At 36.3% G+C, this 72,089-nt stretch overlaps 2 pseudogenes; one reads left to right on the top strand and one right to left on the bottom strand.

The window, feature by feature from the left end:
• Positions 1 to 13,865: 13,865 nt before the first annotated feature.
• On the bottom strand, positions 13,866 to 14,504 carry LOC122454169 (annotated as a pseudogene).
• A 15,518-nt stretch (positions 14,505 to 30,022) lies between these two features.
• On the top strand, positions 30,023 to 30,870 carry LOC122454306 (annotated as a pseudogene).
• Positions 30,871 to 72,089: the final 41,219 nt, after the last annotated feature.

Genomic DNA, 72,089 nt, shown 5'->3' with positions numbered 1-72,089 from the left:
GTTGATTTCCTCTGAGACCAGAGAGAAATTTGGATGCAGGCAGCTGGAAGTGAACCCTGCAAACTGGGACAACACAACAGAGAACAGAGGCTGGCAGGGAGGATCCTCTGTGACTTTCTGAGAAGCATCGTGAGAATGGCTCCAAGAATTGTACAAGAGAATTGCAATATTTATTTACTACAATAAATTGTAATATTTATTCACTAACTCCTTTCCCCAGTTGTTTGAGCATTATCCCCATGGACACTGACTCCTCCACACTCCAGAGCATGTTTTTCTAGGCTGAGTGAGTTCCTCTAGTTTTGGAGAAGACCCCAGGGCAGACAGAAGAGATTTAGGGCCTATGGACCACAACTGCAGTGGATATAAAAGGGGCCAGGCAATGTGAAGGGGACTCCAGAGAAGCATCCAACTAGGGAGCTACGGCATGTCATGCACAGTTCTAGGGCTTTGGAATTCACAGCAGTTTTATCTGTGGATAAAACAGGCACTAGCCTTGATGAGTTGATAATCAAGTGCATAATTGTGAGACAAGCTTCCATTATCTTGAACAAAATAGCAATGCAAGATACCTGATTTAGATGAGATTGACAGGAGTTAATTTGTTTAAAAGTCTACCTCCTATCCAGACTAAAACCTTCTTGAAGGCAGAGGACATGCACAGCTTGGTATTATAAAGGTCAAGTACGTTGCCTGTACTCAGTATTCAGTTCAGCTCAGTCACTCAGTCGTTTCTGACTCTTTGCAACCCCAGGGAGTGCAGCACACCAGGCCTTCCTGTCCATCACCAACTCCCGGAGTTTACTCAAACTCATGTCCATTGAGTCAGTGATACCATCCAACAACCTCATCCTCTGTCATCCCCTTCTCCTCCCACCTTGAATCTTTCCCAGCATCAGGGTCTTTTCAAATGAGTCAACTCTTCACATCAGGTGGCCAAAGTATTGGAGTTTCAGCTCCAACATCACTTCTTCTGAAGAATATTCAGGACTGATTTCCTTCAGGATGGACTGGTTGGATCTCCTTGAAGTCCAAGAGATTCTCAAGAGTCTTCTCCAACACCACAGTTCAAAAGCATCAATTCTCTGGTGCTCTGTTTTCTTTATAGTCCAACTCTCACATCCGTACATGACTACTGGAAAAACCATAGCCTTGACTATTCGAACCTTTGTTGGCAAAGTAATGTCTCTGCTTTTTAATATGCTGTCTAGCTTGGTCATAACTTTCCTTCCAGGGAGAAAGTGTCTTTTAATTTCATGGCTGCAATCACCATCTGCAGTGATTTTGGAGCCCAAGAAAGTAAAGTCTGCCACTGTTTCCCCATATATTTTTCATGAAGTGATGGGACCGGATGCCATGATCTTAGTTTTCCAAATGTTGAGCTTTAAGACAACTTTTTCACTCTCCTCTTTCACTTTCATCAAGAGGCTTTTTAGTTCTTCTTCACTGTCTGTCATAAGGGTGGTGTCATCTGCATATCTGAGGTTATTGATATTTCTCCTGGCAATCTTGATTCCAGCTTGTGCTTCCTCCAGCCCAGAATTTCTCATGATGTACTCTGCATATAAGTTAAATAAGCAGGGTGACAATATACAGCCTTGATGTACTCCTTTACCTATTTGGAACCAGTCTATTGTTCCATGTCCAGTTCTAACTGTTGCCTCCTGACCTGCATACAGATTTCTCAAAGGCAGGTCAGGTAGTCTGATATTTCCATCTCTTTAAGAATTTTCCACAGTTTATTGTGATCCACACAGTCAAAGGCTTTGGCATAGGCAATAATGCAGAAATAGATGTCTTTCTGGAACTTTCTTACTTTTTCAATGATCCAGTGAATGTTGGCAATTTGATCTCTGGTTCCTGTGCCTTTTCTAAAACCAGTTTTAACATCTGGAAGTTCATGTTTCACGTACTGTTGAAGCCTGGCTTGGAGGATTTTGAGCATTACTTTACTAGCGTGTAAGATGAGTGCACTTGTGCGGTAGTCTGAGCATTCTTTGGCATTGCCTTTTTTGGGATTTTAATGAAAACTGACCTTTTCCAATTCTGTGGTCACTGCTGAGTTTTGCAAATTTGTTGGCATATTGAGTGCAGCACTTTCATGGCATCATCTTTTAGGATTTGAAATATACTTAATATAGAACTATACATATCAAATGAAAAAAGGAAGAGTAGAGGAATGCAATAGGGGGTGGGGAAAAGAACCAGTGATGTTTAGAGCAGTTCAGAAAAAAAAAATGCTTTGAAAAGGAGCTATTTGTGATGGGTTTTGCACCACATAAATTATTAGACATTTATCTATGCAATATGCTTATGACTGTCTATTAGCTTGATATGCTATCACCTAATATAACATTTTAGAAGAGATACACAACTAAAATATTAATGAAATGAAATAATTTTAACTAAATACACATCAACAAGACTACCTGAAGTTTTTCATTATATTTGAAAAATATAACTAATTTCAGAACTAGATTTTTTATTACTGAAAGCAAAATTTAATTACGAAAAAATGTTCAATGTTCTTGCAACCAGAAACAGGTTTTGCTTATTTTGTTTTGTTTTTTCTAATTTCTTTATTTACTATTTAAAGTGCTAGGAAGTGCATTATTTGGGTTTTCTGTATGACACTGGTCCTGACAATTAACAAACCCTACAAGACAAGTTAACAATATGAACTGTATTTGAATGACTATTCTTGAAATACTTTTATTTGGCAGAAAAGCTGGAGACATTTCAGCTCATAGACAACTAGATTTGTAAAACAAAAGTCTGTCAAGTAGTTTACAATTTACAAAGAATGAATATTTTATGATGCCCTAAAGATCAAGAGCTGTAAAAGTTTGCAAAATTCAAGCAAATAACATAAATCTGTGATTTGAGTGTACAACAGTAGGGTCTGATTGATTCCAGTTAATTGGAAGGTGTATGCCTTTCTAAGTACATCCATTCAAATCACATTTTTTAATATCATGCTAGTCAAAAGCAAAACAACAAAAACAAACAGAGGATAGCCTTGTGAATTTGTGCATTAGTTACCTACTACCACAATTATGCTATGTAGAAAACAACCACAAAAATCTCAGTGACATATATCATTAAACATTTATTTAACTCACACATGTGGGGGGATTCCACTAATTTTAATTGAGCAAGTTCATGTATATTTCATCTTTCAATTTAGGTAGGACTTTCTCACATGCCTGTAGATTCTTCTGGCCTTCAGATGACCTGAAATAGCCTCTTTTGGGAAGACCGTGTGGTCTGTCATTCTCCAGTAGGTAAATTCTCTTGTCATTCCAAGAGAAATAAGAGAGAAAATTAATACACATGAGCATTTTCCAAGCCTTTTTAGGTAACACGTATTTTAACATCTCATTAGCCTAAGTGAGTTACCTGTCTGAACTCAAAATTTGGTACTGGGGAAATAGATTCAAGCTTTTTAGTGAGAGAAATTGCAAAGTCACATAGCAAAAACATGGATATCAGGGAGAAGGGTGGAAAATGTTGGCCATCACTAAAATCAATTTCCTATACCTTGCATGTTATCTGTAACAAGAGCATTCATCCTTGCCCTCTGCTGTAGACTATAATTGTACATATTGAGGACTCACTTATGTCTGCAACTTATGGCTGGGTAAAATAGAAAAATTAGCCAAGTTTATCATAGATAAATGAATGGCCATGAAGTTCCTATCTCTGTTGTTGATAAAAGCAAATAAGCCAACAAACAAAAACAAATTATGAAATTAATTTGACATATTAGCTTGTGTAAATTAAATTTTCAAAGCATCCACAGTGGATATCTGTATCAGATTTGTCTAACTATCTTTGGCAATTCCTTCCCAGATTTTGTCAAAATGATGGTGAAAAGCTAAGAAGACAAAATGAGGTTAAAATATAAAAGTGAAGAAGATAAGTTCTTGCTAGGATTCTAACATGAAAGAGAATTGGCTTGGGCTAGTTTTCAGGGGTTCGTATGTATGTTCCTACACACTAGCTGGCTATTACTTTCCTGTCTGAATGTGTGCATGTGTGTGATCTTAATTTAACAAAAACATTTTTTTTGGCCGTGCCACATAGCATGCGCTGTCTTAGCTCCATACCAGGGATAGAACCTGCACTCCCTACCTTGGCAGCACAAGTCTTAACCACTGGACTGCCAGGGAAGTCCCACAATTTAATTATTTTAATATCAAGATTCTGACCAACCATGAGGGTCCTGTGTATATCTGAGGGTAGATGATTCCACTCTTAGGCTAATCTAATCTTCTCACAAGGATATATTCAATTCCAAAGAAATATATATTTCTTTTTGCTCAGAATTAAGCAAATGAAGCTTAATTAAGCTTACGCTACTTTTGTGAATTTAATATTCTGGTTACCAAAATACTGGAGAAGGAAACAACAACCCACTCCAGTATTCTTGCCTGGAGAATTCCATGGACAGAGGAGTCTGGTGGCCTGGTGGGCTACAGTCCATGGGGTTGCAAGAGTCAGACTTAGTGACTAAACTACCACCACCATAATACTGTCATCCCTACCAAATCTGTAAGCATTACAGAGATCAAATAGTAAAGAATCTGCCTGCAATGCAAATGGGTTCAATCCCTGGGTCCAGAAGATCCACTGGAGAAGGGCATGGCAACCCACTCCAGTAGTCTTGCCTGGAGAATTCCTTGGACAGAGGAGCCTGGTGGGCTGCAGTCCATGCAAAACAAAGAGTTGGGTACAACTGAGCCAGTAAACAGATTTGTAGGAGAATCTTGATACAATTAAGTGTGATAAAATGTAGAACATAAATAAGATCATATTTAATATTGAAAGATATTTAGTTCTTAAAATTTCTCAGGATCATTATAAAAAAAATCATAGTAAACTAAGCAAAGTCTATATTGTTTTCATATATATTATTAAGTGCCTGTTAGGATGAACCTCCATTATCCTATTTTTAAAACATGTATTATCATCACAAGCAGAAGGAGTCTATACATTAGGATTTGAAATAAATCCACAGAGGAAAAAATAATTGTGAATGTTTTCTTGCACTAATTGTATGTTTACAAATAATGTTCTTATTAATAATTCAGTATATCAAACTGGTAGGTTTTTAAAATACAGTTAAATTCAATGGAATTTTTCACTGTATGTTGAGTTCCAAGTCTAGCAAACACCTATCTTGTCACCCTTTCTACAGAAGAAAGAAACATTTTATTTAAAAAAACAATTCATATTGAGGAGAAATGGAATAAGAAAGTGGGTAATTTTCCCTGTTGAAAGCCTTGACCCATTACTATTGCTAGTACTGATCAACTCTTGCACACTTAACCTTCCACACATTGATACATTGCTAAGTTTATATCTATTCAACAGGTGCATGCAGCAAATAGTTTTAAAGTATTATAAAAACACTGTAGAATTTCAACAAATCACTTACAAAATAATACACTAGAGTGACATCATTCAATAGATCAGCACAAGTGGAGTTCCTGACCTCCTGATACAATTTTTCCAGTATACCTCCTAAAGAATCATCAAGCATTCTCTTTCCAAACTATGTGACTAAATTTAAAGAGCTTTGAAGGACCTGTCAGCTTACTTAACCTGATTGCATTTACACTCTTAAGCCCGTTTGCTTTTGTGATGGCCACAAGTAACATTGAAATATTGAGGATGTTCAAGTTTTTCAAAAGAAAGGTATCGCTGTGGCATCCATTCAAATGTATTGTTTCACAGGGGATGTATTTTGAGAAAGGGCAGATGGTAGCATTTCCCAGAACATCTGTTACCCATCATTCTTTCACAGAGCAACCCAGATGCTGTTGACAACTTGTATGTAAATCATGCTGACAATTTGTTCAGAGTCTCTCCTGCGGAGACTGAGGTTGTCCTGGTCATACCATTTATCAGATATAGGAGATAATGGAGTCCCACAAGTACAGTTCCAACTGTGTTTGGGCCAGAAACAAAACAGCTATTAAATTAAGGGAATGATTTATCTACCTTGAAGTTATCTCCGGCAAAGATTTCCTACTTCAACTTTCTTAGTCTTATCTGAAGGTGTACATTTAGATATTAAATGCTCTACAGAACAGAAAAATGCCAAACTGCTTCCTGATACTTGTCCTCAACTTCTACTATTATTTGTTAGGGGTAATCATTTCTTTGACCTTGCATTTTAAAATTACTTTCATCTCAGGGAAATAACATGTAAGAGGGAAATTATGCATACATTGCTGTATAAATGTCAGATTTTTTACTTTGCAAATGCCTGCTATAAAATATTCACAGTACAGAAGTTGATTTACAATCCATTTCAGCCTGTAATCTGTCTTATTCTAATTTTGTTCCTTGTATCAGGGTGCATTTTTCACATTGATGAAAAGAAAACAAAAAGAAAAAAACAAGCATATCTTTAATTAACATACCTATGCAAAGGATAAACTAAAACCATTGGCATTTATAAAATGATTATAGATTTTTCTAAGCAAACGCGATTAGATCATAATATAGGTTGTAAAGAGGGAAAATGCATAATTAAATTTCAAAATACCTAAGCTTATAAAAGCATTACATATAAGCTAAGCTTCTTGTTAAAATAATGAAGATTAAAAGAAATTAACATTGGGTTAAGTAACTATAATATAAATTTGTACATCAAAATACCAATTTAATTTGTAAAATAAATAAATTTGACTTTGGGATATTGATTAATCACATTGATAGTAATTGATTTCATATCAAGCATTTTTGTTACACGATTACAGCTTAACTGGGACAACTGGGAAAATACATTGAGTTATAAAATATCATAAATATGTTTGCCATATAAAATTCACAAGTAAGACCAGAAACTGTTAGATTGACCTATCATCTTATTAAAATGTGCTCTGAACAGAACAATAATTTTTGCACTAGAAAAGGAAGCAAAGATACATTCACATGGGTTCTTTTTCAGGCAGCCAGCCTATTAAATTATAATTGTTTTAGACAAAAAGCAATTTTAAATCTCAATTGTACTTAAGATTGAGCCTCTTGGATCCATAATTTGGGATAATTAACCTACATAAAGTGCCAGAGAAGTTTAACTTCTTGGATGGGGATTTCTTAAAAAAAAAAAAACAAAAAAAAAAACTTTTGGCAGTGGTGGTAGAAGTAAAAGATTCATCTACAATTTCAATTCACAAGCACAAAAATCTGTGCATATGTGTAACATCTGGAAATAGTACTCATTTTTCACTTGCTTAAATAGAAATGATAAAATCAAACAGCAAACCAATAGTTTTATATTATTATTATACATTATAACGATATTAGTTTTCAGACAAAGCATTCCAAATATTATGGCAGGCTTCCTTGGTGACTTAGAGGATTTCTGTGGTGGCTCAGATGGTAAAACAAAACAAAGAAAACCTAGGTTTGATCCGTGGGTTGGGAAGATCGTCTGGAGGCATGGCAGCCCACTCCAGTATTCTTGCCTGGAGAATTTCCATGGACGAAGGAGCCTGGCAGGCCACAGTCCATGGGGTTCCAAAGAGTCGGGCACGACTGAGCAACTAAGCCCATAGCAAAGTATTTATCAAGCAACATTAATGTGTGTTTCCATACAGGTCAATTAGTTAAACTAGTTGGACCATAGAGTTAAGAAGTGTCAAGTCTGAGGTTTTATTTTCTTATTAATCAAGTAGTTTTAGAATAAGAAAATATCTGTATATGACTGTATATGTATCTGCTAATTAAACATACACTAATTAACATATACCTTATGGATTTGTCTGTTGAAACACAAACCCCATCAGATACTACTTGATATTGACAGATTTCATGAATTTGCAAACTGGGTAAGCATATGCTAGAGCTTGCCCAAGACATTTCCATTATGGTTGTTTTCCTGAACAATTAATAACACCCCTCATTGATTCCAAAACATGCAGGTTTGGATAATAAATTACATGATCATAACACTTACTAACCACCCAACTACATCATGGTGCTGGAACAAGGCTTTATCAACTCATACCTGAGAATCTTTTGAAGCAGTTTTGTTTCTGATTTATGAATAATGCATCTAAATTGTCTGGGTCAATTTCCCTACAAAGATTTTGGTGGCTTCTTGTCAGACATCTTTAAAAGGAACTACAACATAGTCCAGTTAATATTAACATTCATACTGTGATTCTAAAAGAAAACAATAGTTGGCTTCCCATGTACTGGCAAGCAGGGAGACTTACTATTTTTAGGACCATAGAAAGCATTACATAAAGGGAAGTCTGTTTTCATTTGTGTCTGACAACTTGACTAGTCTCAGACATAGAGAGAAAATAGTAAATGTGGAAAGTGTTTAAATGGGAGAAGCTTCTCTGCATTTCAGTTCATCAGGACCTTTCACTAGTGAAAATACAAGATTCCAGGAACCTCAGGGAATAAATCATGGTTCAAAGTTGGTCCCCAAATGTATCCTGATATGAAAGTCAAATCACCTTCCTAAAATGTGGTCAGTTCACAGATGTACAGAACAGACTTTTGGACTCTATGGGAGAAGGCAAGGGTGGGATGTTTCGAGAGAACAGCATGTATTTTATCTATGGTGAAACAGACCACCAGCCCAGCTGGGATGCATGAGACAGGTGCTCGGGCCTGGTGCACTGGGAGGACCCAGGGGAATCGGGTGGAGAGGGAGGTGGGAGGGGGGATCGGGATGGGGAATACATGTAACTCCATGGCTGATTCATGTCAATGTATGACAAAACCCACTGCAATGTTGCGAAGTAATTAGCCTCCAACTAATAAAAATAATTGAAAAAAAAAAAATGTGGTCAGTTACACATCCTCTGTCTCACGTCTGTGAGAGCAATAGATCTTATTTCATTAGTTACAGAAATTCTTTTGTCTTGTTGGCTCGAAAATACAAAATATATTGGCTTTAAATTGAACATAAAAAATCAAGACCCCTTGAAAAGTGTAGATGTCAATAATGAAATCAGCTAACTATGTAAAGAAGAAATTCTTTTTAATTGTGACTTTTCCATGGATGTTAGTGCTGTTTGAAATTCAAACAACACTTCGTATTTCAAGACACACCTCTAGTGAGTCAACTTGAGTATGTGTTAAAATACCAAGAGATGAAATTGGTGACAAGATGCCTCTGCAATGATAGGATCAGAGTAAAATCAGATTAAAACTGGTTTTAACACATACTGATCCAAGTCCAAGCAGTCACAGTTTATGACATTTACCAAATCCTGGAAATGAACCTTTTAGGCATTATTTTCAAAACGACAACTACATATCCATTCTTTCTCCTTTGTGCATCAAATCCAATACATCTAGGAAATGATATTAAGAAATAATACACATGCAAAATATATCAGTTCAATTCAGTACAGTTCAGTCACTCAGCTGTGTCTGACTCTTTGCAATCCCGTGGACTGCAGCACGCCAGGTTTCCCTGTTCATCACCATCTCCCAGAGCTTACTCAAATTCATGTCCATCGAGTCGGTGATGTCCATCTCATCCTTTGTCATCCATTTCTCCTCCCACTTTCAATCTTTCCCAGCATCAGGATCTTTTCCAATGGTCAGTTCTTCACATCAGGTGGCCAAAGTATTGGAGCTTCAGCCTCAACTTCGATCCTTTCAATGAATATTCAGGAATGATTTCCTTTAGGATTGACTGCTTTGTTCTCCTTGCAGTCCAAGGGACTCTCAAGAGTCTCCAACACCACAGTTTGAAACCATCAATTCTTTGGTGCTCAGCCCTCTTTATGGTCCAACTCTCACATCCGTACATGACTATTGGAAAAATAGTGGTAGGAGCAGTAGTCAAAGCTACTATCACAGCTATGGTAGCTTTGTTGCTGGTAGCTTTGACTAGACTGACCTTTGTTGACAAACTATTGTCTCTGCTATTAAAAAGATCAACGCTGTCTAGGTTGATCATAGCTTTTCTTCCAAGGAGCAAGCATCTTTTAATTTCATGGCTGCAGTCACCATCTGCTATGATTTTGGAGCCCAATAAAATTAAATCCCTCACTGTTTCCACTATTTCCCCATTTATTTGCCATGAAGTGATGGGACTGAATGCCATGATCTTAGTTTTCTGAATGTTGAGCTTTAAGACAACTTTTTCACTCTCCTCTTTCACTTTCATCAAGAAGCTCTTTAGTTCTTCTTCACTGTCTGCCATAAGGGTGGTGTCATCTGCATATCTGAAGTTATTGATATTTCTCCCAGCAATCTTGATTCCAGCTTGTGCTTCCTCCAGCCCAGCGTTTCTCATGATGTACTCTGCATATAAGTTAAATAAGCAGGGTGACAATATACAGCCTTGATGTACTCCTTTTCCTATTTGGAACCAGTCTGTTGTTCCATGTCCAGTTCTAACTGTTACTTCTTGACCCGAGTATAGATTTCTCAGGAGGCAAGTCAGGTGGTACGGTATTCCCATCTATTTAAGAATTATAAAGAATCCCCATCTCTTGACAGTATATAAAATATATACCTATACTCAAAAGCAAGAAGGATGAAATCTGATTTATCAGAAACTGTGAGAAATGCCTCAAAGTTTAAAAATAAAGAGGAACAGAGTTATAGTTTGAGAGGCATGTAAGGATTTATAAATATTCTTTAAAACCCTTTATGTTGTTTCCCCTTCTACCAGGTCTAAATATATTTTTACTGAATTAAAAAGGATAAATCTCATCAATTTATTTGAATGCCAGAGAAATGATCTCTGGGACTGTTCATAAAACAACAGAAGCTGATTTCTTGAAATTTTGGATACATGTTCTAATATAATAAAGAACAATACGTTCAAACATTCATAGTTTCCTCAAAACTTGCATGAAATCATTTTAGCTTCCTACCTTTAAATAGAAAATCTTTCAATGTCTGCGGAGCCTAGGCACCCAACAACTTATAATTCAGCAACAGAACCCTCACTATACATAGCTTTCCCAGAGTTGGATCCATATATAATCCAAATTAACATAATCCTTTCACTGTGTGGCACTTCTTAAGTGCTTCTGGGTCAAACTATTTTATGATCATAATTGTGAGTCAAATCTAGAGGGATATTTCCTATTTCCTAACTATGAATGATTCTATTAGTGACTTAATGTTTGGCATTTCCGAATCTGTACTCATTCTTGAAGGAAAAGTACTAGAACATTTGAAGATGATCACTGTTTCCCTCTCCAAGCATATTTGTTTACGTAACTACAGTGGCAAAATAAAAGGCAAAAAGAAAAATAATAATAATAGCTCCTTTCTATATCCTAAGCAATATGCTATTACCTTAAAAACAGATAATGTCTCTATCTGAATTTTTCCTTCTGTAGTTTATAAAGCAAATAAACTTTATAAAGCAAATCTTAAGTACAATTTCATTGCTACTTAGCACAGTTATTTTTTGTTTTACATCCAGTCATATATTACTATAATCACATAGTCAAGAAATATTTAATAAAGGCTTGCTAGGTAACAGGCAATTTTATAGAAAAATAAAGGAGTAAACTGCATTTGTCTTTGTTAACAGAAGTAATTTATAAGTAGACCATTCCAGATATGACTATCTGTCTTTGTCTAAGAAGTAGTGTAGGAGACTTGACTTCTTGATAAAGCATGTCACTACCTGAAACATTTTCAAGAGGACTGTAGGGGTTTTGTCTGAAATCCTTTTGTGTAAGAACATGAATTTGGGCATTTTAAAGACTGAACTAAATACAAACATTGTAGAAAAAGGAAGACATGGATTCTATATTCTACTCTTGTACTTTTATTATTGTGGAGGAAGAATCAACACAAAAAGCAATCTTCCTAGGAAAGTAAATGGCATAAAATATAATTGTTTAACATTAGTTTTAATTAGCGAACATTTCCTTAGATGGAAATAATTGTTTCTTAAGGCTGCCATGATGAAATTCCACAAACTAAGAAGCTCAAGCAATGTAAAAGTGTTCTGTCAGTTTTGAAGCCTAAAAGTCTGAAATTCCGGTATCAACAGGGCCATGATCCCTCTGAAATCAGTAGAGACTCTTCTGGCTTCTGTTGTTTTGCCAGAATCATTGGTGTTCCTTACTGCAGGTGCAAAACTCCAATCTCTGCCTTTAAACATTCTCCCAGGGTTTCTCAGTCTTCATATCATCATCTCTTTATAAAACACTTATCATATTGGATTAAGAGCCCACCTTATTCCTAAACCAACTACATGTTCAATGTCCCTATTTCAAAATAAGATGAGAAGTACTTGGGGCTAGTGTTACAGGGAAAAAAGTGGACTCTGAGAGAATGGTCACATTCCAGGTCTCAGGCAAGTCCCTGGAACAGCCGCTGAGTGAAAGTTCTTGGCATCACACAGGAAAGGATCAAGAACAGGCCACAGTAAAGCAAAAGAAGGTTAATTCAAGGAGATACACACTCCACAGACAGAGTCTGGGGCATTTGGAAGGCAGGGGACACGAGGGTGTGGAAGTTGTTTTTATAGGGATAGGTAATTTCATCGGCTACATTTAGGGAGATGTGTAAGCTACTTGAAGAAAACTTGGATAAGCTCTGCTGATGCTGGAACTTTATGTGGAGGAGAAAGAACTCTGCTTTCCCTTTCTAACCTTCAAAGCACAATGGTTTAACTTATGCCTTCTTTTGGACCTGAGATAGCGCAATGGCTTCTACCCCATGGAGCATGGAATGGCTTCTTGAACATTCCTGTCTTGAATCAAGTATAAATTCTCCTTTTGTGGTAAAGAGGATTGTCCCCGCTAGTTGACCACAGTATAAAGCCACTCACAGACCCAGTGCCTAATGTCTTGAACTAGCAGGAGATGGCAGCCTACACATTGAAATTCAACATAAAATTCAAATGAACATGTCTCTACCATTTCATGGTAACAGTTTGCCAAAATCAGCAAAGATATTCAAAATATCTAACAACTATTTAAGAAAAAGCACAGGCCAATCAGAATAAATACTGCTCTTAAATAAACAGCATGTCTTCTTTTTAATGGTCATTTATTTATTTTTGACTGCATGAGGGAGCTTTGCTTCATGCAGTTTCTTTCATTGTGGTTCACATAGTCTCTAGTTGTGACATGTGGGCTTAGGCCCACAGCATGTGGGATCTAAGTTCACTTACCAGAGACTCACACCCTTATCCCCTGCATTGCAACATTGACTCTTAACCACTGGACCACCAGGGAAGTCCCCACAGTATGTGGGGGAGCTTTACCAATGCAGAGTGTCTCTTTACCAATGCTGAATGTCTCTCCCAGGCAGCAGTAGCAACTGTATTTATTTATTGTTATCTCTGTGGCTTTATGTAACATTTTTCTGTAATAGAGATTTTTTTGCTAGATTAGCATTAACACAAAAATCTATCTAGTAAAACTTTAATTTTAGTTTTGAGACATGATTAGTTATTCTTTTTCAAAGTGTTTGCATTATTTGATGCTTTTAATTTGTTAGAAATTTTATAATATCTTAATAAAATAGGAACTGTAAGACACATGCAAATTTAAGACCATATGGATCTTGTAGGGGAGCAAAATCTGCCACCCCAAATGTGCCTCTTTGTTATGAGCATTATTTTGGGCTGATTAGTTTTAAGAGACTAAAGAGTCTAGAAGTTTTTTTTTTTCACCTCCCCCTTAACTGCCTACAAGAATTTAGAGGGAGCGTCTATACCAAGAAAAGAGTAATCACAGAGATAACTATAAAGATTATAAACTGGTTTTGATAGTCTGGGTAGAATTTAGCAACACATCTTTTTTCAAAGCTTTCTCTGTGTCCCATTATGTCTACAAGGCAGGAAAATCATGTTGTTGTTTTTTATAAATGGTGGGTGTATGCTTTATTAAGCTTGTACCTTAGTACAGGCACTGGACTTTCCCTATGGGGCTCTTAATGTTCAAAACCCAGAGCTTTTGCCAATTTTTATTGAGCAGTGACACCAAGAATTTGAAAGCTAAGTGGATGCTTTATACATCATCTGTCATCTTTGCATGGCCAAAAGCTACTGCCAGACACAGCACCTTCTTTATCTAGAACTTGATGCTTCACTTCATTAGCTTTGGCCACCACATTCTCGTTGTGGGTCAGCAAGGAAGGAAACTGCCAGACTTATTCAGGCCTCCACAGAGGAAATGTGGGATCTGTTTGATCAGTGACTCTGAAACAAAAAAGGCATCATACTTCTTGGCCATCTTCTTGACCAGTTTCTTATTCTGGTTGAGTTTCTTCAGGGTCTAACCATGTCCATGTGGGGGAAACCCACAACCTTGGCCTTGTCACAGTGGTGCTGGTCCCCCAGAACACATACAGAGAACCCGGGCATGGGGAGGACTTCAGCGTGACATGTCCCCAAAGCATCTGTCCTTCTGAGGGTCATAGTTCTTCAGACTGACCTGAAGCGCCACCGTCTCCAAAAGCTTCCAGTTCCCACGCTGGATCCCCTGCACTTTCTGTATCACCTCCTAGAAGGTGTCTCCGGAGACTTTGTTGCTCATGGTAGGTGACTCTGGGATAGCCTGAAGACAGCAGGAAAAACATTTTTATTTTGCTGCCAGTGGACTTACCTTTGAAGCCCCAGGCCCTGCCCCCTTCTCCTTAGCGGAGGATGGCAAATAAACCTGACTGTCCTTGAGCCTCTTATATGTACAAAATTAAATTAAATGTGTTTTTCTTTCATTAATCCGTCTTACATCATTTATCAGACTAGCCAAAGAATCTATAAGAGAAGAAGGAAAAAGTCATTATTTCTTACTATCTCTATTGCATTCTTGAGTTTTCTGAGATAATAAGACCAGGACAATGTTTTAAGTTAACCAAATTCTAATACATTCAGTGAAATTTGCATTATCTGTAATTGGAATATTAAGAGACTTATTATATATGTATATTATGTGTGTGTGTATTAGATCAGTTGCACTGTAGTTTGTCAACGTAGTAGTTTTTTTTTTTCCCCCTTTGATTGGTCCTTACTAAGTCTACTAAATATCTTCCCACTTAGCAATAAACTCGGAGAAGGCAATGGCTCCCTACTCTGGTACTCCTCCCTGGAAAATCCCGTGGATGGAGGAGCCTGGTAGGCTGCAGTCCGTGGGGTCCCTAAGAGTCAGACATGACTGAGCGACTTCACTTTCATTTTTCCCTTTCATGCATTGGAGAAGGAAATGGCAACGCACTCCAGTGTTCTTGCCTGGAGAATCCCAGGGATGGGGGAGCCTGGTGGGCTGCCGTCTATGGGGTCGCACAGAGTCGGACATGACTGAAGCGACTTAGCAGCAGCAGCAGCTAACTGTGAGACTTAGGCAATACTTTCTTCCTAATTAAAGGGAATTTTTTTTTCCTTGTCCTTTGTCCTGTGCTTTTCTTAAAGGAATACTACTCAAAGATAAAGACACAATAATGTCATTGTTTTAAAATCAATTTAATGTATGACTGAAGTAGGAAAATGGAGTCTTTTTTATTATTGGGAGCTTTTATCCTGAGCTTATAAACACATTTTGTTTGTTAGTATTGTCATTATTGTTTGAACATAATTTTACTCATTGACTTTGGGGGGGAAAAAGTCAATTCCAAATAAAAGATGTGCTACTGAGTCTAGATTCTTATTTTTAAAACACAAAAGAACTACCTATTTTCTAATTTTGTATTTATACACACTATTGTGCTGAAGTGTTGAGTGCTACTCTAGTGAAATTTGGAGCATTACAAAATTCTTCAATCATGCCAGACAGTAGTTCACTCTCAAAGTTTTAGACATGGTTAGTTAATGGAGCTCCATTTAATCCGCTGCAGCAAATAAGAAAAATTTAAGAGCATTCTGCTGTGTTTCTGCTCTGGTTGTTACCGGCTTTGCTTTTTCTTGAGGAATCTTTTCACCCAATTCTAGTATCTAACTTTATTTTAATTTTTTTTTCCTTGTAGACTCTTTTTTATTGTATTTAAACTGGTTTGGTGATCTTGGTGTAGATGAGTTCTAGAATTTTAAAATAAGCTATTACTAGATCCCAGGGGCACTTGTGTCCTTCCATTCAAAGTTGGGACAACCTAGCCTCTATCTTGCTTTCATCTCCAAGGACAGTCAAACCAACAGAAATTGATTTTAAAGAGATCATGAAATATTTTCCTGTATGAATCATAAAAATATATATACTGGTTTACACTGATGTGTTTTATAATGTCCTGGTTAATACAAATTAAGTTCTCCAAATATTTTCTGTTTCATTTCTTTATTTTTGGTTCACCAGACATGTATTTTAAGTTGTTGATTCCTAACAAAAAGTTATAAAACCATGAGAAATAGTGTTGTGTTTACAAAAGACAACTTTGTGTACTTTTTTCTCAAGGTGATAGCTAACAGCCCTTGATTGTTAGACTTAAGGCAATTATCAGTTCTTAAGTGATTTAAGATTAGCACTGACTCCACCCATGATCTTGCCCTGGGAGTCCCAATGTCACCAAATCTAAGACTGACATCTTAGAAAAAATTCCCTCAGACTCACTGCTACCTGTCTTTGTGTCTTGTTATCCACTTTACCATTCTACCATCTGCTGCACCACTGAAGTGACCTGTAATTAAGGACTTTGAAGAAAACTCACTCTAAATTATGATTTCACATGGCCTTTCATGGCCGTTAAAATAAAACGTTGTTTCTGCTTTTACTATTAGGCAAGAATCCCCTTGCATGGGGACATCAACAAGACTGGCATGTGCACGGAATAACCTTACTGTCTTAATGACCAATAATTATGCATTTTGTTTTTCAAACAGTACAGATATATGACAACACACAGCTGCTTCTCTGAGAAAGATAAAAGATGTTATCTGGTGGATATATTTTAGTTTATTTCCTTCCTGGGAATATGATGTATATTTTTTTATTTGTCTTAAATAATTTTTCAAACCATGAAGTTATTATGCTTTTAATTTTCTTTAAAAACCATACTATAATTCTCTTATTAAAATATTTTTAATGTAACATAGAAAGTTTTGGTCATGTAAAATATGTTTTGAAAGGAAAACAAGAACAGCTAACTTGAAAAATCTGCTTAAAAAGATCAATTATATAATGTGCACAATATTGTAAAATTTCATGAATTTTATTTTAATATCTGTTTTCCAAATGCCAGATGTTCCCATAATGATAGATCCTGTGAGAAGAGGAAATTTTCTCACTTTATTTTTAATGATTTCAAAATTTATTCAACTCACAGATTTGCAAAACACACTGCAGATATCTTCTTGAATTTCCATATTTTCTGTTTCTTAAGACAACACATTGCCATTTGGAAGAACTTTTATGCAAATTAAATGATATCATTTGGAAGTATAATGTCAAGGGAGATTGAAAAAAGGTGGTTAGGTTGTTACAAACTATTGAGTGAACTCTCACTCTTATAAACCTTTCCCATCTTTATAAATGACATGCCACATATTTTTTACAGATTTTCTCTAAACATGCTTAGCTACAGAGGTGCCCCTTGAAGCCCCAGGACAGTCCCCAGTCACATCCTTCTATGGCTCTAGGTCTCTAGACTTATGTCCCAAATCCTTCCATCCACTGTTGGATAGCTATCATTGCTAAAGTGATCTTTGTCATTGTTTAGTCATTAACTCGTGTCCGGCTTTTTTTTGATCCCATGGACTGTAGCCAGCCAGGCTCTTTGTCCATGGGATTTTCCTGTCAAGAATAGTGGAGTGGGTTGCCATTTCCTCCTCTAGGGGATCTTCCTGACCCAAGGATTGAACCAACACCCCTTGTGTCTCCTGTATTGGTAGGCAAATTCTTTACTGACGGTGCCACCTTGGATTTTTATATATGGTATTAAAATAATGTTGATAGCCAGCTATCATAGTTACTTATCATCACCTCTACATATAATTAGCTATGTAATCTTGATATATAGTCAAGAGAGACAGCAAATTATGCATTTTTAATACATTGCTTCTACTTTTCATATTCATTGTAAACTTTTTATGTTTGTATATATATGCATGTGTATATGTGTGCATGTGTATATATATGTATGTGTATGCATATATCTACGTGCATGTGTATGTATATATGTATGTGAAAGTTGCCCAGTTGTGTCTGCCTCTTTGCGATCTCCATGGACTATAGCCCACCAGGCTCCTCTGTCCATGGAATTTTCCAGGCAAGAATATTGGAGTGGGTTGCCTTTTCCTTCTCCCCTTTCACATACTTGTATGGTACATACCAACGTACTTACGTACACACATATATACATACACATAGTACATAATATATGAAGACTGTTGTCTGAGAAAATTTCTGAGATATGATCCCAAATATTCACTATTACATGCAAATTTACTGATCCTTAAATGACAAAAATAATTAAATTTAACTCCAGAACAGTGAAAAACACTGTAAAGATACTCATGTCCTCCTTTTCTTATTGTTTATTCTTCTTCACTCATTTTGGATAAATCAATGAGCAGAAATGAAATGAACATGTGAGTCTTTTAAAGGCCAGCTGCTGCTGTTGGCATGTATTTGAAGCTAATGGCTAATCTTCAAGTACACTGCCGATTTTGCTAAAACCTGAATCCTCTTTCATCCAGACAACCTATGTTTCTGAGCCAAAATCAGGGGACAGTTCTTGGAGTCCCCGAGTCTCTTATTTGAGAACATTGCAGGATAAACAGATGCAGTCGAAGGGAGAAAGGATATGTTGTTTATCCTCATTCAGATCTGAATGATGCTTTATCTTTAGCTCAAGTTATTTCAAAACAAAATTATGGAAAAATGTTACTTATAAATTATCAAAGATATGCTCTATACTTAAATATTGTATACATTTTTACTTTATTATTTTATATCTGAGCCAGTAAATATTTGAAATTAAATATATTTACAACCACTTGAAAACATTTCAACTTTATATATGTAGTATAATATTTTCTTGTTAATGTAATTGGGCATTTTAGCATTTTCCCTATTGATATTTGTGTTATTTTTCAATAATTTCTAAATGACATAACTCACAATCTCTGACAGAGAGATTCATTTTAGGATAGTGCAGGAGATATTTTGCCAGTTATAAACCTGATGTCTTCTATTTTGTTATAATGGTGATTTGACCTTGGTTTCCAATTTTTATGAATTTTAGAAAATATCCATCTAACACTGTTCAAATGAATAAACTGAAATAAGCAAATTGGACATTTTAGTGACAATTTAGTAAAATTAACTGCACAAAGTGATGGATTCTTTAATTGAACAGCAATCAATTTGGTGAATTATGTCATTATGTTAGACTATTTCATAATTGAGCTGCCATTTTATTTGTCTTAAAGTTTGACATCAGTTGCCAAAACAAATAAGAAATACAAGTTCTGTGTTAATTTTATATATATATATATATATTATATATATATATATATATATATAAACTGCATACATGTAAACCTGTATATCTGTGTACTTTCTTCATGTTTTAAGAGTTGACAACAATGAAGTAGAGGAGGTCATACTGCATAGTTCACACATACACATATGTATTTATATATATTTACGTGTGTATTTATGTATAAAATTATATATATATAATTTATTTTTCATTTTTTATTTTATATTGAAGTATTATTAACAATGTTGTGATAGTTTCAGGTGGACAGCCAAGTGATTCACTTATACATATACATATATCTATTCTTTTTCAAATTCCTTTCCCATTTAAGTTGCTACGTAACGTTGAGCAGAGTAACCTGTGCTGTAAATAGATCCTTGTTAGTTTTCCATTTTAAATATAGCAGTGTGTGCATATCAATCCCAAACAGTCTCTTCCCCCTACTCTTTCCTCCCTGGGAACTCTAAGTTCCCTCTCCAAGTCTGTGAGTTTGGTTCTCTTTTGTAAACAAATTCAATTGTATCATTTCTTTTTAGATTTCCCATGTAGGCACTGTCACATGTTCATTCAGTATGAACTCTCTTTCTCTGTCTGACCTCATTCATTCAGTATGGACTCTGTAGGTCCATTCATATTGCTGCAAATGGTATTATTTCATTCTTTATAATGACTGAGTTATATTCCATTGTATATATGCACCACATCTTCTTTATTCTTCTGTCGATGGACCTTTACATTGTTTTAATGTTTTGGTTATGGCAAACAGTGCTGCAAAGAACATTGGGGAGCGTGTATCCTTTCAGATCATGATTTTTTCTGGATACATACCCAGGAGTGGAAATGTAGGATCAGATGGTAGCTCTGTTTTTAAGGAAAATCCATACTGTTCTCCTATACATGTAGAATTTATATAGTGAGAAAATGTAAAGACTATTTTCATTCTTTAAATTAGTCCTCAATTTAGCCTATCATAAGTCTTTTCTGACTATTCAGTTCCCAGACACAATTACACATTATGAAATAAATGTCTGAATAAATTTTCTCCTCATTAAAAATAATAAAAAACAATGAAATGTGTTTGGAATATTCATTAAATATTAGAATAGATATATGTCTATTAAAGACACTGGGTATGTAATGATGATGATGGTTTTTCAGTACAATTAGTCTAGAGAAATATAAAAGACGTAAGGTAACTGGAAAAAAAATATGCAGTAATATGATTTTGTTACAAGATTTAATTTGGCATCTGTAAAACCCATGAGAATAATTCAAGATAACAATCAGAAACTTGATGAGACAGCCTTCTTGTATACCCCAAACTGTGCCATCATGCTTGGTAACTTCATTGTTGACAAAGATGAGTCAACCAAATTCCTGGAAAATTAGTTCCCTCTTCTGCTTATTTACATTCTCCCCACGTCCTTAGTGTCTCCTAATGTGACACTAAATTCTCCTCAGAAATCTCTAGTCACTCCTTCTTTTTTCTTCTAGGCCAATTACATTCACAGAAATTCTTTCTATCTTTTTGAGACTCAAACCCACTTTTATGTTCTAACTTTCTCAATCTCCATAATTCTGTTTTGCATAATGAAAACTTGTCACATTAATATTTTGAATCTCTTTTTCCTTCTTTTTTTTTAACACTCTCATTTGACAAATTATCTAAATTGAATCTATTTTGTAATCTGGGCCTACAAACTTTGAGAAAATTTCTGGACTTACACAACTATATTGAACGACCATATTAATTTTAAAAGAAAAATAAACACCCTAACTAGCACTCAATACCAGCAATTGCTTTTTAAAATAATATAATATTGAAAAGAAATATTTATAGTAACAATAGTTAAGAAGGTGACACTTTAGGGTATGCAAGACTTAGGTTAGATAATTGAAAAGTTGAACTAGAAATAAAAAAAGAAAAGTATTAAGAATGGAAACATAATTTTTTCTTGAATATAAATACTCAATGTTGTAAACATTATAAATAAAATGTTCTTTTATCTATTAAATTAAGCTCAATGCATCTACATAATGATCATTAAATAAGAAAAAAATCTCAGTATTATATAAATAGTAAATTGTAACTGGATAGATGAGAAAATTATTTAAAAAATGAATAACAAGATGATTAAAGTTGTAATAATTAGATATTTTTGACACTGGCTCACAATTATGCAGATTAATGAAATTTAGTGAATAGTAATGGGCTTCCCAGGTGGCTCAGTGGTAAAGAATCCTCCCGCCAGTGCAGGAGATGCAGGTTCAATCCCCACATCAGGAAGAACTCCTGAAGGAGGAAATGGCAACTCATTCCAGTATTCTTGCCTGAAAAATGCCATGAACAGAGGAGCCTGGTGGGCTATAGTCCATGGAATTGTAGAGAGTCAAACAAGTCTTAGTGACTGAGCCCATACAGGGAGTGAATAATAATAGACACAAATAATATGGATAATTATTATATAAAGACCAATTGAAAAGCAATGCAAAAAAACAAAATGCTAATCATAGGTTACAGATGGCCAACTATTTAAAGAAAAGAATAATCTAAATATTAGCATAAGCATTTATCAAAATAAATTCTCTATCAAAGTTTTAAATTTTAAAATATGGAACCACATGAGTATGTGAAAAGGAAGGCAAGGATAAAACAAAAATTAAGATTACAGGACAAATCATATTTGTCATTTTGTGAATTGATAAAATCATCTTTCAAGTAAAAGATTAAACACGAAATTTTAAAATGTCAAAATTCATCTATGTTCTATTTATTTTTTAAAGACCTGAAAAATTATGAAACTAAGTTGCATCTGCAAAACTTTAATACAGAATTCTCTTATAGGCTTATTTTTGACACCAAGAAACCAAATCAAAATATAAGCAAAATACAGAGGATCTGTGTAATAACTAAATATAATACTTATATAAATAACTTTATAATCAACAAAGCTATAACTGATTTTATTTCCAATTCACAGAAACCACAAAGAAAATCTGATGATACATTAGGTCACAAAATAAAGGTCAACAAATTTCAAAATCCACCTTCTTACAAATCATTCTCCCTGAAGACAATGAAATAAAATCAGACATCTACAAAAACTAATATTAAATTATAAAGATATCTTCTTATAATGATGGAATGAAAGTAAAATAATTACATCCAAAAAACAGAAAAGCTGTTCTGCCAAAAGAGGTACAAAACTTAAAATATAGCAACTAAGTTTTCTTGTCAGGAAGCTATTTTAAAAATGGAAAAAGTAAATTACTAAGAATTAAAGTATGAATTATATAATTGAAAAAATAGTGCAATTTTTGAATATAACATGCACAAAACTTAGGGCAATCAAAATCAAGAAAAATGTGTAGGCATACATTTTTAAAACATACATAAAGGAATATAACTAGGTAGATTATAATATAATTTATTATCAATAAAATGACAAGATATAAAAATCTCCCCAAAACCGTGTTGACAAATTTCTTGCAGAAATAAAAAATATGTGAATATAAGAAACCTATAAAATAATTACAAAAATAGTAGATTATCCCATAGTGAAGAATCTAATCAAGGTGGTGTTATAGCTTTTAGCTTCCTCTTCCTTCCCCACAACCTATGTCCATTCCCAGGATCTATCATTTTCCCCTCAGATCAGCAATGGATCGCTCAACATTATATGTTTTGTCCCACATCTGGATTCACTGTGAATATTGGCATTCAAACCAGGTGTTGGGGGTGAACCGGCATATCTTGGCTTTTTTCTTTTTTTTTTTTCTTTTTTTTTTTCATATCTTGGCTTTTATTCTTGAAATGAATGAGGTCTGATTGTGCATGCTAAGTCACTTCAGTTGCAGCAATCCCATGGACTGTAACCAACCAGGCTCCTCTGTCTATAGGATTCTCCAGGCAAGAATACTGGAGTGGACTGAGATGCCCTCCTTCAGGGGATCTTCCCTACCCAGGGATTGAACCTCCATCTCTTATGTCCCCTGCATTGACAGGTCGGTTCTTTAAGGGCCTTCAAACACAGGGACCTAGACAGACTATCTCATTCCCAACTCCCTATGAGATTTTTGTACCTCCTTTATAGACTTATAGGGCCCCATGTGCCCAGGGAGATCCCCTTCATTGGGCCAAACCTCCTGCAGGCTAGAAGAATGCAATCTAAAAGGAAGCGAATACCTTGAACCCCTGAGCACTATGCTGGAATGCCTGAGAGCACGGTGCACAGTAATATTGCTCATTTTCCGTGCTTCCTGCCCCAAGTCAGAGAAAAGCTGTCACCACACCATCCCCACCCCCGTCAGGTATCCCATAGCCTCGCTAACGATGCCTGAATGCTTTTCCTGGCCTTTTGCTAGAACACGGGGGCAATACCAACAAGTTCAGTGGGAATACATTCTCTCATCATCACCATTTCCTGAACTGGGAGTTGCCCCGTTGACTGGGATTGTTGCTGGTGTCTTGGTTTCCTTTTGTACTGGGGATCAGACAGTACGGAATATTTTGTCCATTTCACTGTCAACGCTCACCATATATTCCTTCTTGCTTTTCTCACTTTCCAAAGAATCCCTCTTCTCAGTGTCCCACAGGCTTTGCCACAGTGGCCAAACCTGAATCCAAAGCAGATTGTGCTCTCCATATGCTTCCAACTCCAGTATTCTTGGCTTCCCTGGTGGCTTAGATGGTAAAGAGTCTGCCTGCAATTCTGGAGACCTGGGCTCAATCCCTGACTTGGGAAGATCCGCTGGAGGAAGGCATGACAACCCACTCCAGGATTCTTGCCTGGAGAATCCCCATGGACAGAGGAGCCTGATAGGCTAAGTTTATGGGGTCACAAAGAGTCGGACATGACTGAGTGCCTAAGCACAGCACAGCCTCGCAAAATGGCAAGCTGAGGTCTCAGACATAATATCCTACTCTCCCATCTTGTTTGTCAGCCCCAAAGTTTGCAGAGTTCCCCTCTAATCTTAGCTCTTCTTCCAACTTTCTAACTCAGCCTTCAACCTCTAGTTGAGGATCTGTGGCCAGCCGAATAGCCTGTGGCAAAGGCCAGCTCCTTGCACAGGCCTTTATTTCCTCTCTTTGCCACAGCGTACAGTTCCTCACACACAGGCATCAAACCAGCCAACATTTTTAGAGCATCCACACAGTCTACAGACATCTATCCTAGGTGTCACAACACCCCATGTAGAGGTTCATGGCCTATTTGGGCTTCCCAGGTGGTAAAGAATCTGCCTGTGAAAGCTCGAGACACTAGAGATCCATGTTTGATCCCTGGGTTGGGAATATCCCCTGGAGTAGAAAATGGAAACCCACTCCAGTATTCTTGCCTGGACAATTCCATGGTCAGAGGAGCCTGGAGGGCTAGAGTGCATAGGGCTGCAAAGAGTTGGACATGGCTGAGTGATTGAGCACCACCATTGGGATATCCCCTGTGGATGCCTCTTTCCTAAGACCCATTTCTTCAGTCTCCTGGCTTACTCCACTATTGCTGGTTTGACACCAGTGTGAAATTCAAAACTGGTCCCTGTACGAGAAGGGCAAGAAGAGACCAAACAAAGAGTAGAAGAGGCAGACCAGTCTCGGTTAATAAGTGGCAGGCTTAATAAGCAAGGGAACTTTACACATGAAACTTGTCTTGGCAGCCACAAGACAAGTAGTTCTCAGCATCTGCCTATCAGAATCTTAAAAGTTTATACAGAGGCCTTAATTGGGTTTGGTCACATATTCAGTCCAGATGGTCTCAACAACACTTCACTCTCTCAACTCTCAAAGCTGTGTCTTTTAAATAGCTCTTAGCATTGGAATGATGGGTGGGAACATACATTCTGCGGGGAGGGTGGGGGGCTGGTGGGTGGAGAGAATCTCTGATTGCCTGGGTCCAGCTTGCACATCAACCAGCAGTCAAGTCCTCGCCATGACCTCCTCCAACAAGAAGTTTGGGAAATGATGAATACAGTGAGGGAGTGAGACTTCAGAAGATCAGATTTAAAGTGAATATATGCTTGCTGAGTGCTAAGTCAATTAGGTTGTGGCCAACTCTGCAACCCTATGGACCATAGCCCACTAGCCTCCTCTGTCCAGTGGATTCTCCAGACAAGAGTCATGGAGTGGGTCACAGTGCCCTTCTCCAAGGGGATCTTCCTGACCCAGGGATTAAATCCATGTCTAGTATCTCCTACACTGGCAGGTGGGTTCTTTACCACTAGCAGCACCTAATATGTACAATTAGTGCAGAAATAAACCAAACATAAAGGAAACAGAATCTCAAGCCCCAAACCAGTATAATGTTCATTCATTAATTGTCTAACTTAAAATATCAAACTTGTGCTCTTGTTCATAATATGTTATCATCAGAGGGCCAAAAATGGACAGTTCCTTTCTTTTATTTTTTTTCCACTCTATTCCTAAATCCTCACTGCTATTTCCCTAACTCCAGGAGCACTAAGTCAGTCTCTTCAGTGTTTGCAACCCTATGGACTGTAGTCTGCAAGTCTCCTTCATCCATGGGGAGTCTCCAGGCAAGAATGTTGAAGTGGCCCACCACGTCCCTCTCCAGGGGATCTTCCCATTTAGACGTTCTGCTAAAAAAATGTTGTATGTCTATTCATATAGGCATTTGAACACACATATTTAGTTGTGTGTTTTAGCCTGTATGTAACATTTAATTTACACGAATATATTTTTCACTTCTTGATTTTTCTCATTCATCATTATGTATGCTAGTGCGACCTATGCTGCTGTGTATACATCTAGTTTGTTGATGACTATATTCTGTAGTGTATGTCTGATATTTGCATAGGATGAAATCCTAGGTTATTGCTAAATGACCTTGAAACCCCCAAATACATTACAGTTACCAATGCGAAGTGTTTTAAAGTACTTTTGTAATAACTTCTCTTGGATGTATACAATGGAGATTAGATAGATGATGGAAAATTTTGGTGAGTCTTGTGGTATACAAATAACCACTTTCATTGCATACTCCCAGATGACTTTCCAGGGTTGTTGACAAACTTATACTCCCATTAGAGATACAAGATGCTTTCTTTTTCTTTTTTTAATGATTGTATTTATTTATTTATTTTTTACTTTGAGGCCTTTTCTCTAGTCGCAGTGAGCAGGGCTGCTCTTTGGTTGGGGTGTGCAGGCTTCTTATTGTGGTGGCTTCTCCTGTCGTGAAGCATGGACTCCAGGGTGTGCAGGCCTCGGTATTTGTGACTCTTGGGCTCCAGAGCACAGGTTCAGTAGCTGCGGTTCATGGGCTTAGTTACTCCATGACGTGTGGGATCCTGCTGGACCAGGGATCAAATCCAAGTCTCCTGCATTGGCAGGCAAGCAGTATCCAGCACTGAGGCGCAAGGGAAGCCTGAAGGATGCTTTCTGTTTTCCAAATCGTCATCAGACTTTTGTGTAACTTAACTTTTTTAGTATTTGGGTCAATGTCATGAGTATAAAGTTTTCTCTTTTCTCAAATTTGCATTTCCCTGATTACTTCTGAGATTAAGGAGTTTTTATACTCTATTCATAAATTATGAGACAGCAAACAATTTAAGATCCACTTCTCCATTAATTATGTACAGTTTAAAAATCTGTCAATTAAATCACATGAAACAATAAATGTAAGCTACATGCAAATTGCAGGGATGATAGAAAGTGAAAACAATAATTGTGTATCCTTTAATGTGCTTTACTTATTAATTATCTGTTTCCCCATCTATGAATTGCCTAATTATATCTGTGGTCATATTTTTATTTGTTGTCTTGTATTTATCTTATTGAATTTAAATATCCCTTTGATGATCTAAATTATATGCCTTTGTCGGTAAAAGATGATAATATAAATAATAAGACTTAAAATAATAGCTTATATTTTAATGCATATTAATAACTGTATTTATTTAGATGTTTATATTCCATGCACTGTTCTAATATTACCCCATGCATGAACTTAATTAATTTCCATAAAAGTACAGTGATCAAAATAACACTGGAACATCAAAAAAATCTGATCCACAAAGACATTAAGAAATATGCCTATGACAAAAACGACAACAATAAAAATCAGGCATGTGCCAATATTTGAAAACAGGCAATGACCTATAGTCTGTGCCATTTTGCACTGCATTCCAATTATTTTAGACATTGTACGGATGCTTTACATATCATTTAAATTGTGTGACTATCTGGCTTTAATTGACATACTATAGAATTTTACATTGAATACAGTCACTGGTTTTTATACACTCTAATCATTATATTTTCTTCTTATGAATTATTCTTTTTAGCTTTCTAAAATCTGTTTTCCTGACTCAAGATTGCAGTTATTTGTCGATTTATCATCTGGAATTTTCTATAATTAGCCCCACAATCTTAATTCTTTTTACTTTTTTTTATAACAAAATATGGGCCATTTTTTTCTTGCATGTGGTGTGCCAGATTGTTCTAAATCAAATCCTAAATATTCCACCCCTCCTCATTTATTTCAGGTACCTTTATTGCTGTATCTTCCTGGGTGCATCTGTTTCTGAACTTTCTAGTGTGTTCCATCAGTCTTATTTTCCTGATTTTTTGGCAAAAAAAAAGAAAAGAAAATGTTTTAAAAGATATGGCTCTGTAGTATATTTGTGTACCTGCTAAGTTGATTTCTGTTTCTGTTCTTATAAGAAACTAATTATCAAAGAACCTTTACTCTTTTAAAATTCCAAATGTACAGAGTTTCAAAAATACACAGTTAAATTTTTCTCTTGAATACAAACATGTTTACCTATTACTGGAAAAAGTGATTACAAACTTTACAATGTTAAAATTTATTATTCATGAGCTGATTTATCTCTGTTTTTATTTAGATTTTTTTTATGTTACTTATTGACAGTTCTTCATAATCTCTTGTGACTTGTTTGTGTATCAATTCTTAAAAAATGCTTTCTTGATTTTTAATTATATTAATCTTGCTTTTGGTTTTTATACTAAGTAATACTCTAAATAAAAATCACTAAATTTTATAAGTTGATATTATATTTAGCAATTGTGATGAAGTTTCATCACTTTTTAATTTCAATTCTGATGTATTTTTAAGACTTTTATAAAAGATAAGCTTTAAGCAAAATTGGGAGGAAGATAATGAAATTTCCCATATAATTTCTGCACCTACATACATACATATTCTCCTCAATTATCACATCACTCACCTCAGTGCTAATTTTTACTAAGGATGAACCTACATTGATATATCATTATCATCCAAAAAACATTAGGGTTCACTCTTAGTGTTGTAAAATCTATCATACATCAACACTCACTGCTTAGATAAATGTATAAGGACATATATTCATCATGATAATATGAGAGAATATTTTCACTGTATTAAATATCTCTAGTGCTCTACCAATTAATTTCCCCATTCCTCCAACCATACCAGCCATTGGTCTTTCTAATATCTCCAAGCTTTGCCCTTTCTAGGGTCATACATTTGGTATCAAACAATATGTAGCTTTTTTAGGTTGGCTTCTTTCACTAAATAATGTACGTTTAAGATTTCTCCATGTTGTTCCATAACTTCATAGCTCATTTATTTTTAGTGCTGAATAATATTCCATCATCTGGATATACCACAGTTTATACACTCAACTACTGATGGACATCTTGGTTGCTTCCAAGTTTTGGAAGTTACAAATAAGGCTGCTATAAATATCCATGTGCATGTTTTTGTACAGACATAATATGTAACTCCTTTGAATACATATGAAAGAGCTTGACTGCTCAATAGTATAGCAAGAGTATGTTTAGTTTGTTCAGATGTGTCTTCTGTAAACATTTTAAGTCTTGACTTGTCTTTTGATATTGTCTTTTACGGGTTAGAAGTTTTCGATGTCAATGAAGTAAATCTTATTATTTCTTTCATGGATGGTACCTTTGATTCTATATCTAAAAAGGAATCGACAGAACGTCCCTGGTGAGAGCCCTTTAGACAGCAAGGAGATCAAACCAGTTAATCCTAAAGGAAATCAACCCTGAATATTCATTGGGAGGACAGATGCTGAAGCTGAAATTCCAATACTTTGGTCACCTGATTCCTAGAGCCAATTCATTAGAAAAGACCCTGATATTGGGAATGATTGAGGGCAGGAGGAGAAGGGGATGACAGAGAGCGTGATGCTTGGATGGCATCACTGACTCAATGGACGTGAGTTTGAGCAAACTCTGGGTTAGAGGGAAGGACAGGGAAGTCTGGCATGCTGCAGCCCACGGAGTTGCAAAAGGCTGGACACGACTTAGCGACTGAACAAACCACCACCAGTGGTTAAGAATACACTTTCCTAGGAGGGTGGGGTGGGGAGGGAGATGAGAGGGAGGTTCAAAAGGGAGGAGCTATATGTATACCTATGGCTGATTCATGTTGAGGTTTGACAGAAAGCAATGAAATTTTGTAAAGCAATTATCTTTCAATAAAAAAATAATAACGAGGAAAAAAAAAAAAAAAACCTTTCCTGTTTGAGCGCTCGCTGCACTGAGGAGGTTTCCTCGGCGATGCGCACCCCGCCAACGTCTCAGGGCTGCTCTGCCCTAACAGGGATGCGCCTCCGCCCTCCTCGCAGCTTGCGCCCCGCCGCTCCGCTCGCAGTAGGCACACACACCATGAAGAAGAGAGGCAAGAAGTCCTTCAACCGGAGCCTGCCCAAGTGGAAGCTCTTCATCCACAACCAGACCACCAGAGAGTTCCTGGGGCGCAAGGCCAAGAGCTGGGGTTGATCTCGATCTTCTACCCAGTCTTTTACACGTTCCTGGCTGCGCTCTTTTCATTCAGAATGTGGGCCATGCTTCAGACTCTGACGAAGATGGTTCCAAAATATAGTGACCAGATTCCTAGTCCAGGACTTATGGGTTTTCCAAAACTGGTGCCAGCGTTGGATTTTTCATTCAGCCTGTCTTATTCAGAATCCTATCAAGGGTACATGGATGACCTTAAGAAAGTTTTAAAGCCGTATGGCTTAGAAGAACAGAAGAATCTCACAGATCATACCAATGGAAGTTTTTGGAGCAGAAGGGTCCAGCATACACAGCATATGTTTCCTCTTTCTTTACGTGAAGCGTACGGTGGTATGGATGAGCCCACCTTTGGCTACCAATCAGGAAACCCTTGTATTCTTGTGAAAATGAGCAGGATAATTGTATTAAAGCCTCAAGGAGAACCAAGGATAGACTGTATTACAAAAAGTGAAAACACAGCAGTTCTATCAACTTATCCTCACAATGGAAAGATAGATTTAAAATATTTCCATATTATGGAAAACAAAACAAAACTGCATGGGTGCTACGCGCAGCCACTAGTTGCTGTCCAGCTCAGCTTTGGTAGTGATGGTGATGTAAAAGAAGTAATAGTTGAGTGCAAGATTGATGGATCACCCAACCTAAAAACCCAGAAAGACCATGACAAGTTTTTAGGACGAGTTGCATTCAAGATCACCATGCATGGAAGGAGTTAAGATATCTCCACAGAGTAAACGTTGTGTTGTCTGTCTTCATTTTGTATCAGCCGGACCTGCCATTCCAGAATTATGAGACCGCCTTGGAGAAAAAGGTGGAGTGGTACGTGACACTGGGATCACATAGTGTGCTTCCAGATAACAGAGGTCCGTGTCCTTTGAGGTAACTGCCTGTTGCCTCTGCTGCCTTTTGAACCATGTACAGTCACCAGGTAGGGACTGTGAACACCTAATTCTGAACATGTAGGTTGGGGGTCCTGTCCAATTTTTATGTGGTTTGATTGCCAAGTGTCTAAAACTTAATGTGCTGTGCTATGTAAATATTTTTAGAGATTTAACACTGGTTAACTGTCATATTTTGATGCCAGCAAAGTTATTTTAGGGGATAAAATGGTACCTGACCAGCATCAAATGACTTTACAGATGCAAGAAATTCAGTGTGTAGAAAAGTTCCGTATGTGAGGAGGAAAAGGAAAATAAAAGTGGATTAAAAAAAAAAACAAAAAAAAAAAACAAACATACACTTTCCAATGCAGGGAACACAGGTTAGATCCCTGGCTGGGGAATTAAGATCCCACATGCTGTGGGGTAACTAAGCCTCTGCCACAACTAGAGAGAATCCAACATGGTGCAATGAAAGGCAATGAGACATCCTGCCTGCTGCAACTGAGACTGACACAGCCAAATAAATCATACTAAAAAATAAATAAGTAAAAATAAAAAGGCATCCCTATACCTAAAATCACATAGGCTTTCTCTACTTCTAGGGGTTTTACAGTTTTGTATTTTACATTTAGGTCTGTGCCCCCTTTTGAGTTAATTTGTGAAGAATATAAGGTCTTTCTACATTCATTTTTGTCTCATATGGATGGCCAGTTATTCCAGCACCATTTTTTGCAAAGATGAAGAGACTATCTTTGCTCCATTTCATTGCCTTAGCTACTTTACAAAAATCAGTTCACTATATTTATGTGGGTCTACTTCTTGGGTCTCTAGTTTGTGACACTGGCCTATTTGCCTGTTCTTTCGTCAGTACTGTACTTAGTCACTCAGTCATGTCTGCCTCTTGGCGACCCCATGAACTGTAGCCCACCAGGCTCCTCTGTCCATGGGGATTCTCCAGGCAAGAATACTGGAGTGGGTTGCTATGCCCTCCTCCAGGGGATCTTCCCAATCCAGGGATCAAACCCACGTCTTCCGCATTGAAGGCGGATTCTTTACCGTCTGAGCCACCAGGGAAGCCCTCATCAGTACTACATCATCTTAATTACTATAGCTTTATAGTAGGTCTTGGAGTATGGTTGCATCTGTCCTGCAATTCCATTCTTCTCCTTTGATATAGTATTGGCTATTCAGGATCTTTTACTTCTCCATGTAAACTTTAGAATCAGTTTATCAGTATCCATAAAATGACTTGCTGCACCTGATGGATTTATAATGTGGCTGATAAAGTTTAAAAATAACAAAAAAAGTTAATTCTCTTCTCATTCTAACAGGTATTACAGCATTCTCATACAGCATTTTTTTTGTTTTAAAATATTCATAGGACTTAACTAAAAACAATAGCAGTAGTGACAGACATGCTTTTTTTATAAATTATTTTTTTCAAGTTTAAGGGAAATACATTTTAGTAACTTCATGAATTTTGATGATTGTTTTCAGTGTGTGTAATATAGACATCTTAAGGTATTAATAGAATGTTCCTTTGCATTCTTTCTGATTGAATATATTTTTAAAGTCACAAATATGAAATGAAATTTATTGAGATATTTTCTTAATATATTGAATTATTATCACTCCAATATTTCATGAATGTAACAAAATATATAATGGATTGCAAGTGGTTATAGAGCAGTCCAAAATTTTAAAAGTGCACAAAAAGATTTTCCATTGTATGTTATCTTCTTTTGTCAGCCCCTCAAACATGCACACTGTATCCTAGGATGACATTTTTTTCTTAAATGCCTTCTATTTCTAAAGAACTTTCACACAGATTTTTGTGTCAGTTTTGCAGATCCACATATTTCTATGTCATCTCAAGCCTGAAGTATCCCTATTTTGGGGGAAAGCCAGCAACTCATACTAGTTATTCTTTTCTTTTTTCCACCTACATGGAAATTTATTATGTCATAAATTTAACATTTCAGATCTGTGGGATAAATATTAGTTACTCAGAAATTCATGTTGTGTAATAGCTTCTGCATATAGGAAATGAAATTTAGATTTTTATTTTGAATACACAAAAGTCAATTGAAATTACAAAGCTAATAATCATAAATAGAAAAACTCAAAAAGTATGGGAAAAATGTGTTGTTGAACACACCCAGATTTAACTATATCAATACAAAAAGCAACAGTATAGAACAAAGGACTTACATATTCAAAGGCTTACAAATCTATATTTGAAGAAATAATTTGCAACGTATATAGTACTGAGAAAGGATTATTATGTAGGCCAAAGGTAAAAAAAGGAAAATATATCACGAGTCATTTATTAGTAAATAAAATAAGTAACAGAACTAAATTCCCAATAGCTACAGATTATAGAAGTATTTGATAGCCTTTTAAAGAAGAATGCTTAATTTATTTAAAACAAATAAATTAATTAAACATACAAGAAAAGCAAACATAGAAACCGAAAGAGAAAAGATCATTTTAAATTCATTTGTGATATATCTAAGCATGTTATAGATAAAACTTATAAGCTTATTACATTTAATTCAGTGGATTCAATTCAGGTGAAAAAAATAGAAATACCTGAGATTGCGATGCATATTACAATACAAGGAAAAATAGAAAAGAAACTATAATGAACTAGGGGAGAGCCTAGCAGGTGTTATTGAAAGCAGGAGGAAACAGAAAGACTGGAGAGAAGGCAAAGGAATAATTTGTCGAAAGAAATGACCTCTCAGATTCAAAAGGCACAAGAATTCAATAGGATAAATCTTCATGTGGGCATATCTTAGTGAAACTGTAGGTAACTAAATATAATGAGAAGTTTTTAAAAGCTGTTAGATCCTGGTATATCAATATGTAGACTAGTTATTGAAACATTAATCTTAGGGATTGGTGAGGAAAGAAATTGGTTACCTATTGCACTGTATCCAAGTCTGTGCTGCCCTGGAGTAGATTATTTTAGGATTGCACACATCATTTTTAAAATTTGTTAGCTCTAGGACTCTGCTGTGTTCTGCTCAGTCTGTGTGTGTCCAACTCTCTGAAATCCCATGGATTGTAACCCATTGTCCTACAATCCATGGCTCCTCTGTCCATGAAGTTTTCCAGACAAGAATACTTAGTGGGTTGCCATTTCCTACTCCAAGGGATCGTCTCAATTTAGGAATCAAACCCGCATCAGGTGAATTCTTTACCTGCTGAGCCATTGGGGAAATGATTTTAAAATTAGACTTAAAAAAAAATAAAGAACAAGAGTGTGTAAATTTTAAACCAGTATGTGAATGGGTGGGAAACTAAAGAAACATCCAAAATCCAAATATATCAGGGAGAAAAATAGCATAAATGACTGAGTATAGGAAGACACAAATTATGATAGTAGAAATTAGTCCTTAATACACTGAAAAGTATAAACAGTAAAATGGTCTAAATTGCCCTGTAGGAAGTAGTATTTTTAAAATATTATACTAAGAAAATTCTAAGTAAAGGACATTTTTCATTGTTACCATTAGAAAAAGCAACTTTAAATAAAAAATCTATTAAAAGATAAACTGAAGAATATTAGAATTCCTAGGATTTTATTTGAGCAAATATAATTCCAACCAGGCAAAGCAAACTGAAATTGGTTAGAACTCCACAGACAGAAACGAGATGAAAGTCTTTTACAAAGAAGACTAGAAGGCAAAGCAAACATTAATAAATTATTTGATTCACTATTGCTTAAGTGGTTGCCTTATTTAGGAAAGCCTAGTTGGCTGTCTGTACTAATTGCTCTTAAGTTTTGTTCCCTAGGATTCAAGTGTATTGACTCTAGCTTAGATTTTGTTTACGTAAGCTACCAATGGATTGGACCACTTTGGTCTAATGGCCTCTTTGCTTAATTGTATTCTTACATATCAGTAATACACAATTAAAATGTGTACTGAAAAATTCCATTTCAAATAATATTTAGAAATATTTCAAATGTAAACTGAGAAATCTATATGCAGTTCAAGAAGCAACAGTTAGAACCACATATGGAATAACGGACTGGTTCCAAATTGGAAAAGGAGTATATCAAGGCTGCATATTGTCACCTTGCTTATTTAATTTATATGCAGAGTACATCATGTGAAATGCTGAGCTGGATGAAGCACAAGCTGGAATCAAGATTGCCGGGAGAAATATCAAATATGGAGATGACACCACCTTTATGGCGGAAAGCAAAGGGGAACTGAAGAGACTCTTGATGAAGGTAAAAGAAGAGAGTGAAAAAGCTGGCTTAAAACTCAACATTCAAAAAAACTAAGATCATGGCATCTGGTCACACCACTTCATGGCAAATAGATAGGGAAACAATGGAAACATGGAGAGATTTTATTTTCTTGGGCTCCAAAATCATTGCAGATGGTGACTGCAGCCATGAAATTAAAAGATGATTGTTCCTTGGAAGAAAAGCTATGACCAACCTATACAGCATATTAAAAAGCAGAGCTATTACTTTGCTGACAAAGATCCATCTAGTCAAAGCTATGATTTTTCCAGTAGTCATGTATGGATGTGAGAGTTGGACCATAAAGAAAGCTGAGAACTAAAGAATTGATGCTTTTGAACTGTGATGTTGGAGAGATGACTCTTGAGAGTCCCTTGGACTGCAAGGAGATCAAAGCAGTCAATCATAATAGGAAATCAATACTAAATATTCATTGGAAGGACTAATCCAATACTTTGGCCACCTGATGTGAAGAACTGACTCATTGGAAAAGACCCCGATGCCGGGAAAGATTGAAGGCAGAAGGAGAAGGGGATGACAGAGGATGAGATGGTTAGATGACATCTCCAACTCAACGGACATGAGTTTGAACAAGCTCCAGGAGTTGGTGATGGACAGGGAGTCCTGGTGTGCTGCAGTCCATGGGGTCACAGAGAGCTGGACACGACTGAGCGACTGAACAGAACTGATGCAAGCTTGTTGACAAAATAAGATAGGAACAGGGTATTAGCAGTCTTTACATATAGAAGAACTATTTTGTGTACATGCAGACACTGGCCATCTAGGAGAAGAGATGATATGTAACTAGAATTTACATGCACAGTGAGTCAATAAAATTTATTCCAAAAAGGAAAACTATGTCAGTTTAGAAATTAGAAATTTAGATGAGTCAGGTAATGATTGGCTTGTTATATCAAGTTACCAGAAATGGACCTTATTTTCTTTTCACTACTGAATGAAATGGAACTTCAGCAATTTGGAAGACTGATTTAATACTTTCCAAGCTATATTTTAGGAAGAAGAGAATTCTAGTAGATGGATTGAAGCAGGGCTAGCCTGATGACAGGGAGCCCTTTTAAGTATATCTTTCTTCTATATAATTTTAAATTTATTAGACATTAAAATTATTTTCCAGTGAAATGACTTTTTTAATCTATAACCATTCAAGCTGTGTTACTCTTGGAATATGCATTAGGACAGGGTTTTCCTTTAGCATATTTATTTCTTTTGTAGCCTATAAACTTCTTCATATATCTTCTTAAAATGGCAATCACCACTAAGAATATTCTTTCATACCTTATTAATATTGCAATAACCATTAAGACTATGCAACATATATTTCAGTAATATAGCAATAACCATTAGCTTTTTAATGCTAATAAAATGTATAAACATGTCACTGTAATATACACTGCTAAGTTCATGCACATTCATTGGTTGATGACTCTAATAGTATAATGGAAAAGGAGATAAGTCAGACAGAGAAAGGCGTGACCTTTGGAGTCAGGCCTGAACTTAATTCCTGACTCTACAGTTCTGTAACTGAGAATCTTTTTTTTTTTTTCCTTAGATTTATCGATTAATCTCTTTACCACTGTGGATGGTGATGCCAACCACTCAGTGTGTTGGGAGGACTAAATGAGATGACATGTGTGAGATTCTGAGCCCAGTTACAACATATTATAGGCTCCAAATAAAATGAGTTCAAGTTTCCCTTAACATTACAGAATATAGTGAGAGGGAATAGAAGGCATGATAGCAAAGCCTCTGCTTCTGTTCCTGTGTGTGTGTGTGTCTGTCTCACGGAGGGAGCAGAAAATTTCTTCAAGCTGGATAATGAAAAATATTAAAATGAGAACTAAAAAAATTAATTATTCATGTCCAATATATTCAAATAATTGAAAGCATACCAATGATTGACTAAAGGTTTCAGCAGTTCTTATAAATCTTCATTAATATCCTCATGAGTTAAATGAAGTTTCTGAAAATAAAGTCTGCAAACTGATACAAATACTGAGAGAAGTTATCATTGTTCATGCCTATATTACTCACATAGTAATATACAATCAATAAAGTATATATCTACTTTCTTGTAACACCTGTTTTCATGGTAAATATGGTATTTATCTTTAGAATCACCTTTGTTTTCACAGGAACTTTAAGAGGATGCATGCTGTAACTCTTTTAAAAGAGGATTCGTAAGCCTGTGTGTGTGTGCATGTGTTTCCAGTAGGAAGATAAGAAGAATAAAGTTTGAATACAAGAAGACCATTGCAATTGATGAATAAGAAGGTAGCATGGAATGATGGTAATGGAGATAACAGTAATAACTAAAGCTACTGACTTATTGTTCTAAGGGCTCCAAGGTAAGAGGACCAGTGGGAACCGAAATGTTCACCAAGCTCATTCCTGCATATTGCTGTAAGACCCTGTTATATGTAGCCTCCCTGCTAGACAGAATTTGTCACCCCTCCATTGGAAGGACTGAAACTGAAGCTCCATCACTTTGGTCACCTGATGCAAATGATTGACTCATTGGAAAAGACCCTGATGCGGGGAAAAATTGAAGGCAGAAGGAGAAAAGGGCAACAGGAGATGAGATGGTTGGACAGCATCACCGATTCACTGGCCGTGAACTTGGACAAACTCCCAGAGATGTAAGGGACACAGAGGCCTGGCATGCTGCAGTCCCAGGGGTCGCAAAGAGTCGGACATGACTGGGCAGCTGAAGAACAAATGACAGTGACTCCTATTTTTACCTGCTATCCCTGGACACAGGGAGTCCAGGATGTTCAAGCAGCAGCCAAAGTTTATAGTCTAAGGAGCCCCTTGCTCCTTTGCTAACATCATGCCCTTTTTGGGGGACCAGAGACTCCAACCTTATGGAGAAGACAATTCCAGGTACACAGACCACAAAACACTCCAGAGGTTCAGTGAATGGAACCACTGTTGTTTCTCCCCTTTGTTTCTAGGATCCAAGCATTCTTCCCGCTGATAACACATTAAGTTCTCAAATTCAATGCATTCACTACATCCTAAAGGATGGTGGCACATCTTTCCATGCATGCATGCTAAGTTGCTTCAGTTCTGCCTGACTGTTTGTGACCCCATGAACTGTAGCCCATCAGGTTCCTCTGTCCATGGGATTCTCCAAGCGAGAATGCCGGAGTGGGTTGCCATTCCCTTCTCTAGGGCATCTTCTCAACCCAGAGATCACCTGGCTTGATGATCTTGCATCTGCATGGGCAGGAGGGTTCTTACCACTAGCGCCACCTAGGAAGACCACATCTTTCTATAGTATGAAGTTTCAGCTTTAGAAGGTTGCTCTAGTACTCTGAGAGGCAGGCTTCTTATGAACAGTTCTGTGTATGTATTGACCAGTGGAGGCAATTTCCATCACTTCTTTGCTGTCAAGTAGCCCCTCATCTCAGATGCTACAGTGTGTCGAATTATATGAGCATGGATCAGGCAATTGCTAAGCCCCTAAGTAGTCAACTATTGCAGGCTCTGCAAGCAAGATGCACAAATTGCAAGTTTGTAAGGATAAACCCTTAGCTTGTCAAGGTCAGATGGAGCCCAAAGCAGTCAACTTGCAGAAAGTGGCTGGTTGGTCTCTCCTGTTTTAAAGAGGTACTGCTTTCATTTTTGGAGTTTTTATTTATCTCACAGTGATGGTATGTATGTATACCCTCAAATAAACATTTTCCTCAATTAGTGTTAGCCTAACAAACTCAGTAATGCTAAAACATAACTTAGTAAAACATTATTGGAAGTGTGTGTCCATATCAGCAATTCGAGATAAAGAGACTTCAAAACTAAAAGTGCAGTCTCTTGGAAATAAACCACTTTTAAACTGTTAGTCTTTTCTGGTTTTTTTGCTCAATATTTTATCTAAACCAAATTATCCATAACATTTTTTTTTGCACAAAATAGTCTTTGTTAGTGCTTATTTAGTTAGGAACTGTGATCTACAATATAAAATCATGCTGAGATCATCATATTAAATCACTCTTAAATATTGCATTTGCTTTCATTCTAAAGGCAACATCTCCAAATTCAAAAAGATAAAAAGGCATACTTAGAAAATTGAATATTATGGGTTTCAATTGAATATAAATGCTATCATATATTTTAGAGTACATATATCGGTGTTTTTTATAATTGTGTGACATTTATTTTTCAGTACATTTATTAAATTATACAGAGTCTACAGAAAAAAAGAAAACATATCATCTTTTTTCAGGTTTCACAAAGTGAGCTCACCATTGTAAGCAGAACTCAGGCATAAAAACATTTCCAGTCTTCCAAGGACTCTTACTTCCTCATTATGGTCACCCCCTAGCTCAACAAATTCTGTCTTAAACAATATTGTTTAGTCTTGCATGGCTTTTCAAATTCATGTAAATGAAATAGTGCATGATGTAGTGATTTGTGCAGGTTGTTTACTCAACATTATGCCTGTGAGATTTACCCAAGTCATTGTGTATAGTCATATGTTATTTATTTGCATCTCTGGTGGGTATTTAGTTATGTAAATAACTACAAATTATTTATCCATTCCATAGTTATGGACATCTATTAACTTCCTGTTTGAGCAATTAAAAATAAGTTCCGGTGACACTTAGGTTCAAGTTTTTAGTGAACACATATTGGGGACACAGGCCGACAATTCAGTTCAGTTCAGTTCAGTCACTCAGTCGTGTCTGACTCTTTGCAACCCCATGAACCACAGCACGCCAGGGCTCCCTGGTGTGGACCAACCCCCAGAGTCCACCCAAACCCATGTCCATTGACTCGGTGATGCCATCCAACCATCTCATCCTCTGCCGTCCACTTCTCCTCCTTCCCCCAACCCCTCCCAGCATCAGGGTCTTTTCCAATGAGTCAGCTCTTCACATCAGGGGGCCAAAGTATTGGAGTTGCAGCTTCAACATCAGTCCTTCCAATGAACACCCAGGACTGATCTCCTTTAGGATGGACTGGTTGGATCTCCTTGAAGTCCAAGGGACTCTCAAGAGTCTGCTCCAACACCACAGTTCAAAAAGTATCAATTCTTTGGCGCTCAGCTTTCTTTATGGTCCAACTCTCACATCCATACCTGACCACTGGAAAAACCATAGCCTTGAATAGACGGATCTTTCTGGACAAAATAATGTCTCTGCTTTTTAATATGCTGTCTAGGTTGGTCATAACTTTCCTTCCAATCAGTAAGCATCTTTTATTTTCATGGCTGCAATCACCATTTGCAGTAATTAGAATTACCGAATTGATACATTCAGCTTCATTAGAGATACTGCCTATGGAGATTTATGATATTTATAACTATAAAGATTTGTCAAGTATTTTTTAAACTTTTCAAAAGAAGTGATTTTTCTCCATGTTTTTATTTATTTGATGAGTTTTTTAAATCTTTATTTCTTTTCACTGTCCTTCAGTTAGATTTATTTTTCTTCTACTACTTTTCTGATTTTTCATTTCCCCCATCTTTTAATACATGCATTTATAGCAATAAGCTTCTAGTTAAGCACTAATTTACTTGCCTCTTCAAATTCTTTTGTGACCCCATGGACTGTAGCCCACCAGGCTCCCCTATCCACAGATTTCTTCAACCAAGAATACTGGTGTGGGTTGCCATGCCCTCCTCCAGGGGGGTCTTCCTGACCCAGGGATCTAAGCTGGGTCTCCTGCATTGCAGACAGATTCTCTACCACCTGAACCACAGGGGAACATCCAGACTGCTCTTCCACCGGACAGTGTGTGTGTGTGTTTCTGCCGGAGCATTTGCTTTTACTGTTTCCTCTCCCTAGAATGCTAGCTGAATCCCATCCCTGCTCAAACTCCAGTCTCTATCAAAGGCCTGAAGGACACCAACTTTTCCCTTGCACAACTGATACTTCTCATCACACACTGCATGTACTGTGTTTTTTTGTGTCCATTACTCACTCATGCAAGAATATTTTCTTCCATATATTATGAATAATGCTGCATCCAGGAATGAAAATGAATCCATTCACAAAAACACTCAAAAATAAAATACTTTGTAAATGACTTAATTTTTACAAAGTAACAAAGAAAATGAATCTACTTTCCCTTTCAGGCTGTTATAGGTACACTGACTAAAGGTTAAAAAGTAGTATTAACAGGACAGGTGATCTGAGAATAGCTTCTCTGCATTTTACTGATGAAAACACTGTCTGGCTGGAATAAAAGGAGCAGTGAAGGGAGTTCTCTGCAGGTGAACTGAAACTGCTCCACCTAACCCTGGCAGGTGCTTATGGTTCCACTCTAACTCCTAAATTGGGAACAGAGACTTTTAAATTGGCCTCTCCAGAGCTCAAGAAGCCAGGCCCTGGACTGGAGACCAGAGGGGCCTCTCTCAGAGAGGACGGCTTCCCAGGACACAAGGCAGAACTTCTCCTAGACCTTGAACGTGCGTGGAGTCCCTGGATTCCCAGCCTCCCCTCCTCCCACCACCAGTGTATCCTGATCTTGTTACCTTCAGGGTAAGAAATATTGTTACCTTCAACTAAGACAGAGCCAGGAGCTGGTTTAAAGATCACTTGGTAATAGATCATGTTTGGAAATAGATCAACATGTAACATAATGGTAAATGCCACCTTACTTGGAATTGATTTACAGGAAGATTTAGTGACATATGTCCACACTTAATTTAATCATATAGAACAATTTTTTAAAGGTTGAAACTTGATGACAGAACTCTCCAAATTTGAAATTAATTAGTATTTGGTTTGCTGGAATGAATATTAAGCTAATCCAATTTTTAATAAAATAATAAATGATAATTATATTCTGTAAGCACAAGAATATTCTATAGTCTTTTTAGACTACAGAGCATTTTTTTTCAAATGCCAGAGTACTGGAATTTATTGAGAAAAACAGACTAGCAGTTTTTTAAAATAACCCACTTTGCTTACTTCTAGTTTGAATCAGAATCTATAATTATCTCACAGACCACTGAGAGTGTTATATGATGGATGTTTTTGTGTATGAGAAGGAATTTGACAAGTTTAAATTCCATACGGTTACCATTCACAAAATGCTTTCAGATTGCTGTGATGATACTAATCCACAATATTGTTAAGGTGAATATGATCTTTGACATTCATATTTAGGTATTTCACATGTTGAAATTGATTTATTAGTTTAAGAAAATTTGGGATTTTTGTTTTGTTTTGTTCAATCTCCCTGTCTTATATTTTTTTAAAATATAGATAAACATTAAATGTATAATTTATACTGGGTCAGCTCTGGTTGACAAATAGCAAATGTAATTAGTGGACAAGGGAAGACATTTTAATACTTGAAGGAATAAATTCTGCTCAAACGACATCTTTTCTTCAGTAGTATGTATTAACTTTCATTCAAATGTATAACAAATACTCAGTGTTTCATTATTCATTTCCCAAGTCTTCAATTTTTGACACTTGAGTATAATTTCTTCATCCAGTTTTGTAAGAGAACAGTAAAGGAGTTAGGTTAATACAGTGATTCAAGACAAATGCCAAGTGTGTGTCTTATGAAACTTATATTCTCCATGGAGAGACTCACAGAAGCTTGGAGCATGGTGATATATGTGAGTGTGGCACCAAAGTTCCACAGATGGATTCAGATATATAGAGTTGGGCACTTAAAGCAATTGCTTTCAGTCATCTCAGTGATAAGCAGTCACAGATGAGATGTGTGCATTTGAGATGAAAGAGCTGGTGTAAATTTAAATCAAATCCAAAGCCTGACATTTACCTCATTTTGGTTGGAGAGGAAAGGAATATATTTAGGGCTGAGAAACAAATTTAAATACTCAAGATGAGTTGAACAGAGTTAAAAATTCTGTGAGAGAATCTTCACTTAGATTCACTATAGAAAAATAGTTGATGACTGCCTCATATATTTGTAGTTAGTTAAAGAGAAGACTTCTTTGATTGTGGACTGATGGAAGATTAACATGTGAAGATAAAGGGCAGTTGTTTGATTGCTTAATTATGAGAGACAATCAAGAAGGGGGTCCATGATCATAAAGAAGTATGTATAGTGTTCTAGGTCTAGTCAGTATAAATCACACAACACATAGAGTAAATAGAACACTATGATAATTTAAAAAAAGAAAAAAAAAAACCTACTGCATCCTACTGAACATAATCTATAGCAAAATATAAGCTTTTGCTTATCATAAACCACTGCAAATTTAGACTTGGCCAAAAAATGTATTTTTAAATTATGAATGTTCTCCTTTCATATAAAATACCACCACTATCCTTTAATAGGTATGTCAGAAAAAAGCAGACCAATGAAACAAGAAATAATCAGACATACTGATGTAACATTTTAGTTGGCTATTGAGAATCTTGAGGAATTTTCCCAAACCCAAAAGTGTGCATTAGAAATTATTACTCCATATTAGTTTCTAAAAATAATTTTAAACAATAAAAAAAAATAGTTGGGGTGGAGTTTGTTTATTTTTTTTAATTATGCACAACACCTAAAGAAGGACTTACAGGTAATATCCGACTAACTTCTTTCACAGGACAGAGGCTTTCATGGTCTGGACATTGACCTTCACGATAAATGTGACTAAGAGACAGAGGAGATGATAATGACCAATACTCAGCAGTAGTTTTGACTGTGGACTCTTCCTCAGTTGTTTCTTTGAGATGGGAAATTAGGGAGAATTTTTTATTTAAGATGTTAACTGAAACAGTGGAGTCTGCAGCAATTCCTGAAAATGATCAGTTTAATTTTAGCTAAGGTTTCCTATAGTAAAGAACACCCTTCACCTAATTAGAAAAATATAGGTCTATCATCTCTGGCCATTGAAAAATATTTTCCCATCAAAAGCAGATACTTTTGAAAGAAAATTTTTTTTCTCCTTGACCCAAAATACCTCTTATTTAGAAACAAGGACTTTTCTTACTCAAAGAAGATATTTTTGAAATATATAATGTAACCTTCTTCTAGTCACACTCAAAAGGCTATTATTTCTGCTTTCTATCATCAGATTTGCAGGTCATAAATTCATCCTATATGTGTTCTACTTTTATCATTCCTCAAAATGAATAATCACAAAAAGAATTTGTCATTACAGATATAAAGGACTGTGAAGTGAATCTGCCACAGTCTCACAGATTCTAGCAGAGAACAAGTAATTCCTGGGCCACAAATAAGGGAGTTTATTATTCCCTGAACAATAGGCAGCTTGATTTTATATTTACATTGGCTTCTACTTGCCTCCCAAGTCCCATTACAGTAACCTGGAAGTAGGTCCAGTTGTACGCTGCGCTTAGAATGGATAAGTGGATTTGTACCCAAGCTGAGGAACTCCAAGGTTAAGAAAATCCCCATTTTATGAGAAGGTTCCTAGCGAAGTTGCCCAAACTTTGCCACAGATAGAGCCATTATCTCTATTAGACTCATCAGGAAACACATCTGCATTCTATCCACAAAGGATATTTCTATCCATTTCTGTCTTTCAAGGCTCTTTGCTGTACAAACATCTTTGAAAGTAGAGCTGGCAATCAAAGCTATCATAGGACATGTAAACACACCATTGAGAATTGCCTCTGAAACAAGCAAAAATCAAAATATTTGAAAATTAACTAAGAAATAAAACAGTAGAGAGGGCTGCCCAGATAAAAATGTGAAATCAAGTAGGAGAAAAAGCTAATCCCTCTTCAACACTGCATGTGCCAGTCAACTCTGAGTGGTAGTCATTATCTAGCGTCTCACCAGCAGCTTTCTTCCTACGGCTTTCTTACTTACTTTTCTTACTTCTTTCTTACTTCTTCTACATTGCCAGAATATCTGAGGGAGTCTTCTGCTCTGTTGATCTTTTATTTAATTCATTAGTCATACTAAAATTATCAACAGATGCCATTTATCACCATTGAAGTATTTTGTGGCTAATACTTGCACACGAAATGGTATAGATGTTGTAAACCAAAATAATACTAGTCTCAGTCATTTTTCAAAGGACCCAAATGGCAACCCCCTTCAGGATTCTTGCCTGGAGAATTCCATGGACAGAGGAGTCTGGTGGTCTACAGTCCATGCAGTTGCAAAAGAGTCAGACATGACTGAGTGACTAGCATTTATTTTCCTTAAAAAACATAAAATAAAGTACAGTCACAGGAAGAGAGACATAAATATTAGAGAATATACACAGAAGAAAATGAATTCAGATAAAATAGAAGCCACAGAAAATAAGTTCTCATTGTCATAAATTATTGCTTTTTTTTTTCAGAGAATTTGTCTTTTACAATAATCCAAAACAAGGTTTTTTTTTTTTGTTTCAGCTGGAGACATTACCTGTTTCTCTTGGCTTGAGTTTGCTATAGATTTGTAGCGCCGACTAAAATATATGGTCTATTTAACCTTCATCAGCCTTATTGCAACTTTTCCCCATGGTGCCCCAGAATAGATTTTCTAAAATTTACAGCCACTCTGTTCTTGGTATATTGAAAGTGGCACAGTGTACAATATCTCAAACAGTAATTCCTTTTACCTAACAGTACAACCTGAAGTGAGACAAATCCATTGTCCCAATCGAGCATGACCTCTTAGGCAGCTCATGACTAATTGAAAGTTCCTGTGGCTTTGTGTTTCTCCCACCCTGGCCAGTGATTTGTAACAATATTCTTCTCAGTTTTCTTTGTAACTGACTTTACAATAAACAAAAGAAAAATATTTGCTTTTTATTTCTTCAGAGGTTCTGATGGAGATTTTATAATATTTCATTTACATTAACATTTGGCACAAGTATAACTTGCCCTTAAATAAGCAAGCTATCACATTCAGTAAATTCCATGCCCCACTCTTGTTTCTCTAAGTATGTTTGTTTGTTTGTTTGTTTTCCCCTTTGTAGTTTATTGATCTTATGTTTTCTTGCTCTTTGGTCTCTTGACCCATCAGGAATGTTGAATACCTAAGTATTTTTTGTTTCAATTTCTGAAAATAAATATTGATATAATTTTTGGTGGGTTGATTTCTACACTGCTAAAATAGCTATATTATCTACACAGTATGAATTCACAAGGTAGCAGATCTTGCTTTCTGCTGTCTTAATCTGATTTTCAGGGACTTTACTAATAACCCCTGAAAACCTCTTACAGATATATCAAATGTCTACATTTACACTGTTTTACGTTAAAGACAAAATAGAGAAATAAAGGAACCCAACTTATTAGCCAGTAATTCTATTGTTGAATTGCTTTGTTCAACAATGAATGACATTGTTGAAAACAATGTCATCAATATAGATGTTTTCCTTTTTGTCTTATTCCCTGTTTTCTGCCTACCTCATTTTGTTTGATTTGTTCATTCTTCCTCAATGATTGATTTCAAAATATTGATTGATTACTTCTAATACATTCTAATTACTTCTAATACTTCTGATACATAGTGAGCATACAGTCTGGGCAATAAAGACACGATCCTTTCCTTCTTCTAGCTTACACTACAGTGGAAGGGGGGAAATGGCAAAATAAACAAATACAATGCAGGAAAACGTGTTCTAGAGGATCTATAGCAGTGTATACTAGTTTTCAAAAGGTCAGGAAAAAGAAATCTAGACTAAGACCTGAAGACTGAAAACTTCAGTGTCCTGCTCACCTCTCCTTCTCCTTTATCACCACATACTCCTCCTTTTTAATATTATTACCACTGACATAAGGCTATATTTGAGTCTCTACAATGCAATTATGAGTGACAGATTTTATTTTCTTAGGCTCCAAAATCACTGTGGACAGTGACTACAGCCATGAAATTAAAAAAAAAAAAAAATGCTTGCTTCTTAGAGAGCATATTCAAAAGCAGGAACTTTGTACTTCGCCTACAAAGATCCATATAGTCAAAGCTATGGCTTTTCCAGTAGTCATGTACAGGTCTGAGAGTTGGACCATAAAGAAACCTGAGTAATGCTTTTGAATCGTAGTGCAGAAGACTCTTGAGAATCCCTTGGACTGCAGGAGATCAAACCATCAATCCTAAAGGAAATCAACCCTGAATATTCATTGTAAAGACTGATGCTGAAGCTCCAATACTTTGGTCACTTGATGTGAAGATCTGACTCATTGGAAAAAACCCTAATGCTGAGAAAGATTGAGGATGAAGGAAGAAGGGGGCAACAGAATATAAGATGGTTAAATAGCATCACTGACTCAATGGACGTAAATTTGGGCAAACTCCAGGAGATAGTGAAGGACAGGGAAGGCTTGTGTGCTACAATCCGTGGGGTTGCAAAGAATTGGATATGACTTAGTGACTGAACAACAGTGATCATTATTGTGTTATTGCTGTTGTTCAGTCACCAAGCCGTATCTGAATTCTCACAACCCCATGGACTGCAGCACCATAGACTTCCCTGTCCCTCACCATCCCTTAGAGTTTACCCAAGTTCATGTGCAATGAATCAGTGATGCCATCCAACCATCTCATCCTCTGTTGCCCTTTTCTCCTTCTGCCTTCAATCTTTCTCAGCATCAGGATCTTTTGCAATGTGTCAGCTGGTTGCATCAGGTGGCCAAAGTGTCGGAGCCTCAGCTTTAGCATCAGTCCTTCCAAAGAGTACTCAGGGTTGATTTCCTTGAAGTTTAACTGATTTGATCTCCTTACGTTCTGAGGGACTCTCAAGAGTCTTCTCCAGCACTACAGTTCCAAAGCATCAATTCTTTAGAGGTCTGCCTTGTTTATTGTTCAGTTCTCACATCCATACCTGACTATATGAACCTTTGTCAGCAAAGTGATATCTTTGCTTTTAAACACACTGTGTAGGTTTGTCATAACTTTCCTGCCAAGAAGCAATCATCTACTAATTTCATGGCTGTGCTGACCATCTGCAGCAATTTTAGAGCCGAAGAAGAGGAAATCTGTCACTGCTTCCACCTTTCCCCCTTCTATTTGCCATGAAGTGATGGGACTGGATGTCATGATCTTAGTTTTCTTTAATATTGAGTTTTTTTTGTTTGTTTTTTTTTATTTTATTTATTTATTTATTTATTTATTTTGTCATACATTGATATGATTGAGTTTTGAACTGGCTTTTTCACTTTCCTCCTTCACCCTCATCAAGAGGCTCTCACATTTCTCTTCATTTTCTGCCATTAGAGTGGTATCATCTACATATCTGAAGTTCTTGATATTTCTCCCAGAAATTTTGATTCAAGCTTATAACTCATCCAGCCCAGCATTTTGCATGATGTGTGTTGCATAAAAGTTAAATAAACAGAGTGAAAATAAACAGCTTTGGCATACTCATTTCTCAATCTTGAGCAAGTCATTTGTTCCATACAGGGTTGTAACTGTTGCTTCTTGACCTGCATACATGTTTTTCAGTAGGCAGGTAAGATAGTCTGGTATGCTCATCTCTTTAAGAGTTTTCCAGTTTGTTATGATCCACATGGTCAAAGGCTTTAACATAGTCAATGAAATGAAAGCAGATTTTTTTTCTGGAATTCTCCTGCTTTCGCTATCATCAAGAAAATGTTGGCAATTTGATCACTGGTTCCTCTGCCCTTTTTAAACACAGCTTGAACATCTGGAAGTTCTCCATTCGTGGAATGTTGAAGCCTAGCTTGAGGATTTTGAGCATAACCTTACTAGTATGGAAGATGAGTGCAATTGTCTGGTGGTTTGAGCAATCTTTATTAGTGTTTTTCTTAAGAATTGGAATGAGGGTCGACCTTTTCCAGTCCTGTGGCCACTGCTGGGTTTTCCAAATTTGCTGACATATTGAGTGCAGCACTTTAATAGCATCATCTTTCAAGATTTTAAATAGCTCTGCTGGAATGCCATTACCTTCTCTAGCTTTATTGGCAGGAGCACTTCCTAAGGCCCACCAGACTTCACAGTCTAGGATGTCTGGCTCTAGGGGAGTGATCACACCATGGTGGTTATATGGGTCATTAAGATATTTTTTGTACAGTTCTTCTGTGTATTCTTTCCATCTCTTCTTCTGCTTCTATACAGTCTTTACCTTTTCTGCCCTTTATTGTGCCCATCTTTGGATGAAATGTTCCTTTGATATTTCCACTTTTCTTGATGATATCTTTAGTCTTACCCTTTCTGTTGTTTTCCTCTATTTGTTTGCATTTTTCATTGAAGAAGGCCTTCTTGTCTCTCTCCTTGCTGTTCTCTGGAATTCTGCATTTAGCTGTGTGTACCTTTTCTAGGCATCTGGTCCCATAACTTCATGGTAAATAGATGCAGAAACAGTGGGAACAGTGTCAGACTTTATTTTCTTGGGCTCCAAAATCACTGCAGATGGTGATTGCAGCCATGAAATTAAAAGACGCTTACTCCTTGGAAGGAAAGTTATGACTAACCCAGATAGCATATTAAAAAGCAGAGAGACATTAGTTTGTCAACAAAGGTCTATCTAGTCAAGGCTATGGTTTTTCCAGTAGTCATGTATGGATGTGAGAGTTGGACTGTGAAGAAAGCTGAGCACTGAAAAATTGATGCTTTTGAACTTCCAGTAGTCATGTATGGATGTGAGAGTTGGACTGTGAAGAAAGCTGAGCACTGAAAAATTGATGCTTTTGAACTGTTGTGTTGGAGAAGACTCTTGAGAGTCCCTTGGACTGCAAGGAGATCCAACCAGTCCATCCTAAAGATCAGTCTTGGGTGTTCATTGGAAAGACTGATGTTGAAGCTGAAACTCTAGTACTTTGGCCACCTCATGTGAAGAGTTGACTCATTAGAAAAGACCCTGATGCTGGGAGGGATTGGGGGCAGGAGGAGAAGGGGACGACAGAGGATGAGATGGCTGAATGGCATCACCGACTCAATGGACATGAGTTTGAATAAACTCCGGGAGTTGGTGATGGACAGGGAGGCCTGTTGTGCTGCGATTCATGGGGTCGCAAAAAGTCTGACACGACTGAATGACTGAACTGAACTGAACCTTTTCCTTTCTCCCTTGCTTTTTGTTTCTCTTCTTTCTTAAATTATTTGTAAAACCTGCTTAGACAACCACTTTACATTCTTGCATTTCTTTTCCTTTGGGAAACAACAACCATTGTTGTTTGTTTTATTTAAATATATTTATTCATGTCTCATTCATAATCACTGAGCTCCTGAAACTTTCAGCAAAACTCAAAATATACAATTCTTAATCTGTGATTAGTTTTAAAATAGTAATAGAAATTACTTAAATTTTTCTTTTAGAGCATTTGTCGGGGTGGATACTGCAAATATTTAATTCATGTATACTAATTGGACACAACTACATACAAGCAATTTATAATGTTTCAACATTTGGGTAATATAGGAATTCTTTGTCATAAATATCAAGGGAAACTGGCTTTCCATTTGATAACATACTTCATAGTCATGTAGGACCTCTCTCCATATAATCTTATTTATAAGAATAACTTTTCTATTAGGCAAGCACTAGATGCTTATTGTAAAAGTTTTGAAGCTAGAGTTTGAAATATATTACAAAAAATTATCCTTTCCAGAAAAAAACTATAGATAGTTTGATATTTTACAGTTGTAGTTAGTTTATAATGGATATATGTATGCTTATATATATAAATTTGTTGGTATATATGAGTATAAATATATATGTATATATATATTTATATATGCCTTCCCAGGTGGCACTACTAGTAAAGAACCCTCCCGTCAATGCAGGAGACATAAGAGACGTGGGCTGGATTCCCAGGTTGGGATGCTCCTCTGGAGGAGGGCATAGCAACCCACTCCACAGAAAAATCAATGGACAGAGGACCCTGGTATACAGTCCATAGGGTCACAGAGAGTCAGACACAATTGAAGCGACTTAGCATGCATGAATATATATGTGTATATATACACACAGATAATTTACATATGACACTTATGCAACTTTTCCATAATAAACTTAATAGTTGTATAGTATTTCACTCGAGGAATTTTTCTATAAAATTAATAAATAATTTTTTACACTGCAAAGATTTTATTTCTAAAAATTATCTTTATAAATGTTACTGCATTAAATGTTTTTACATGGCTCTTTTATTGTGTTATGATACATTCTTCAGATTGGTTAATGAGATAAAGGAGAAAACTTAAACTATATGATGTAGCCAAAGGTCTTAATTTTAAACATTTTACTTTTAATCCTATTTTGCTAACTTTCACTTTTTCTAATCAAATATTTAAACTAATGCAAAGAATTTTTATTTCTGATGAGTTAAAATTGTAGTTGAATTAATCAATTAAAAATGACCCCACCACTTCTTATATAATGTGCTTAGTCACTCAGTCATGTCCAACCCTTTGTGACCCCATGAGCTGTAGCCCATGAGGCTCCTCTGTCCATGGGGATTCTCCAGGCAAGAATGCTGGAGTGGGTTTCCATGCCCTCCTCCAGGGGATCTTCCCAAGCCAAGGATCAAATCCAGGTCTCCCACATTGCAGGCGGATTCTTTACCATCTGAGCCACCAGGGAAGCCCAAGAATACTGGAGTGGGTAGCCTATCCCTTCTTCAGGGGATCTTCCTGACCCAGGAACCGAACCGGGGTCTCCTACATTGAAGGTGGATTCTTTACCAGCTGAGATACCAGGGAAGCCCTTCTTATACAATAAACTGAAGAAAAGAGACATCTAATGAGATAATCTCTGGTTCTGAGATATCTGGTCAGAAATATTAGTCTAAATATTCTGAAACCTAGATCCAGTCTAGGACTACATCACTGGATATTCTTTGTCTTAGTTTGGGCTGCCATCACAAAATACCAAAGATTGGATGGATTGCACAACTGAAATTTATTTCTCACAGTTATAGAGTCTGGAAGTCCAAGATCAGGGTACCAGCATGGTTGGGTTCTGGTGAGAGCTCTCTTCCTGGTTTGAAGACGCCCACATTTTCCCTGTATTCTCACATGGCAGGAAAAAAAGAGAGAGAGAGAGATTGAAACAGTTTCTGGTCTCTCCTTATTAGGACACAAATCCCATCATGTCTATGGCACCCTCATGGTTGCTCTAAACCTAATTACATGCCCAAAGTCCCATCTCCAAAAGCTATCACTTTGGGAATCAGGGCTTCAACATAGGAATTTGGGGAAGGAAGGACACAATTTAGGCCATAGCATCTTGCTTCTTCAGATCATCCCACTGAAAATCAAGTTCCCATCCATGCAGACGCCTCTAGTGGGTAGCACAAAGGCAGTGCCCCCGTGGCACAGAAGGAACCACCACCAACACATATCATGAGCCACCTGCATACCAAGCTGGAAGACTTGACTGTTAAGAATCAGTTGTTCAAAGAAAAAGTGTAGAGAAATGGGCAGAGGATTACCTGAAGGTACTGCTCCTTTCTGCATTTTTTCATTTTCTGTTTTAAGAATCTGAATGAGCATATCAAGAAAAGTGTTCCTTTGCCTTTATCCTTCAGATTTATTCAACAATCATTGGAAATGCCAAACTCAACCCTGTATTTTGTCTCTGAAGTTGGCAAGAAGGCTTGAGTTGAGACATCACCTTTCTTTATCACAAATGACTTGTGCTCTATCTGCATCTTATGACCTTATCAGAAGTCCTTTAAAATGTATTTTTTAAAATGATATAAATGAATGTATTTACAAAACAGAAATAAACTCACAGACATAGAAAACAAATTTATGGCTACCAAAAGGGAAAGTGTTAGTCACTCAGTCGTGTCGGACTCTTTGCAACCCCATGGACCCGGGCTCCTCTGTTCATGGAATTCTCCAGGTAAAAATAGTAGAGTGGGCTGCCATTCCCTTCTCCAGAGGATCTTCCCAACCCAGGGATCGAACTCAGGTCTTCTGTAATGCAGGCAGGTTCTTTACTGACTGAGCCACCGAAGGAAAGGAAAGGTATAAATTAGCAGTTTGGGGATAAAATATATTTGCTACTATATATAAATAGAGGCTTCCCAGGTAGCACTAGTGGTAAAGAGCCCATCTGCCAATGCAGGAGACATAAGAGATGAGGATTCAATCCCTGGGTTAGAAAGATCCCCTGAAAAAAAAAAAAAAAGAAAGATCCCCGGATGAAGGCATGACAACCCACTCCAACATTCTTGCCTGGAGAATTGCATGGACACGGGAGCCTGGCAGGTTATAGTCTATAGGGTCACAAAAAGTCAGACACGATTAAAACAACTTATCACAGCACAGCATATATACATAGATAAGCAACAAGGACCTATTGTAGAGTACAAGGAACTATACTCAACATCTTATAATAACTTATAATGGAAAAGAATATAAAAAAAGGAATATATATATATATATATTCAAACTGAATCACTTTGCTGTTATACCTGAAACTAACAAAACATTGTAAATCAACTATATTTCAAAGACAGTTTATTTAAAAATGTAATGCTTCAACCTTCTACAGAGACTTTTAATGATATTTGGATTAAGTCAGCTAATCTGAAGAATTTATGACTTGTTCTCCTCCCTCAAAGAAGTCTTTCCTCCAAGCACATTTGTCACAGTACCATTCTCAAAATCTAGCATAGCATATACTTCTAAGCCCAAGTTAAAACACACATACACAGTTTCCAGGGGATTTCAATATTTGTTCTTTTTAAAAAAAAAATCTATGTTGGAGTACAGTTGATTCACAATGCTGTGTTCACATGTACAGCAAAGTAAATCAGTTATACATCTACACATATCCACTGTTTTTTAAGATTCTTTTATCTTATAGACCATTACAGATAACTGGGTAGAGTTCTCTGTGCTATATAAAACAATGTTTTAAATTATTTTTTTATTCATTATAGTCCACTTTTTGGTGGTTATGTCACTGGGATAATATTTTACTTTTGTAAACAAAAATTATAGAAGTAACATGATTAAGAACATTAGCAATATAAATGTAGCATTTTACTATTTTCAAACACTTTCATAGGGAATAATATTTTTTTGGCATTGATATCAGCTCTGTGAGATTTGAAAATAATTGTTCTTATCCTCATATTATGAATTTAAAAATAGAGGCATATTAAGGATATAGTGTGTCTTTAAGCCCATAAATATTAAAAGAAAAGGTCAGAAATTGAATTAGGGATATTTAAATAAAAGCTTTAAAAAATCATACTCTTGACAGTACTTCATAGGGCTTTCCTTCATTATCAGCAGTTTCATGCATTTATATTTTCACTAATTTACTGAAATTAAAAGAAAATTAAAAATATATTTGCCTGGAGAATCTGAAATCACTATGCACAATCACACCCCCAAAATGTCTGCATTTCTTTTATAATAGCCATGGAGTCCTTGTATTTTCACAAATCCATTTCTACTTTTTGGAATAACTAGGCTTATATAAAGTAGTTCATTAATATCTGAATTTTATGCTTATATAATATAATTACCTCACTGTAATTAGCAGGATGCTTATTTTTGCCTAAAGTTAGACATTTCATTTTTCTTCCTTTCTGACTCTTGGGTCAGAGTATGAAGTTAAGAAGAAATTTATATAATTATCCTATGTGTTTCAAAAGTTCTAGAATGTCTAATCAATTTAAGTCATGAAATAGTTTTTTCTCTTTCTTCAAAATCTGTATATTCAGGAAAATATAAAGCCCTTCCAACATAATTCAATCAGAAAATAATCTTTTATTTCACTCTGCCTAACCTAGTTCTCATTATCAACATTCTTAGCCTATAGTAAAAAATTAATTAAAATTTTATTTTAATTGCTACATTGCTGGCATTTTAAAAAGCAAGACCTATTTCAAACAATTTTACAACTTTTGTTCTCAACCTCACTTCATTCTTGCATTCATTTATCAAATATTCATTCTATTCCACTATGTAATTGAACAGAAAGATAAATAGGGCATATCCTTGTTTTGCCTGTCTCTATAACAGATTCTAAATGAGCAGGAAAAATAGCCACAGTAAAATATAATAAATGTCATAATAGAGGGGTGTATGTGGTACTTCCATAACACAGAGGATGAAGAGGACACACTCCATCTTCAGATGGATTGGTTGTCAGGGGAGTTTTCCCAGAGAAGGTTGCTTTCAATCAGAATCCTGTAGTGTTTGAAACAGTTTGCCAGATGTACCAGATAGGAAATAGGGAAACAGCACAAAAAATCAGATATTTTAAAGTACAAGGATTTTTCATGCAGAGTGAGTAAAACATTATTTAAAGAAAAGGAAAGTAAAGGTTATGGGCCAGGTGGCTTAGTTGGAGAAAAACTTTTAAATGTTAGATTTGAAAGGGACATTGAGGTATGGATGAGCTGTGGGCAATGGAGTAGGGCAGAACTTGGCTTGAATCCTGCTTCTAGCCTGTAATAACTGTTTCACCTTGGACAAATTACTTGACAGCTCAAAGACTTGGTTTCCATGTTGAAATATGGGCTTAAACTAATATATTCATATACCTTTATTGCTTTTTCAGGTTTAAGTAAAATAATAAAATTTATGTGGATGAACACAGTGCCTAATTGTACTCAGTTTTCAATGCTATTGTTACTTGTTTCACTTTAATATTATTAGATTTTTTTTTTCCATCTTTCCAGCAGCTGTGTAGAGGACTCACTGGGACAAGAAGATGCTTCAGACTGGGGAATCTCTTCGTAGAATCTCTTCATATAGTACAATCATCCAGTGTATAGAAGAAAGTTAGCAAAATAACAATATTTATAACAAAAAGAGAAACATTATCTGAATTTATTTAGTGCCTCATAGCAGGACCTAAATACATTCAGATAATATTGATTGAGTGGCTGAGCATGCACACACACACACACACACACACACACACACACACACATACAGACACATATACAGAGAGATAGAGCCAGAGAAACACAAAAGCAGAGAAAGACAGACAGAAAGGGACAAACAGAGGACATAGACAGACAGAGAGGGAGGGAAAGACATTTATTTTAAGGAATTGGCTCTCTTGATTGTGGGGGCTAGAAAGTCTGCAATCTGTAGGGTAGCAAGCAGGCTAGAAACGCAGGAAGAATTTCTGTTACAGTTTTTGGCAGAATTCCTTCTCCTTCAGAAAGCCTGTTTTGGATCCCAAGGCCTTTAACTGATTGGCCTTCACATTATGCAAGATTCTGCTTTATTCAATATCCACTGATTAAAAATGTTGATCACATCTAAAAACGATGACTTCACAGCAACATCCGGACTGGTGTTTGACCAAACAACTGGACAGCATAATCTACCCAAGTTGACATGTAAAATTAACCATCACAATAGGGCTGATGAAACCAAGATTATTATGTTTAATTTATAATATGTGATGCCCAGTCCTGGCGAGACCTGATGCTGGGAAAGACTGAAGGCAGGAAGAGAAGGGGGATGACAGAGGATGAGATGGTTCGATGGCATTAACAGCTAGATGGACATGAGTTTGAGCAAGCTCCAGGAGTTGGTGATGGATAGGGAAGCCTGGCGAGCAGAAGGTCATGGGGTCGCAGAGTCAAACACTACTGAACGACTGAAATGAACTGAATGATAATATGTGAAATATCCAAGAGTTTGTGGAAAGTTGGAGTTGACATTCAAGCCCCAGTATATCTGATTCCATACTCAGCATGAGTTACCCATATGTGGTACCATCTCCTAATAGAAGATATGAAGGAGAGAAAACATGTGTGAGCCATGTCTGTAAGTGGAAAATGAAGAAGAAGAGGAAACAATAGGAAACAATTGCTTTCTATACTTTATTTTAAATCATTAAGTGGTTGGTAGAGAGAATCTGTTAAGAAATGATTGTGGAAGATGAGGAAATGGTCTCTTTTGAATCAGGTAAGTTTTAGTCTTACAGGACCTTAAGATCAACATGGTACTTCTCTAAGCAAAAATTTTCCATGAAAGAAAAAAAAAATCATCATTGTTCCTTGCCTCCTTCCTTTGCAAATGTCATCTATGCTGCATGAAATGTCTTTCCACGTTTATCCATGCACAACACACAGCTCCTCCAAATTTTAGATGGACTAGAGTCTTTATGAAGCCTTCTGTGAATTTCCAGGCACATAGTCATGGTTCTCTGTGCTTTTATAGGACGTATCTCTGTTAATGCTGGCACTCTGTACAGTGACCTTGAGGTGAGGACCCTTGTCTGACCCAGCTTCGAATATCCAGAAACTAACAAAATACTAAGACTCCATCACGGGGCAATGAATCACTGCTAAATGAATATAGATTAGTCTTCTCATTTTATTTATATCAATATGCCTATGGTTGTTCTGGAGTATAAGATACTATGACAGCTTTATAGATCCTCTTAAATATCCAGCTTTAAATATGAACTAATAGGTGGACTGTCCTGTAAAGTACAATTGACATTGTAAAATGTTGTTCCTGGACTCAATCATATCTCTCTCTGTTTGACTAGTCTCAGCATTGATGCCAAATTATGTATTATTCTCAAGCCTATATATTTATGTGATTAGATGTGTTAGAAAAAATTACCATTGATACATGTCAGGGTTGTTTATGGTGTAACTTGAACTAAACCTAAAAACAATTAAAGGACTAAAAGCAAAGGTATGGACCACCTTAATATACCAGCATTTAAAAAGGTTTTAATTTCTCTAGTATTGAAACAGGCAAGCAAATTAGCCTTATATACAATATTTTCCTTTTACTGGCTTGTAACCCATGTGTTCCTTCATTGTATTTTGTTTCTTATTTTTGAGTGGGGTGGAGGGGGTCAAGTTATTTCACTGAAGGGTTAAATATTCCTGTGCTACAACTTAAGATTTCATAATCATATAACTGATGTCAATTCTAACCATTGCAATTTAGTTAATGACAGTGACTTTAGAAGTATATCCTGCTTCCCCGGTGGCTCAGTCAGGAATCTTCTTGCAATTCAGGAGACCCAGGTTTGATTCCTGGCTTTGGAACAACCCCAGGAGAAGGGAATGTGACAACTTAATCTTAAAAAGCATAAAAAACCTTTTTAGGTAGAAGAATGCTTTTGATTTAAAATAGTAGGCAGAGTATTCTAATGTTACTGAATTAGTCACATTTGACCTAAACTGATGTAGGTGAAATATTTGTGTCTGTATCCTTTTATTCTTTCACTGATTCCTTGTGTAACATGTGTGGTTGATTTTAAGCCTCTAAATAAACTGACTTGCTAACCTAATAACAATCTGTGAAATAGTAATACAAAATATTTTCTATGCAGATCAAAACCTCACATTTTCTCTGTTATGTTAAATCATTCAATTATGTGGATAAATTACAAATTATAACTAGGTTATTATATCCACATCTTAAAATGAATGTGCATATTTGGATTAGAAGGTCGTGTTCTTAATCTCCTTTTAGTTTTAAAGAGTCAAGACATTTGTATTAACGTCTAGGAGTATGCTCTTAAAGAGTGCCTTCTGGAAGCTTCTAAGAAGCCAGGTTCTTCCCTATTCTCAGCTGTACCTTTAGGCATTTTAAGGTGCATTATGTACTCTGCTGATAACTGGCCTCATTTCTTGCTCTCCTGTATTTTCACAGCATAATTTAACAAGCATTTAGTGAGTGCCCACTAGGTGTCAGACAATCTCCTAATCATTGCAAGAAACTATCTTAACATTTGTGAAAAGAATGAGACAAGGAAGAAGATAGTATAAGAAAGAGCTGATTTCTGCTATTTTTTCTTTGAAAATGTTGAAGTAGCCTACTTCATAAACACTTCACAACTGGAGCTGACTTCACAATTAATTTAACACTATCTCTTTAAAAAGTGGTTTTGCGTAACAAAGTAATGCACAAGATAATGATTCTCTTAAAGACTCATTTGTAGAAGATGTCACATTGTTCACACGGAAGAAAATATAAAGAAGTCTGTAAATAATCTTGCTGTATTCACTCATAAAACATTGTTGGAATATCCACATAAAGGGCGATTCTGGGCACAATTTCTGTGGAAAAAAAAGGCAAATAAAAATATGATTCCTATCCTCAAGGAATTTTTACTGAGGGAAAGTAAATTAACATCACAATCACATTCAGAAATGCAAGTTGGAATGTGAACTCTACATACTCAATCTGCAAAGCCAGAACTTAGGTGACAGTATAAAGTTTGATAATCCATTTTTACACTTTGGGACAATTTTTACATCAAAAAGATAAATAGCATGGACTATAAGATTCTGTTTATTTAACTAAGAATATGCAATCTTAAAACAAAAATAAAATTTCAAATTCAAAAAATACTACTGGGTGTCTTGACAATGTGTTATAAAGGAGGTCTATTTTTCTTTCCCTTATGCAATACTGCTTTGAAGATACTTTGGCATTCTCTTAACTGAAAATAAACTGTAAAGTAAAAGCAATTACTTTATAAAATAATATATAAATTCTATACAGTCACCATAGATAATATACATGTTTCGATGCTGTTCTCTCGAAACATCCCACCCTCGCCTTCTCCCACAGAGTCCGAAAGTCTGTTCTGTACATCTGTGTCTCTTTTTCTGTTTTGCATATAGGGTTATCATTACCATCTTTCTAAATTCTATATATATGTGTTAGTATGTTGTAATGTTCTTTATCTTTCTGGCTTACTTCACTCTGTATAATGGGCTCCAGTTTCATCCATCTCATTAGAACTGATTCAAATGAACTCTTTTTAAACGGCGAGTAATATTCCATGGTGTATATGTACCACAGCTTCCTTATCCATTCGTCTGCTGATGGGCATCTAGGTTGCTTCCATGTCCTGGCTATTATAAACAGTGCTGTGATGAACATTGGGGTGCACGTGTCTCTTTCAGATCTGGTTTCCTCGGTGTGTATGCCCATATCACCAGCCCAGGTTGGATGCATGAGACAAGTGCTTGGGCCTGGTGCATTGGGAAGACCCAGAGGGATCGGGTAAAGAGGGAGGTGGGAGGGGGGATCGGGATGGGGAATACATATAAATCCATGGCTGATTCATGTCAATGTATGACAAAAACCACTACAATAAATAAATAAATAAAATGTAAAATTGAAAAAAAAAAATTCTATGCAGTCCATGAAATTCTCCATGCCAGAATACTAGAGTGAGTAGCCATTCCCTTCTCCAGGGGATCTTCCCAACCCAAGGATTGAACCCAGGTCTCCTTCATTGCAGGCAGATTCTTTACCAGCTGAGCCACCTGGAAAACCCAATTTATAAATGTTGTCCATTAAAAAAAGGAGAATATTTTAAACTGATACAAAGTCCTACACATATGGAAATTTACATTACTTTGAAAACAAAAATTTAATCTCTAACTTCATATCCAAAGACATCTCTCTGAAGATTTTCATTATATTCATCCTAAAATCTCCAATTTCCTATCTCCATTCTGTTTAATTCTATTGGTTTACCTTGTTTCTTTAGTCTCATTTGAAAGTTTTTCCCCATATTTGCTGACTCATTTAATATATTATTATTATTATTTTTAATATTTACTGCTTGGAAATCCTACTTCTGTTGTGATTTGCTGTGGTTGTTCCCAGGTGTCATATAAAATGGACATTATGTACTGCTGCTACTGAGAGGATATGCCAGGGTCATTTCTTTTGGATATGAGCTGTTCCCTATCTCCTGGGTGTAATGAGCTCCCAAGAAAGTTTCTCTGTCTCTTCATTCTCAGGACTGACACTCACTACTCCAGCTCAAGATCAAGTGCCACTTCTGCTAGCTCTGAGCGGAAACGGGAGGGACTTAAACAGTCTAGTTCTTCCAAATCTATTTTCCCATTAGTCACCTTGACAACAAATGTTTCTGAGTCCATTGCTGCATCTTGCATGCATTGACTCAGCTTGACATACAGATGCTTCTCCTACTACTTTTGAAGTGATTATCTGTTGTACAAGTTCTGGGAAGTGGAAGTATTGTACAAGTTTCTTCAGGCTTGTACTTCAGACTCTTCTGAGTCTGTCTATTTTCTAAATTCTAGGGTTCCCATCAGTATTTTTATCAAGATATATCAATTTTCTTGTTTTGCTGAATTCGTATAGATTTATTCTCTTTTTGTGAAATAATCTTTTTGGTCCATACATGAGATGGTAAATAAAAGAGAGTGTATTTTTTCTCACTTCATTATTTTGTTCCAATATTTTAACAATCTCTACTTTGCTATCGTCTGTGTTGTAGGTTTATATTTTTTTCAACACCTTAAATATTTTACTCTTTTACATGATTTTTAACTTTAATACAGAGATTTTTATTTGAAAATATGCTTCTTTCCTTGATTCTTTCTTTTGTTTTCTCAGGAAATGGCAGCAACATTCCCCCATTCTTTACACCAAACTGCAAAGTCCTTGTTTTCTCTTTGAAACCTATTCTTTCCGTGTTAATTAACCACTGAGATTTTCTCTTTTTAAAGAAAAAAAATTATTTATTTATTAATTTGGTGCACTGGGTCTTAGTTTCAGCACGGAGAATCTTCCATCATATGTGGGATCTTTAGTTGCAGCACAAGAGATCTAGTTCCAGGGCCAGAGATCAAGCCCAGGTCCCCTGCGTTGGGAGCACAGTGTTTTAGCTACTGAATCACCAGGGAAGTCCTCACCTGAAATTCATAATCTATGTAACTGTTCTTTTCTTCCCGATGTGCGTGTGTGAGTGCTCAGTCACTTCAGTCCTATCTGACTTTTTGTGCCCCCATGGACTGTAGCCCACCAGACTTCTCTGTCCTTGGGATTCTCCAGGCAAGGATACTGGAGTGGATTGCCATTTCCTCCTCCAGAGGATCTTCCTGACCCAGGGATCGAAAACGTGTCTCCCACACTTGCAGGCGGATTCTTTACCGCTGAGCCACAAGGGAAGTCCCTTTTTTCCTGATATTTTTATGTTAAATATTTTCAAAATTTCCCTCACTCTTTATTCCCACTTTCACTTTTGGTTCCAATCCATCATTTCTTGACTGGCCTACTGCATTCACCTCAATGGCCACTGCCTTTTTAACATGCCTAACTAATCAGCTTATTTCACAACAAATATTTATGGCAAAAACCACTACAATATTGTAAAGTAATTAGCCTCCAACTAATAAAAAATTTAAAAAATAAAATAAACAACTCACCAGAAGCCAAAAAAAAAAAAATTACTTCTAAAGTATAAATCAGATATATAAATCTCCAATGGATCTGGAGAATGACCTGTCATCCCAGATGGAACAAAAGATTCTTCATGATTTTCTGCTCAGCTCTTTGATTTTTGGAATCCATTAAATTTGGAGTCTTTTTTTTTTTTTTCCCCTCCTCTGGTTCTCGATGCTCTTTCTTGTATCCTGACTGTCTTAATCAAGAAATCTTGTAATCCTTGTGTGTAAAAGGATACTTCTTCTGAAAGATATTTCTAAATATTTCTTGAATACATATTATTACAGAAACCAAATACTGAACCAATGGATTCTTGATGCCATTATCTAAAGTTTCCTCCTGTTTTTGTTTTTTGAAGCATTTTGCTTCTGGCTTCAGTTTTCCATATGCTTCTCAGTAAGCAAAACCAAAAGACACCCTCAGCAAAATGTAAGTAGTACACTGGGCTCACCCTTCTTTGAAGCTTTTTATTGACCATCAACCTAGAAAAATCACCTTGGTGCTTCACCCCCTTATATAAATGCAAATTAATATTAACTTGCTGATATTAGATTGAGCCATGCAAAATTAAAAGTTTAAAACTGTTTTCTTGGTCAAAAAAGTCAGAAATGGGCAACTTTATGTGATTTAACCTACTATATACAGTATTATATAATAAACCACATATGTAATTATATAAATTACATAAAGTTTCCCAAATCTGACTTTTTTGACCAAGAAAAAATTTTAAACTTTTTATTTTATATGGCTTAATCTAATATCAGCAAGTTAATGTTGGTAAAGATGCCTACAATGCAGGAGATTCCGGTTCTATTCCTCGGCTGGGAAGATCCACTGAAGGGATAGGCTACCCCCTCCAGTATTCTTGGGCTTTCTGGTGATTTCAGACAGTAAAGAATCTGCCTGCAATGAGGGAGACCTGGGTTCAATCCCTGGGTTGGAAAGATCCCTTGGAGAAGGAAATGGCTGCCCAGTATTCTGGCCTGGAGAATTCCATGGACTGTATAGTCCATGGGGTTGCAAAGATTCAGACATATCTGATTTTCACTTTACATTGTAATGTACAGAATAATTTCACTGTCCTAAAGGTGGTCTGTGCTCCACCTATTCACCTCTCCCTCCCTTATCCCAAGCCCTGGCAATTGTTTATGTTTTTTACTCTCAATAGCTTTTGCCTTTTGTCATATAGTTAGAATCATAAAGTATATAGCCTTTCCAGATTGGCTTCTTTCAGTTATAATAAACATTTCAGGCTTCTCTATGTCTTTATCATGACTTGGTAGCTCATTTCCTTTTAATGCATCTTAATATTCCATTGTTCAGATGTACCACAATTTTTTATTCATTTACCTGCTAAAGGACATCTTTTTTTTTCCCCCTTTATTTTTATTAATTGGAGGCTAATTACTTTACAATATTGCAGTGGTTTTTGCCATACATTGACATGAATCAGCCATGGATTTACATGTGTTCCCCATCCTGAACCCCCTCCCACCTCCCTCCCCATCCCATCCCTTTGGGTCATCCCAGTGCACCAGCCCCGAGCACTCGTCTCATGCATCCAATCTGGGCTGGTGATCTGTTTCACACTTGATAATATACATGTTTCAATACTATTCTCTCAGATCATCCCACCCTCGCCTTCTCCCACAGAGTCCAAAAGTCTGTTCTATACATCTGTGTCTCTCTTTCTGTCTTGCATATAGAGTTATTATTACCATCTTTCAAAATTCCATATATATGCATTAGTATACTGTATTGGTGTTTATCTTTCTGGCTTACTTCACTCTATATAATAGGCTCCAGTTTCATCCATCTCATTAGAATTGATTCTAAAAGAATCAAAGAAAAGAATCAAATGTATTCTTTTTAATGGCTGAGTAATATTCCATGGTGTATATGTACCATAGCTTTCTTATCCATTCATCTGCTGATGGGCATCTAGGTTGCTTCCATGTCTGAAGGACATCTTTGTTGCTTTCAAGCTTTGTCAATTATACATAAAGCTGTTTTTAAGTTGCATGTGCAGGTTTTTGTGTACACTTAAATTTTCAACTCATTTGGATAAATATCAAGGGCATGATTGTAGAATCATATGGTAGCAGTATCACATTTAGTTTTATATGAAAATACCAAACTATCTTCCAAAGTGGTGGTGCCGTTTTGGATTCCCACCAGGCTTTACCACTTCTGATTGCTGAGGGGACTCTACCATTCAGATAGAAGGTAGTTCTCATTTCTTTAAGAAACCCTCCTCATCGCCTTTAAAACTAGAAATTTTGTTCTCCACTTCACCATAAGTCTTGATTTTTTAAAGCCTATGTTAAGTAGACCCTTTGTTGTGCTGTGCTTAGTCATTCAGTCATGTCCAACTCTTTATAACCTCATGGACAAAGCCTGCCAGTCTCCTCTGTCCATGGGGAATCTCCAGGCAAGCATACTGGAGAGGGTTGCCATACTCTCCTCCAGGGGATCTTCCTAACCCAAGGATCAAACCCAGGTCTCCTGCATGGTGGATTCTTTACCATCTGAGCCACCAGGGAAGCCCAAGAATACTGGAGTGAACAGCCTATTTCTTCTCCTGGGGAACTTCCCAAGCCAGGAGTCGAACCTAGGTCTCCTGTCTTCAATGGATTCTTGACCAGCTGAGCTACCAGGGAAGTCCTAAGCAGACCCTGTGCTGTGTAAGCTGCTTCCGTCATGTCCGACTTTTCGCCACCCCAGGGACTGTAGCCCGTCAGGCTCCTCTGTCCACGAGAGCCTTCAGGCAAGAATGCTGGCGTGGGTTGCCATTCCCTTCTCCAGGGTAGTGAAGTGAAGTAGCTCAGTCGTGTCCGACTCTTTGCGACCCCTTGGACTGTAGCCTACCAGGCTCCTTCCTCCATGGGATTTTCCAGGCAAGAATACTGGAGTGGGGTGCCATTTCTTTCTCCAGGGGATCTTCCCGACCCAGGGTTTGAACCCGGGTCTCCTGCATTGCAGGCAGACGCTTTAACCTCTGAGCCACCAGGGAAGCCCCAAGTAGACCCTAAATGGGGCCAAATCTAGGAAAGGAAGATGCCCTTCCAAGGGTCACCTTTAAAAAGGTTATGGTATGTGATGGTGACTCACATCAAATGCCAGAGCTGAGTAATTGAGAATGACATGTTTTAGGGCAGAAAAGATGTGGATGTGGCTGGTGTCTTTTTAGACTCTGCCACATTAGTCTATGGTTACACGGAATGAGCTTAATTACAGGCTGCTTAGCGCTTCTACTGTGGGAACCTCGATGTACTTTGGCATGAAGCTCCTGTCTGAGCACCACACTGGGAAGAGAGACTTCCTCCTTTTGACACTGAAGCAGGATTTGGCAGGTTAGAACAGCAGAATGTTCTAACACATGGTGCTTCCTGTCAGGCACTGGACACAGAGATGACATAATCAGCAGGGGTCAAGATTTTGAGGGAGGAAGGGACCCCTCATCTCAATTTTATCTTTTGAAATTATGACCTATGAACAAAATTCTTCAGGATATTTGAGGAGAACTTAGTGATGTCCAGAAATCAGCAGATTTATGCATAATTCTTGAGGGTTAAGAATTGACAAAAATTACTTAGGAAAGGTAATCGGTAGGGGAATAAACACCTCAAAATCAGCAGAAAGCAAATGCCATTGAAATATGACTAATAAATATGAAACAAGATCTACCAGTTATAGAAACACTTGTTATTGTCATTGTTTAGCTACTAAGTATTTTTCAACCCTGTGGACTATGGTCCACCAGGCTCCTCTATCCATGGGATTTCTCAGGCAAGAGTATTGGAGTGGGTTGTCATTTCCTTCTCCAGAGGATCGTCCCATCTCAGGGATCAAACTCACATCTCCTGCATTGGCAAGTGGATCCTTTACCAGTGAGTTACCAGGAAGGCCCCATAGGAATAAAGATCAAATAAAATAATGTATATTATCATACTTTGGAGTAACATGTTATATAAGGCAAAATATTATTTATCATAAAAATAAGTATCTTTTAGCTCTCCTGTGAAAAAATTTAAATAACTGCATTCTAATTGTTAATATTCTTTATTGTGTAAGATCGATATGAGAAAAAGCCTCAAAATTATTTTACTTAGTATGAAAATACAAAAGTACTAATTTCAATTTTGTATTTCCTGTAATATTCTGGTGTTTTTATGGGGGCGGGGACTTTGTTCACAAACTAAAGAATAAAATGAAAGCCCTCAAGAGGGCTGAGCTGTTATAATTTTAACTTTTCATGTTGAAAAAATGTTTATCACAAACTTTTAAAACTGTAGTCACATGTTTAAATGCTTGCCAAACATTTATTGTTTTTCTCATCATTAAACCAAGAAGCTGACAGGAATGAGGCTTTCTGCCAAGAAGAGACATTTGTTTTTTCTTCCTTAAGAACTAGGAAATAGAGATTAGACACCTTAATTCCACAAATACTAAAATTTCTAAGAGATTTTACAAAGATTTTTGAACTTTAGTACATTTTTGTAACATCTGACAGTGTTCAAAATGCTTATATTGCTTTATTTGTAATATAGATTTGTATCATATATATTTTCTATAAAAGTATTAAGTGATTTTATTCATGTTGCTGATGAGAAAAGATTATCATTAAATATAGGAGTGGCTAAGAACATCGATTCAGGTATTAAATTTTCAGTGTCAAATCTTATTTTGACAAATTTTATCTGAGTGACCTTGGGTAAATTAATAAGAGCTCTCTCACTGAAATATTCTAAGGATTTAAAGAGTTGACATCTGTAAATGACTTAGAATGATGCGTTTGACATTCAGAATCAATCAGTGTAATTAACAACATTAACAGAATAAAAAATAAGATCAATATAACCATCTTAAGAAATGCACAGAAATCATCTGACAAAATTCAAAACCCAATTGTGAAAAACAGTTTCAGTGACTTAGGTATCAAAGGGAACATCTTTCATATAATAAAAGATGTCCATGAAAACCAATACCTAACCTAATACCTAGTGTATGGACAACACATTTCCTATGATGGGAACAAGGCAAGGACAACTACTCTCAGTATTATTCAACATTTTGTTGGAGTTCCTAGCCAATGCAAACAGAAAACAAATAAATTTGTTTAGTAAATATTGAAAGAAGAAATTATTTTGTTTTCAGAAAATGCAATTGCTTTTTGTATAAAAGACTAATCAGGAAAAATACTCTAAAACTAACACATAAATTTAGCAACATTGTAAGACCCAAATCAACATGAAAGAATTAATTCTATTTTACTACACTAGAAACAAACTATTGAAAATTGAAGCCATTTTAAAAATAATGCTATTCACAGCAACTTCAAATAAAAAAGAAAATTTGGAATAAATATGGCAAGCCTACTACAATGAAAATTGTAAAATAGAACAGAGAGAAATGAAAGATTTGAATAAATGGAGGCATGGATCATGACATAAATTTAAAGAATTTAAGCATATAATGTAAATCCTTCCAAAAATAATATGCAAATTCAAAGTCAACTGTGGAGTAATCCAACAGGTTTTCTTAATAGAAACTGTTGATTCTAAAATGAACATAAAAATGCAGAAGGGACCCAGATAGAATGTGTAAACTACTTGATTTTAATACCACAATTACTATAAAGTATCAATTCCTCATTTGTATCCGGCTCTTTGCGACCCCATGGACTGTAGCCTGCAGGCGCCTCTCTCCATGGGATTCTCTAAGCAAGAATACTGGATTGGGTTGCCATTCCTTTCTCCAGGGGATCTTCCAACCCAGAGATCAAACCCAGGTTCCTGCATTGCAGTCAGATTCTTTGCTGTCTGAACTACCAAGGAAGCCCCACAGTTACTATAAATCTATTAAGTTGGGAGAATGCAGGATATGTGAAAGATCAATGGGAAAAAATAAAGCGTAGGAGTAGACATAACCATATATGAGCAATTAAATGTTGATTAAACATTAAGGTAATTAACCAGGGCAAGGCTTTCCTCTTCAAGAAATGTTATAAAACACCTTGGTGTTTGTTCAAGGGAAAATGAGGATTAATATTCCTACCTCAAATGATTCACAAACATTAAATTGAAATGGATAATCAAACTGAGCATAAATATTCAAACTACAATGTCTTAGAGAAGATTTAAGATTTTATCTTTGTGACCTCGAAGTCAAGATTTCTTATAAAAGACACTAAAATCATTAAATGTAGAAAGAAATGGATAAATTAGACTTTATCAAACTATACATTTCAACTCCTCAAAATAAATATTGAGAAAATGATAGGACAAGTCACAATTTTGCTGAAAAAATTTAATAAATGTAAAGCTGTCTAAAAGACAAAGAATGTTCAAACTACAGCACAATTGAACTCATCTCACACGCTAGTAAAGTAATGTTCAAAATTCTCCAAGCCAGGCTTCAACAGTACCTGAGCCATGGACTTCCAGATGTTCAAGATGGATTTAGACAGGGCAGAGGAACCAGATATCAAATTGCCAACATCCGCTGGATCATTGAAAAAGCAATAGAGTTCCAGAAAAACGTCTATTTCTGCTTTATCAACTATGCCAAAGCCTTTTACTATGTGAATCACAACAAACTTGGAAAATTCTTAGAGATGGGAATATCAGACCTTCCGACCAGCCTCTTGAGAAATCTGTATGCAAGTCAGGAAGTAACAGTTAGAACTGGACATGGAACAATAGACTGGTTCCAAATAGGAAAAGGAGTATGTCAAGGCTGTATATTGTCACTTTGATTATTTAACTCATATGCAGAGTACATCGTGAGAAATTCTGGGCTGGATGAAGCATAAGCTGGAATCAAGATTGCTGGGAGAAATATCAATAACCACAGATATGCAGATGACACCACCTGTATGGCAGAAAGTGAAGAACTAAATAGCCTCTTGATGAAAGCGAAAGAGGAGAGGGAAAAAGTTGGCTTAAACCTCAACATTCAGAAAACTAGTCATGGCACCTGGTCCCATCACTTCATGGCAAATAGAAGGGGAAACAATTGAAACAGTGAGAGACTTTATTTTCTTGGGCTCCAAAATCACTGCAGATGGTGATTGCAGCCATGAAATTAAAAGACTCTTGCTCCTTAGAAGAAAAGTTATGACCTAGACAGCATATTAAAAAGCAGAGACATTACTTTGCTGACAAAGGTCTGTCTAGTCAAAGCCATGATTTTGTCTCACATGTATGCATGTAGTCTCACATGTATGCATGTGAGAGTTGGACTATAAAGAAGCTAAGTGCTGAAGAATTGATGCTTTTGAAATGTGGTATTGGAGATAATTCTTGAGAGTCCCTTGGACTGCAAGGAGATCCAACCAGTCCATCCTAAAGGAAATCAGTCCTGAATATTCACTAGAAGGACTCATGCTGAAACTGAAACTCCAATATTTTGGCCACATGATGCGAAGAACTGACTCATTGGAAAAGACCCTGATGCTGGGAAAGATTGAAGGTGGGAGGAGGAGGGAACAACAGAGGATGAGATGGTTGGATGGCATTACCTATTCAATGGATATGAGTTTATGTAAACTCCAGGAGTTGGTGATGGACAGGGAGGCCTGGCGTGCTGCAGTCCATGGAGTCACAGAGAGTAGGACACAAGGGAACAACTGAACTGAACTGAATTGAAAGCTGTCTAAGGACTTGTATTCAGAATATTTATGTATGTGTCTTTATGGTTGCATGTATATCTAATAATTCAATCAAAAGAATAATAAATTATAAAATTTGCAAACTACTTCTGAATCACATGAACTAATGTTTTACATAATAGTCTTCAGCGAAATATAAATTAAAGCCACAAAGATATGCTATTTCATATTAATTTTATTGACTAAAATTAAAGGCTGATAGTATTAAAAGCTAGTATGTGAAGCAACTGAATCACACATGCATTTCCTCTGGAGTATATGATGCTAAAATCATTTCAAAACAATTTGGCAGGTTTTTTGTTTGTTTTATTAAAGAAGACCTACGCTATGAGCCATCTATCCAAACTTTTAGATACATGGCATAGCGATTATTCTCATAATAGTCACAAAAACTTTTCATAGTAGTCAGAAGGGGAAAATGACACTAATATTCATTAATGTTTTAAATCCATTAATAGATAAAGAAATTATGGCATTTATTCACTTCATATCCAACAATACAAGGGACAAACAACTGATGTGTGCAATGACATGGATGAGTTTCAAAATTTTGTGGTAAGTGAAAGAACCTAGTTACAATATAAGACACATTGTGTAATTTCATCCATATTAAGTTTTAGACTGGCAGAACTAATTGATGGTGAAAGAAATCAGAAAGCTGTTTTGCCCTGGAGGACTTGGGAGTATAGATTTACTAAAACCAGATGAGAAACCTAGAGCAATCATGAAAATATTCTATAGGTTAATTGAGGTGAGGATTATACTGTACACATATATGGCAAAACCCTAAAACCTCGATACATAAATTACACATTAAAAAAAAAGCATACCTCAAAGCAAAATAATGGATTTAATCTATGAATACTGATCTACAACAAAAACTGCTACAAAGAAGTATTATGTGTAAAAATACATGCATAATTATCTGTGTGATTATATAGATATATAAAATTACATGTATGTATATAACAATTTTATAGTATACATATAATGGCATTAAATATGTGTTTAAAACTCTTTAACTGTTTCTAAATGTGTGTACATATATAAAGGTGTGTGTGTAACATATATATTTGTTAAGATATACCAATAAACTGTAAAGAGATTTCCAAGAATAAATTAAAAAATTCAATGTGTATTTAAATAAATTTTAAAGTCTGGATGCTCTCCAGTATTTCAATCACATGTTAATTTGTATATCAGTATATTCAACTACATCTTAAAAAACATGATGTTTACATATTTAAATATTGTAGCCATTATTCTTCCACAGCTAAGTCAGCCCTATCTAATTTTATAATTTAAAGCATATTTTTAATATCTTGGTAATTTTGTTTATGCAGATAAGATAGATTTGGGTTTTATTCTCAATTTAATATGTTTTAAGAAGTAGTTTACTTATTTATTTATTTTTTGCTTTGTATCATAATAACAGAATGATAGCTTTTTCCTCACTTATAAGACAATCCTAAAATAGTCTTGGTAATTATGGTCTTAAATGTACTTAAAAACTTGGTAGGCAAATATGCCACTGCTTCTTTTTTCTCTTCTTTTGCAAAAAGAATCAATGATTGACTAATATTTCCTTTAATCTTACTATTTTTCTATACTTTTAAAATATTAGAACACCATCTTCTTTTTTTAAGTCTTTATTGAATTTGTTACAATATTTCTTCTGTTTTTTTCTTTTTGGTGGTGAGATGTGAGACTTAGCTGCCAGACACCAGATCAAACCCACACCCCCTGCATTGGAAAGGGACGTCTTAACCCCTGGACTGCCAGGGAAGTCCCTTCCCTATAACTTAAATCCAATTTTCTCAAATAATTAAAGTTAAAGTTAGGAAATACTTAAGCTAGCATTGACGATTTTGACCAAATGAAAAACAAGCATCTGCTTTCAGGCTCCATCCTGAACCCATGAGAAGGAGGATTGCAATTATAGCTGGACCCTGAAAACTCTGTGGGAATATATAGTCACCTATGTGGACTCCAGCACTGGAGAAATCACTGCCCTGAAGAGGGGCAGGGCAAGAGGCCCACCAGTAAGGTTAGAGCAGGTTGGAGAAACGCTTGCTTGCAGAGAACCAT

Source organism: Cervus canadensis, chromosome 16 (assembly GCF_019320065.1).
Source record: "Cervus canadensis isolate Bull #8, Minnesota chromosome 16, ASM1932006v1, whole genome shotgun sequence".
Classification (NCBI taxonomy): Eukaryota; Metazoa; Chordata; class Mammalia; order Artiodactyla; family Cervidae; genus Cervus; species Cervus canadensis.
Note: the sequence above shows the minus strand (reverse complement) of the source record. Positions and strands in the feature narration are given on the sequence as shown.